At 41.3% G+C, this 72,089-nt stretch overlaps 1 protein-coding gene across 2 annotated transcripts; it reads left to right on the forward strand.

Annotated features, from left to right (window-relative positions):
- Positions 1 to 4,467: 4,467 nt before the first annotated feature.
- LOC124014432 lies at positions 4,468 to 36,386 on the forward strand. Of its 2 annotated transcripts, XM_046329393.1 has the most exons (42): positions 4,468 to 4,624; positions 4,745 to 4,931; positions 16,484 to 16,763; positions 17,037 to 17,136; positions 17,315 to 17,400; positions 17,766 to 17,850; positions 18,139 to 18,316; positions 19,468 to 19,632; positions 19,758 to 19,904; positions 20,164 to 20,226; positions 20,311 to 20,425; positions 20,568 to 20,704; positions 22,444 to 22,542; positions 23,975 to 24,110; positions 24,285 to 24,398; positions 24,518 to 24,690; positions 24,777 to 24,919; positions 25,001 to 25,110; positions 25,191 to 25,323; positions 25,418 to 25,534; positions 25,631 to 25,730; positions 26,015 to 26,161; positions 26,286 to 26,348; positions 26,448 to 26,569; positions 27,779 to 27,939; positions 28,032 to 28,140; positions 30,222 to 30,877; positions 31,288 to 31,391; positions 31,555 to 31,698; positions 31,798 to 31,959; positions 32,068 to 32,160; positions 32,267 to 32,416; positions 32,560 to 32,693; positions 32,791 to 32,987; positions 33,296 to 33,528; positions 33,731 to 33,802; positions 34,017 to 34,291; positions 34,460 to 34,584; positions 34,786 to 35,012; positions 35,166 to 35,323; positions 35,490 to 35,593; positions 35,844 to 36,386. In XM_046329393.1, the coding sequence occupies exons 2-42, from the start codon at positions 4,770 to 4,772 to the stop codon at positions 36,140 to 36,142; spliced, it is 6,378 nt and encodes a 2,125-aa protein (XP_046185349.1). In that variant the 5' UTR covers positions 4,468 to 4,624; positions 4,745 to 4,769; the 3' UTR covers positions 36,143 to 36,386. The 2 variants fall into 2 exon arrangements, with proteins under 2 accessions (XP_046185349.1, XP_046185360.1); XM_046329404.1 differs by having other exon boundaries at positions 4,468 to 4,931.
- Positions 36,387 to 72,089: the final 35,703 nt, after the last annotated feature.

Consider the following 72,089-nt stretch of genomic DNA (forward strand, 5'->3'; position numbering starts at 1 on the left):
AGCTTTCTTCACAACAATTGAACCGCTCTCCTTGAAGTTCTTGATGATCCGATAAATGGTTGATTTAGGTGCAGTCTTACTGGCAGCAATATCCTTGCCTGTGAAGCCCTTTTTTTGCAAAGCAATGATGGTGGCACGTGTTTCCTTGCCGGTAACCATGATTTACAGAGGAAGAACAATGATTCCAAGCACCACCCTCCTTTTTAAGCTTCCAGTCTGTTATTCGAACTCAATCAGCATGACAGAGTGAACTCCAGCCTTGTCCTCGACAAAACTCACACCTATGTTAACGAGGTAATCACTGACATGTCAGCTGGTCCTTTTGTGGCAGGGCTGAAATGCAGTGGAAATGTTTTTTTGGATGATTCAGTTAATTTGCATGGCAAAGAGGGACTGCGATTAATTGCAATTCATCTGATCACTCTTCATAACATTCTGGAGTATATGCAAATTGCCATCATACAAACTGAGGCAGCATACTTTGTGAAAATTTACATTTGTGTCAGTCTCAACTTTTGGCTACGACTGTATACTAGTTGTTTGCTCTTATAACCATTTTTTTTCTTGATTTAAATGTGTTTAAATGTTCTGCACATTGTGGTTGCTAAGACTAGCGTGACGACGGTCTTCATACCTTCCTATTTCTTTTTTTATGTTACCTTTTTGATATGAATAGAACATGAAAACAATATCCTTGTCAAGTCCAGTATCACAATTGTCCCCCCCCCCCCCCCAACAGTGTTTGCTGCCAGTGACACTCATTTTAGGGTTTCATCTTGTGTTATTACTGCAGGCGTTAAGTTCTTTTACCCATATGGATTCCACAGTTGCTGTCGATCTCAAATAGACTAGAGTAATCGGTCTTCAAGGAATTTTCTCTGTCACTCTTAAAGGGAAATTTCTAAAATGTTCAACTTCATATTCACATCTCCAGGGTTGGGGAGTAACAGATTACATGTTATTTTGTTGTTGTAATCACTTACATGTAAACTGTAATCCATTACTATGGAAAATATTTGAATCAGATGAGATACTTTTGAAGAACTAGATGACCTCGAGGATTACTTTTAAATTTAGAAAGTTATGTTTGTGATTTTTTTTTTTTGGGGGGGGGGGCACTTCTGTTGTCTCAATGACATTAATCAGCATTGAAAAAAAGTTACACGTTTAAGTTTGTTCCACTTGAGCAAGTCTGACCTCAAGTCAGCGACCACTATCACGGGTAACGAGCAGGAATAGACTGTTTTTAGGCTACGGTCCAAACAATGTCTTCCAATGGCGCGACTGCTGTCGGAATTCAGAGATTATCCAATTTGAGTAAACGCAATCATTGTTTTTGAAACCAGTGAACAGCCAGTGAAAAATGCTCACATGCATAGTGCCGATCCCAGCCTATGGAATAAAAGTGGGTATTTTATAGCGCCATCTAATTCATGCTGATAAAAAATTCATAGGCCTAATGGACACATGCTCAAACTCGCACACATTTGATAGACTTAAAGGGAGTTGTAGTTGATGTAGTTACTACATCAGTTATTTTACTAATACATTTTATATATATATATATATATGTATCCATTGATTATTGAAGAATATAACTTATAAATGCCTCATGGGCTTAGTTCAAATGTCACACCTCATGAGAATCCAAAATATAAGTTTGTCTTTCTCCAATGTTTGTAAACATTCTAAATGTAAACAAACACTGTATAGCCTCATAACATGGTTAAAACAAGTTTGATATCATGGATGGTCAGTCCTTGCATCCATAGCTCTGTCTATTAATCTGAGACTGGTTACAATTCTCAAGGCCCATCCCTCAGCTTTTTACCAAAACAGAGACTGGGTGGCCATTTTGTTGTTGTTTCATATGGATTTGCCATTTAAACAGCTGCATATTGTCAAGATATCAAAATGTCACCAACAAAAAGGTAAACAATAGACCTATAGCAAATGCAGCACGTGGCATTTATTTCTCACATGTAAATAGCACTTTTCAGTAGGGCTGAAGCATGCCATTCCATGAGCGCAGCATTTATTTTTCAACTCGAATCAATGAGCCCAATCAGTCCTCAATGACAACAAAATCATAAACAAGAGAGTAGGGCTGGCTAATAAGTCCTATTCTTGAAGATCAAGGGGTATAACATTTATTGGAATGACTGGAATTCTAATAAACTTTGGTTTTTAATGTAAAGATATAATTTAATGGTATTATTATATGTAGTAGAAAGCGATGGGTTAGAAGAAGCCTACATAACCAACCCATGAAGTAAAATGTAACATCCATATATGGCCAGCTATGAAAACTTTAACATTGATTTATCCTGCAATAGATTTTGTTTAATTGGTAACATACATTTGTGTTGTCTCCTAATGACTCCTAAGGAAAACATGACAATAATATCTTTGTCAAGTCCTCAAATTATCTATCCTCTTTAGATTAGGTCATCCAGAATTTTGTTACTGATGACGATTTTGGACAGGTAACTAACGAATCACATTTAGAAAGTAACCTAATCATCTCCAGACCCACCAACATAAGTGAAAATGGTGCTTTTTTATGATCTGTAGTAACAAACACCAGATGTGATTCCAATGACCGCATTGGTGTCCATTGTGTGATTTTTAAATAATTATGATTAGCATGATCTACTCATTTATTTAACCAGGCAAGTCAGTTGAGAACAAATTCTTATTTACAAAGACAGCCTAGGAACAGCAGGTTAACTGCCTTGTTCAGGAGCAGAACCACAGATTTTTACCTTGTCAGCTTGGGGATTCCATCCAACAACCTTTCGGGTACTGGCCCAACACTCTAACCACTAGGCTACCTGCCACTGCTAATTGGTTTATTATGTTATAGGAAACACTTATTTTTTAAAATTATTATTATTGTTTTAACTACAAACATAAAGTGCCATTTTCACATATGTTGATGTTTGGGGTGGTGCTGAAGATGATGAATATGAAGTTGAACATTTTAAATTTAACTTTAAAACACATTTCATCCTAGCAAAACGAGGTCACAACCATAAAAATATTAAGATGGTAGGAGCCCAGTTGATGTTGGTTCAGTGCAAGGCCCAGACCACATGTGGAACACACTATTCTGGTTGTTTTCAGCTTTTGAGTGTGAACCTGGGGCTTGCTGCTGTGTGGTGATGTGTGTTTGCATCTGTGACTTGGTCACATGGGTGTTCACAACCACATTCAGAACATTTGAAGACCGGAGGACAGTGGTTCATTACTAGTATATTAATTAGAAAACTGATTGATTAGATGTGGCTTAATTTCTTCATCTGACAGAATTGATCCTTGGCAGTGAATCCCTGGCAGGGATGTCCAATCTGTTTCCTGACTGTCAAGGTAAGTATAAGAACCGAGGAAGTGGAAAAATTGAATACACTTTTGGTTGTGTATTTAGCATAGCAGTGTGATGTGGATAAGGAAGTCCCTATGTTGTATAAAGTCAGAGATTAAAATATGCTAGTGACAAAGCCTTTACACCCCCAACAGTCATTGAAAATCAAGGGAGTTTATAGATATAACACTGAGCCAGGCACAGCTTTAGAGTTGTGCGTGTTACTGGAGAGGGGATATGTGTGAGGAGAGTAGGCTATTCAAACACAGGCAATTCTGCCTAAGGTGGGCAGCCTCCTATAATTCCTACTTGTAATTGGGTCATTTACAACCGGAAAAGCATTGGAACGGAGTTCTGCCATCTTTGGGCACAATGGCTACAGAATTTCACATCAACCCCTGCTCGTTATGGTACACCCTGGCCAAGTATAGGGAAATACCTTAGTTGATCTCAATGCTTTGTGGTGTTTAAGTTGTTGTCTGGTGGTATGTCTTGCTCCTTGTGGGAATTAATTAGTAATTAGAATCCAAAACATTTTATAGAAATGAGAATGTTACTTGCTTTGATGGAACAATAACAAAATAAATAGTTGTCCTTGCCTGTTTCATCAATCAAGTTTTATCATTGATTTACTTGTCTTATTGAGAGAGATATCAAATCTTTAGAAATGGAATCAATGTGGATCAAATGTGATGTGCTCTATGCCTGGATAATTTACATTACAACGTACACAAATGTCATTGTGTGCATTAGGTTATTTTATTTCATGTTTAGATGTCATCTCCATCAGACTGCAAAATGAGGAAAAACCCAATACATTTGTAACTAGGATTTATTCTGAACTTTTTAAATAGAAACACGTATTTGTGATGTTAGCTTCTACAATAAAGTATTTTAATAAAAAAAATCCTGTTCCTCCGAAATGTTACAGGCATGGCAATGCATTTTGATTTTATAATTTATTTTCATTGGTTTGGTTTCAGATTAATCAATGTTTAAAGCTTCACATGCAGTAATTCAAGTTGTTGTATATCTGGTGTGTATAATTTGAATAGCTCCTGTCACAGCCATCCTGCACGGTGCACCTGCACATTTCAAAAAGCCTTAGTCGCGCGCTCAAACGACTGTTTGGAATAGCGAGGAGAGCATCGCCAACGGATTTTTTTTCTCTACATTTACCCCATTTTTTTTCAGAGAAACATTGAAGAAACGGTAGTTATATAGAAGATACAAACGAAAATGTCTTGAATTCAACATCTGGTACGTTTTTATGATGAAGATAGCTAACTAGTTTTCTTTAACTAATGTAATCGAACTTTAGCTAACGTTAGTAAAAACAGATGGATAAATCCTGTTTTTTTTTCTGGCGGATTTTTACAGATACCAAACCAACCGTCCCTTGACAATGGGGTTCGAGGAAATGTACAATATCAAGGAGGAATGCCCGACAACCGTTTTGAAAAAAAATGAGGTCAACATAATTTCTCCGAAACAGAACATTGTACGAATATGGAATTTATTCATCGCCCTAACGTCGTTGTTGGCTGTGACAGTGTCTTTATTTGAGGTAGGCAAACGTTAGCTATGTTCTTCCTTGTGAAATGTGTCTGTCGCTATGTTGTCAGTATGCAGCGCTACTGTTATCTTGGATCACTCCAATATGGTATCCTTCCGCGCGACAGGACACATTTACAGTGAGTAAGGATTTCAGATCAGTCCAGTGTACGGGGTAGTGCTGTGGCTGACCCCCTTAAATACTTCCACCTCCTTCATTTTTCCATTTTTATCCCAGAGAGTATTTGCTTAGTAAGAGCTTTATGTTAAGAGTGTACAAACGCACAAGTATGCCCGCATGGAGCAGCTAGCCAGCCTCTCCATCAGGGTGCTCTGCTGCCCCCCACTCGGTTTGGCTCATGCCAGCTATCTCGTTTGGGTTTTGTCCCTGTTTTTATTACTCGTGACAGTGTACAAACCTTGGCGATACTCTGTTTTGTCGGCCAGTACTGCGTCGCTGAGGGGTTGTCTGTGTGACTTGTCTGTTCACTGTTCCCTTGGAAACCCACATCTCAGCTGTTTTATACTAAGGGTTTGTGTGTAGCTGTGTGTACTATAGTTCTGTTGTACTACTTTACAGTACAGACAGTAACTCCTTTTCAGATATACACACTGTGCAATGCCGCAGTGTGTATATCTGAAAAGGAGTTACTGTCTGTACTGTAAAGTAGTGCAACAGAACTATAGGGTTTACTATGTTTTTTTCTGTACAGACGTAACTATGGAAACTACTATACGTAACTATAGTAGTTTCCATTAGCTCACATTACAGCTCTATTACCCTTCTGTTTTTCACACCGTGTGTAGTGTGTAGCTGGGTTGGTGCGCAATAGTTTTTCTGTTACACTACTTTACAGTACATACAGTGACTATGCTAGCTAGTTTCACTTGGAAACTCACAGCTCATATCTATTACACTGTCTCAGTGTATATCTGGGTTAGCTATTATTATCTGATCCTGCTGGTCATCTATGAGAGGACTTGCCACCCCTCAGAGCCTGGTTCTTCTCTAGGGTTCTTCTTAGGTTCAAGCCTTTCTAGGGAGTTGTTTTCTATCCACCATGCTTCTTTTTCTGCATTGCTTGCTGTTTGGGGTTTTAGGCTGAGTTTCTGTACAGCACTTTGTGACATCGGCTGATGTAAAAATGACTATAAATACATTGATTGAGCTATAGTACTCTTACACTACTTTACAGTACAGATAGTAACTATCCTAGTTTCCCTTAGAAACTCACATAACAGCTAGATGACACTACTGGTCATATGCAGTGTGTAGCTGTGGTTGCCATATGTTTCTGTTACACTGCAGGGTATACACTACCCGTTTCTTCACACAGAGAAATGTAAATTTCCAGTATGGCGTTTCGACGTTGAGAAATGCAAGGTGTCCCTGCCCACAGGCAGTGGACTGTGTCTAAGAACGGTGCCAGTCGTCAGTCATCCTGGGGTGCTTGTCGCTGCCATTGGCAGCTTCCCACAGGCCCAAAGGCCAAACTGAGAGCGGCAAGTGGAGTCCCCATGGGTACTGACTCTAATTCTGATGACGGCTATAGTTCTGGTGCCTTTTAATGTCTCAGGGTCTTCTGGTGTTGAAGCCCTGGTTGACTGAATGTTTCCGAATGAGTTCAGATGAAGAGTGTTTCAACCTACATCCTAACCCCTCATTCTGGCCAAGGGTTCTGTCTGACAGACATGTTAATCGGCCATTACAATTGTCCACATATGCCCCTCTTTCTGTTGCGGGTGAACTAAGGGCTTCCCTCAGTTTGTTGTGCACAGCTGGGGCAATGGACACTTACTTTTCGCAGACAGACAATATGAAAGTTTTCTCAGTTTTCTTTTACTATGGTGAAAGAGTTCTGGGCCACAGTCTATCCAACCGGGCTCTCACATTGCGTTATGGACACTGTTACCGCTAGAGGTCTACCGATTATTGGAGGACCAAAAAAGCCGATGCCGATTAATCGGACGATTTAAAAAAATATATTTTTTAAACAATGTATTTCTAATCATGACAATTACAACAATACTGAATTAACACTTATTTTAACTTTAATATAATACATCAATTTAGCCTCAAGTAGATAATGAAACATGTTCAATTTGGTTTAAATGATGCAAAAACAAAGTGTTGGAGAATAATATAAAAGTGCAATATGTGCTATGTAAGAAAGCTAACATTTTAGTTCCTTGCTCAGAGCATGAGAACATATGAAAGCTGGTGGTTCCTTTTAACATGAGTCTTCAATATTCCCAGGTAAGAAGTTTTAGGTTGTGATTATTATAGGGCTATTTCCCTCTTTACCATTTGTATTTCATTAACCTTTGACTATTGGATGTTCTTATAGGCACTTTAGTATTGCCAGTGTAACAGTATAGCTTCCTTCCCTCTCCTCGCTCCTCCCTGGGCTCGAACCAGCAACACAACGACAACAGCCACCACATTGAAGCAGCTTTACCCATGCAGATCAAGGGAAACAACCACCCCAAGGCTCAGAGCGAGTGAAGTTTGAAACGCTATTAGCGTGTGCTAACTAGCCAGCCATTTCACTTCGGTCACACATCACGCACAATGAAGAGCTGCTGGCAAAACGCACAACAGTGCTGTTTGAATGAATGTTTACGCGCCTGCTTCTGCCTACCAGTCAGATACTTCGATGCTTGTATGCTCAGTCAGATTATATGCAACACAGGACACGCTAGATAATATCTAATAATATCATCAACCATGTGTAGTTAACTAGTGATTATGATTGATTGATTGTTTTTTCTAAGATAAGTTCAATGCTAGCTAGCAACTTACCTTGGCTTCCTGCATTTGCGTAACAGGCAGGCAGTCTCCTTGTGGAGTGCAACGAGAGAGAGAGGCAGGTCGTTATTGCGTTGGACTAGTTAACTGTAAGGTTGCAAGATTGAATCCCCCGAGCTGACATGGTGAAAATCGGTCTTTCTGCCCCTGAATGAGGCAGTTAACCCACCGTTCCTCGGCCGTCATTGAAAATAAGAATGTGTTCTTAACTGACTTGCCTAGTTAAATAAAGATTAAATACAGGTGTAAAAAAAAAAAAAAAAATGCCACCCAAAAATACCGATTTCCGATTGTTGTGAAAACTTGAAATCGGCCCTAATTAATCTGCCATTCCAATTAATCGTCGACCTCTAGTTACCGCAGCATTTCGGCTGCCCTACCGGCCTTTTGCCTTTGGTGGCACATTCTACTGGATGAGTAACTGCCTTACCTGGACAAATGGATAGTTTGCCCCATCCAGGGAACAGGCCACAACGAACACAAGGACCCTCTTGAACCACATTAGAGTTCTGGGCCTCACTGTAAATGAGGAGAAAAGTCACCTGACCCCCTCACAGAAGGTGATCTACCTCGAGATGTCCTTAGACTCGACTTTCATGAGTGCAACAAAATCCTATCCTACCTCAACCGTTTCTAGCTTGTACGAGCCATGTCGGTGTTGAGTAACTGTTGGCACTTTGTCTACTGATGGTGGCTTCACTGTTGGTTCCACTAGGCATTCTCCATCAGGCAACTTCAGTGATGGCCGGCATCCAAAACAACACAGACACAGTCAACTGTTGGTGATGTGTCTGTGTTCGCTATCCCGCTCCTTCCTGATCAGAGTTCTCCGCAGAGAGCTGATGTGCCCTGACGCTCTTTGATGGGTTGGGGTGCCATGTTCATAGGAATGGCGTACACTGCAGCACGCCATGGAGTGGTCAACAATTCAATGTGTTGGAGCTCAGGGTGGTTCACCTAGCTCTCCAACAGTTCCAGCCCAACCTGGTATGACAGCATTTCCTGGTCCAATGGCTCGGGAGCTCTTGCCATGGGGCCAGAACTGCTTGGCATTACTGCAATGCAGTGGACATGCTCTTGGACACCCTCAGGTGGTGCTCACTCACGATTGGTCGGCAACGAAGCCATTTCCCCTGATCACAGCTACGCTAGACAGGGTCATTGTGATGGGCCACCTGTGCCATCACAGCAGCAAGATTTGTGACCTGTGACCTGACCTGACAAGAAAAGGGGAACCAGTGAAGAACAAACACCATTGTAAATACAACCCATATTTCTGTTTATTTATTTTCCCTTTTGTACTGTAACCATTTGCACTTTGTTACAACACTGTATACAAACATAATGACATTTGAAATGTCTTATTCTTTTGTAACTTCTGTGAGTGTGTCGTGTCTTTGTCTATGCCGGATTAAGTGCTATGACATGCTATTCTATAAAATCCTTTCTACGTAATTAATATTACCTGATTGAGCTCATGTAAATGTAATTAACTAGAGAGTCGGGGCACCACAAAATAATATTTATAGAGCTGTTATCTTCCGAATAAACTCTTAAAGACCTAGTAATACTTTACATCAATAGCAGTCAATAAGGGTTTTCATTTCAATGTTCATTTGAAATTGCTATGATTGTATTGTTCTTATTTAATGTCTCATTGAGAAGATAATTATTTACATGCATGTTTGTTTCTTAAAATCCCAAATTGTCCACATCATTTTGATAGCAGTCAATCGTCACCTTAATTCAGTCTCAACTGAAAGTTGTAAATTCTTTCAGTTATCTTCACGAACCCTGGCTAACAAGTTGAATCAGCAATACAAAATTGCTGATTCGGTAGGTTGATGGTAGATGGTGTTTTTCCCCAAGTGTGCTGTGCCCGGTCAATGCCCCATTACACAGACACAGGCAATACAGCATTCTGATTGGCTTTTTGTTTGCTATCGATACAGAGACTTTCACATTGGATTGTGGAAACTATTACTACAGCATATCGGCTGGCCAACGGCCTCTGACCTCTTCTGTAGGGGGACATTCTACTAGAGGAATGGCTACATCGTGGGCCCTGCTCCGAGGAGTTCCTCAGTGACATTTGCGCCTTGGCCAGTTGGGCATCGTCTAGCACCTTTTCTAGGTACTATCTAGTCAATGTTGCTCCTGCCAATGACGTGGGGATGGCTGTGCTGGTTGTTGCCTCCGCTTCACTGATTGGGGACGGAGGGACACTGCAACTATAACTGCCCTGAGCTCAGGCCTACGGGACTTTGCTCTCTGTCTGGCCCTTACCTAGTTCACGAAAGAATCTGGTATTGTGATACCATATTGGCGTGATCCAATATAGTGCTACATAACGAAGGTTACGTATGTAACCACGGTTATGTGCACTATTGGATCAATCCAATCCTCTTTGTCTGTGATCTACGTAAAGAGACACGAGGTGGAAGTAGTGCGGTGGCAGCTATTTAAGGGGGTCAGCCTCAGCACTACCCAGTACATGGAACTAATCTGAAATCCTTACTTGGAATGTATCCTGCCGCACGGAAGGATACCATATTGGAGTGATCCAATAGGCAACATAACTGTGGGTATATACGTGTCCTTCATTTAAGTCTACCACAGTACGAGTCATAATAAAAAAACCTAGTGGTCAAACACGAAAGTGGTTCCAATCGTTTTTCGACCATTCATTTTATCCATAGTGGATTTTTAGAAACACTTTGAATAAGTGCTCTGTTTTGTGTAGGCTTACCCAGGCGTGAAGTTTTGATAAGCGTGTAAATCTCTCTCGGACAAGGTGACTTTTATTATCAACATAATCGCCTGTATTTACCCACCCCAAAATGAAATGCTAATTAGCTGCTAATGTGGCTATCATACAGAACTACATATGCCTGTCTCAAGCTTCATGTCACTGACCAGTGCCATGAAGATCAGGATGAGACTGCCAAATCGAGGCAAAGGTAAGAATATCTGGATTAACTATCCAATGTTAGCTACATTTTGTAATTACTAAATTGGTTCAAGTTGTTTAAATTGACAATTCTGTTAACTGTCTTGGGCGATTTTTTTAAAATTGAAAATACCTGTTATCTAGCTAGCTAGCTCATGGTTAGCAAGTTAGCAACATTAGCTTGGCTAGATGGCTACATAAACCATCTATTTGTCCAGCCATTTAAATGCATGAGAAATTAATAAAAACAAGTTTAACTTTCTTTGGCTTTTATAAACCAACATTCTAGCTTGCTAGTTATCTAGCTAGCTAATTTATATGGTGAAGCTAGGGCTAGGCATTCTTGATCATTCTTGATAATGTTTGATATATAACGCATGCTCCACTCTCAAGTTGAAGTTGAACTTGTTGACTGATTCCATGGCGGCGGCTGTTAAGAAGAAGGGAGCAGCTGCGAACCAGAAGACTGTAGCCATGGCAGCACTGGTCCACACCTGCCCTGTCTGTCAGGTGAGTAGTATTGGTTGGTACTGTATGTGCCTTTAGGTTCCTCTCCATGTGTAGGCTATTGTACTGGCCTGTGTGGTACAATCTTACATATGTGTAGTAGTTTGTTCCATCGTATTGCTTAGTTTGTCATTTTTGTCTTCTTAGAATTAAAATCTAAGCCATAGATGATTTACTTCCTCCATTTTGTACTTGACCTTTATAGATGCAGACCAGAAGATATTCAAGCAGCACTTTGAGAGTAAGTAACATTCTTTCATCGTTCACACACAGTAGATATTGTAAACCACCATGTTGTCAACAAAATGCTGTCCTCAATGCTTAAGTTGTATTGTCTATGGCTCAATTTGTGGAAATGCTGTGATCAAACATAATTGTTAATGTTGTGACTCACAGACACACAATGACCACGATTTGAATGCTGCAACAGACGGACTAACGTCAAGGGACACGCCTGGACCCCGAGTATGACTGGACATGGGCTGGATATTTGTGACACTGACCTAAAAGGGGTGCAGAAAGCACACCAGCACCCTTTTGATTTTTTATTCCATGACCAACCATCTCTAACTGCCTCTTATTTCACACTATGCCTCTTATGCCCTATGGTCCCTTAACTTCAGACACTATAAACCTCTTTAAACCTACCCTACCTTTTGCCTATGCTGCTTCCTTCACTTGTTCTTCTCCTGATTTGATAACATCTAGACTCACTAACAATTTTAAGTGTTGCGCTGTACTGTTTTTGCTACCTTTTTCTCACCTGTGTAATGATGTCCTGCTTATTCTGGGGTTCAGATTGAATGCAGTGGAAAATGTGTTGCTCACAATTAACAGCAGCAACATGGACCTGTTAAATTGACCAGAAGGTTGTTGATATAGCTGAGTTTAGGCATGGCTTCCTTGTTTTGAGTCTGTTAAATGTGTTTCTCATTTCTTATTTGTTCTCGTCTTATTCCTAAACTGGAAAAGCAGAAGAATCTGTACGCTATTGGATAGTTATAACAGTTCATATGGTGCTCATCAATGTCACAGGTTTGTGGTATTGATTAATAAATCATTGAATGAATACTTAAATTCAGATGTTTATATGTTATGTCTAAAAGTCATATGTATGCATTGTTTACTATTTTGATTTCTTTAAAACAATGTAATTGTTGGAGTGCAGGTGTTTGACTTGATTGATGGGTGACTAAGTGCATTCCTGTCAAATAAATATGCTTAATTTATTCATGATTTTGGATACATTCTGCAATGGGTTAATCTGGCATTGAATCTGCAACAGAACATGTCAACAAGTTAGTTCTGAATTGCTTTAATACAGTGGTGTGTTCTGACACCATGAATTGAAATAGATTTCACCTGGTTCATATAGTTACCAGAAATTATAAGGGATTAAATAACGACCTCCAACGGGCTAAAGGAGAAGAGGATCTGGTAAAATAAGGGTGTCGCTAATATCATGTAGGTAGGTAGCAAGCTAGCTATATAGCTTCTTTGCAGAAAATGTACCTAGTATTCATGGCACATTTATACATATGTGTCTACCACAGTACGAGACAAGACCAAATGCCTAAAAAGAAATATGGGACTGTACATTAGTGTTCAATAAATATTTCATTTTTGCCCTTCTTACATCAACTGATATCTCAAAGTGCTGTACAGAATACCCAGCCTAAAACCCCCAACAGCAAGCAATGCAGGTGTAGAAGCACCGTGGCTAGGAAAAACTCCCTAGAAAGGGAGTCAAGGTAGCTAGTAGCTAGCTAGCTGACAGTAAAGGTGTCAGAGGTAAGGTGTCAGCTAGAGGTGACGTGCAGGATTCGTCGTCTTCCATGATGTTTATTTTTATGCTAATATATACTGAACAAAAATATAAATGCAACATGCAACAATTTCAACAATTTTACTGAGTTACAGTTCATATAAGGGGCGGATCCATGGGCGGTCCTCGGAGGGCATAGGCCCACCCACTTGGGAGCCAGGCCCAGCCAATTAGTTTTTCCCCACAAAAGGGCCATATGACAGACATAAATACTCTTCATTGTCATCAGCTGGCTGGATGTCTGGTCTCAGACGATCCCGCAGGTGAAGAAGCCGCATGTGGAGGTCCTGGGCTGGAGTGATTACACGTGGTCTGCGGTTGTGAGGCCAGTTGGACTTATGTCAAATTCTCTAAAATTACGTTGGAAGCGGCTTATGATAGAGAAATTAACATTCAGTTCTCTGGCAACATCTCTGGTGGACATTCCTGCAGTTGGCATGCCAATTGCACGATCCCTCAACTTGAGATACAGTGCCTTGCGAAAGTATTCGGCCCCCTTGAACTTGCGACCTTTTGCCACATTTCAGGCTTCAAACATAAATATATAAAACTGTATTTTTTTGTGAAGAATCAACAACAAGTGGGACACAATCATGAAGTGCTGTTTAAAGTTTGCCACAAGCCACCTGGGAGACACATCAAACATGTGGAAGAAGGTGCTCTGGTCAGATGAAACGAAAATTGAACTTTTTGTCAACAATGCAAAACGTTATGTTTGGCGTAAAAGCAACACAGCTCATCACCCTGAACACACCATCCCCACTGTCAAACATGGTGGTGGCAGCATCATGGTTTGGGCCTGCTTTTCTTCAGCAGGGACAGGGAAGATGGTTAAAATTGATGGGAAGATGGATGGAGCCAAATACAGGACCATTCTGGAAGAAAACCTGATGGAGTCTGCAAAAGACCTGAGACTGGGACGGAGATTTGTCTTCCAACAAGACAATGATCCAAAACATAAAGCAAAATCTACAATGGAATGATTCAAAAATAAATATATTCAGGTGTTAGAATGGCCAAGTCAAAGTCCAGACCTGAATCCAATCGAGAATCTGTGGAAAGAACTGAAAACAGCTGTTCACAAATGCTCTCCATCCAACCTCACTGAGCTCGAGCTGTTTTGCAAGGAGGAAAGGGAAAACATTTCAGTCTCTCAATGTGCAAAACTGATAGAGACATACCCCAAGCGACTTACAGCTGTAATCGCAGCAAAAGGTGGCGCTACAAAGTATTAACTTAGGGGGGCTGAATAATTTTGCACGCCCAATTTTTCCGTTTTTGATTTGTTAAAGTTTGAAATATCCAATAAATGTCGTTCCACTTCATGATTGTGTCCCACTTGTTGTTGATTCTTCACAAAAAAATACAGTTTTATATCTTTATGTTTGAAGCCTGAAATGTGGCAAAAGGTCGCAAAGTTCAAGGGGGGGCGAATACTTTCGCAAGGCACTGTATCTGTGGCATAGTGTTGTGTGACAAAAATGCACGTTTTAGAGTGGCCTTTTATTGTCCCCAGAAGAAAGTGCACCTGTGTAATGATCATGCTGTTTAATCAGCTTATTGATATTCCACTCCTATCAGGTGGGTGGACTATCTTGGCAATGAAGAAATGCTCACTAACGGATGTAAACAAATGGGTGCACAAAATTTGAGAGAAAAATGCTTTTTGTGCATATGGAAAATTTCTGTGATCTTTTATTTCAGCTCATGAAACATGGGACCAACACTTTACATGTTGTGTTTATATTTTTGTTCAGTGTGTATCTATATATATATAAATACGGTAAGTCACATTGTCCGAGAGAGATTTACACAGTTATCAAAACATCACGTCAGGGTAAGCCTACATGAAACACTTTCTAAAATCCACAAAGAACAAAATGAATGGTGAAAAAACTATTGGAACTATTTCCGTGTTTGACCGTTAGGTTTTATGGGTATTTTATGACCCGTCCACTGTGGGGCTCAATATTACCTTGCGTGTAAACTAGCTAGAATAATGGTAGCTCGTGATCAGGGCAAGTGCTGTGCTACAACGCTACAAAGTCAGATTTAAAGGGGCAATCTGCAGTTGCTACATCTATTTTTGGACTTATAAATGAATTATATGTACCCATTGATTCTTGACGACTATAACTTATGCCTCATTATCTTAGTTTAACTGTCGTAACCCATCAGAGCCCAAAATAGGCTATAGCTTGTTTTTTTTCTTCTATTTGTAAACAAAGTACCCTGTGTGGCCTCATCATGGTTAAAACTAGAATTTTGATGTCATGGATTGTCAGTCCTTGCATCCATAGCGCTGTCTATGAATTTGGGTGGTTACATTTCTCCAGCAAAATATCAATTTAATTCTTATCAAAACATTATTAGACATGTATATAATATTATAAAGAAATACTGATATTTTAGCACAATTACAGTAAATTAGCATATTCTGTCAAACCAAAATATATATATTTTTCCCTTAAATAATAATCTGCAACTTTTCTTTTCAAAGGACAACCCACACTAGTACTAAAAGCTGATTTACGATCATTTGAATATAGTATCATTTCGTTTTTAGAAATGTTAAGTAAATATAATTTTTGTTTGTGGTATTTATGTGGTAAAAACGACTGCTATTTAAAGGGCCGGTACACCCAGTATTTTAATATACTTAATTTTATCGACAAATGTTATCCATCCATTTATCCTGAGAGACAATGACACAAAATACGGTTTCGTTTTCTTTATTTACTTACCTCACATCCAGCATTAGCATCGCTACTAGAGAATCAATAGGTGTGTTAGGGCTTATGGTAGGATACCTAAAAAAGCATGCCCAAATCATCCAAGTCTCTTTAAATCAAATGTTATAGCAAACCAAATACCATAATAAGTGGCACATATAGAATATTGGAGTATATATTTTAGGAATCCTATAATATTTCCTGTAAAATAACTTTTTTTTCTGAGAATACACACCAATACAGCACTATGTGTACATATAGATGGGAAGCTGGTTTCTGTATTACAGTTCTACCAAGTATGCATTCCACTGAAATAGTTTTATGAGCTGTTTTGAATGCAACTAAGCATATATGTAAGGTAATATTGATTGTAAAAAAATATAAAATAATTAAAATGCACTGTATATAATTTTTATAGTTTTATATATCATATAAGGCCGTTCTTTGCACTAGATTGCAGGAAATGGCAATTATATGTGTTCAAAAATCTCTGAGTCCAAAGGAGGGTGCCTCCCCACAGCCATACTCAGAAGCACCACCTTGTTAAAACATCCATTGGCGGATTTTTATATGCGCTAAAATAAGATTATTTTGGTTTTGTACACAGCCATATGATATGTGGTATAGAAAAGTACAATCTTAGGCGAATGCATGGGGAGCTATATCTGCAGATGATCTGTCTATCTGCTCAAAATCACTGAGACAGATCCCCCTCCAGCTAACCTTTTTGTTGTGTTTTTAGCTGTTCTTCAACTCCGCTATCCCTGTCGTTGTCGGGATAAGATACTGCCTGGATGTGATCTTCCTGTTGAACATCATCTCACGCTTTTACATTGGATATGAAAGTAATGGTGTAGTCATAATTGATTCTAAACCAGTGCAGAGAAAATATCTCCAAACATGGTTTATCATGGATCTGTTGGCTGTTCTTCCCTTTGAGACTCTGAGATATGCCTCGCCTGAATTGCATTTTATGCATATCAATCGATGTCTACGAGTCTTACGGCTGTTTGACATATTATGTAAGTTTCTTGATTTCATTTGATTGTTTTATTGTACAATAGTGATGACATTAATCACTACTGTATTTGTAAACCACCTAAAGCACTAACTTAAAAAAATAAAATAATGGTACATGTTAATGATTAACATAATGACAACAAGATAAAATTATAGAATTCTATTTGCTGTAGCAAAAAAAAACAGTTAGCTTAATTTATATTGTAAAAATTCTTCCAAAACTGCAAATTAATCCAATCTTAACCTGTGTATACTGTCTCATTGTTTCAATTAAGCGTCCTTTGGAAAAGAACCTGACACCAACAAGATACATGTTGCAGTCCTGAATTCCTTTGCTATTGTTGTCCTCAGTGTTCAAGTCTCTGCGTGTGCCTGGTGAGTTGGTCTTTTAGTCAAAATTACATGGCCCTTCAAACCACCCACCATTCAAAGGCCCCTTTACAAGTAATACTATGACATTGACATGGTTTTTCCTTCAGTCTCAAGATGAAAGATAAAATACTTGCATTTTAAAGTTGAATTCCTTATTATCTTCTTTATTTTTGCATACTAGGTACAATCAGGTGTGTATAGCTGCTCATGGTGGCCATCCAAGGGAGTGTCCAAAAGAGGAGAACTGGTTACAGCTGTTGCCAGAGTGTAAGTTTTAGTTTTCTTCTTTGCAAAATGAGGTAGTTAGCTTGGTACTGTATGTATGTAGAGCAGGGCTCTACAGTGCAACCATTTTACTCACATATGCGCCTAAATATTTTGCTGTGCAACCTGTAATTTTCATCTAGGAGGGAAAAAAGAGTCAGCATAGAGCCCTGATGTAGAGCAAAACATTCTCTAATGACTGGAAACAGAGATGGGATTTGTTTCATAAGTGTTGATCAACGATGTAATCCCATCATTGGTGTTAATAAACATGTTGACAACATTAAGATGTTAATAAATGTATCATTGTAGGTGCATGTATGAATGAGTCATTGTTATGTATTGAATTCAATGTTTTTTTCTTGAAGTCTCAACCAATTTGACAGGAGTAACAGATTTGGAGTTTTATGCCACGTCACTATACTGGTCTGCAATAACTCTATGTTCTGTGGGGTAAGTAAGTTGCTTTTTAGTGAGTTTAAATATATATATATAATTTTTTACCAGTACCACTTTTATATAGTGAGCGATGTTAGACAAAGGCTATTAAACATCACAAAATAACCATCTGGGCTACCTATAACCACATGGATGCTTTGTGACGTTCTCCATACATTTGTATTCCCCTGTATTTGCATTAGTTTGTTTTTGATGGGCACAGGTGTTTTGTATTGAATGCTTTAGAATACTGGTCATTTTTCATAAAGAACTGAAAGTATAATAATATTTAGATTTTCTTAGCTATGGAGACATACATGCTATGAAGATCCCGGAGGTTATGGTTGCCTCACTGGTAATGGTGCTTGGTTTATTTGCCTTCATTGGAGTCATCGCAACTGGAATGAGCTCCATAATTAGCAATCTGGATGCCCGGAGAGGAAGGTTCTGCCATCGAATGGAGTCCATTTGTCTTCATATGGTATATCTCAACACCCATTGACATAATTAAGTGATAATGCCCAAGAAGATGGTGTTTTGAGGATATATTGGCACGTGTGTTGTTAGGGAAAACCCTGTCAATATGTCCTCCAAACACCGGTTTCGAGGGTATTATCACTTTTATACAACTGGTTACCAAAATATTCAAATAATGATTGACATATTTTAATTAAAAATGTTATTTTGATTAATTTATTCATACTATTTTATTATTCCACAAGATATAGTCCCGACACAAATCTAGGGTTGCTACCCAAGCCTGTTGGTCGTTCTATCGGTTTGGTAGCTAGAGACGCGAACCAGGTGTTCAGTCTTTTTGTTCTGTATCTATGGCAGTCGTTCTAAGTGTTCCATTGCCATACTGGCTGGCACCGTTCTTATCCCTTACTTGCCGGCTAGCCAACTACGGCTAACTTACAGTCACGCCAAAAAGTGCAGCCAGAATAACAGCAAAGTAGATTCATTTTCATTTGTTTAAGCTGTTTTCTAAAGACATTTATTTGGATACATCCATAACAATGAGCTAATGAGGTGTGATTTCACCTGGCATAGAAAATGTGCTCACTCATCAGGACACTGTTGTTCAAAGGAGCTAGCCAACAACACAGCTAACACACTTCAAACTCAAGCTGGAGTGGCTGCAAACAAGCCGCAATAGATTTTGTTTTATCTTTTTTCAATTGACATTTCTTTGCATATATCCCCCAAAAATTATGCCAGCTGATTAATGATTTCGTCTGGCTGAGAAACGCTGCCTGCTTGTCTGTCTCGTCCCAACACGTTCATTACTATGGGACAGCTGGAGATCGAATTTGGATATTGAAACAATGTTGCAAATGTTGGGGAGACAGACAGGAAGGTTTATACAAATCTCTGCTGTTAAAAACTAAATGTTAGTCTAAAAGACGTGAGATAATGTCTAGATGCTTTTTATAGTGGAGATCAAGTTAATAAATTGGTTGGCTGGGCTGATTAGACAGTGGATAGGCATTTTAACGTCATAGATTTAGCCGATGGTAACTTGTGGAATAGACACCGTCTAGAATCCAGTTTGAACCAATCTGCATTCAGGATGTATAGAAAATGAATAATTGTGATAAAAATAAACAGCTTTTCTTTGTCTTTTTCCAGAAACAAATGGGATTGCCAGAGGAAGTACAAACATGGGTGCATAAATATTACTATTATCTGTGGACGCATCGCAAAGGCAGTATAATCGCTGGCCTACTGGATGACCTTCCTTTTGCGCTACATTCAGAAATATCCTCTGCTTGTTACAAACCTCTGATGAAAAAGGTAAGATTTGTTTTAATGTGTAGCTTGGTTTGGTCAGCCATGTATGATCCTTATAGTACTCAGATAAAGTCAAAGGCTTGAACTGTTGAGACAATGAGTATTCAATGTTTTGTATTCTCTTTCAGACATCCCTGTTTCATGATACCGAAGATGGCTTCAAAAGGGCTTTGTCACTTAAATTCAACACCTACACATACAGTCCTGGACAAATTTTGGCAAAGCCTGGAGAAATCAATCAAAATGCATACTACATTGAACATGGAGTGGTGCAGGTATATTTGGTTTTATCTATGAATATCAGCAGTCATCACTTTGATGCCATCATAATGAATAATAGTTTTTCATTCAACATGATTAAACTAGTTAGCAAAAAACTTTAATCGATCATCCAAGTCTTTACCAAACTAAAGTGAAAATGTATAGTCCTATGCTGTAAACATTGAGTGTCCAACCAAATTTAGATTTCCATATTTCAAAATGAATTCATTAGAAAATTGCTTTCGTTTACAAATTATTATGCCCTCCTTACAGGTTTTAGGAGATAATCATTGTGACAAAGTTGCCCGTTTGCTACCTGGATCGTTAATTGGAGAGGTATGGCAAAGAGCATCACGTCTGTTTTGATATTTTGAAGTATTTAAAAACAAATGTTTTCATGTGTTATTATTGTCCTTCAAGGCATATCTGATGTACAGAATTCCGAGAAACACTACGATTTGTGCAGCAACGTTGTGTGAAATTTGTGTGTTGGAACGCAGTGATCTTCTTGCATTGTTTGCGGATTACCCAGAAGGTAGGTATAGTTTTTTTAATCACATTTTGATAGAACATATTGTTTAATGTAGTGTACATCCCTTCAAATCTGTTCTTTGAAATCTGTATTTTCTGTGACATTACAAATACTGTCATATTGCAAAATAAAATATCTTCAACAGCTGGTTTGAAGATAGCAAGAACAGCTCAAAAACGGCTGCATAATGTTAAGCATCCTATTAGGGAAGCCTTTGCTCTAGGAGTGGCATCGAACCCCCAGAATGTGGTTTTTCAGAAGGATTTAAGTGTAAATCTGTTGGTAAGTATGTGTTCTATCACAAGCCATTTCATCCAGTGTTGATGCTTCAGCGATGAACAGTACCAGTCAAAAGTTTGGACACACCTACTCATTCAAGGGTTTTTCTTTATTTTAACTATTTTCTACATTGTAGAATAATAGTGAAGATGTCAAAACCATGAAATAACACATATGGAATCATATAGTAATGTTAGCAGTTGATGTTATTCTTTAATTTGACCTTTATTTAACTAGGCAAGTCAGTTAAGAACAAATTCTTATTTACAATGACGGCCTAGGAACAGTGGGTTAACTGCCTTGTTCAGGGCCAGAACGACAGATTTTTGCCTTGTCAGCTCAGGGATTTAATATTGCAACCTTGCGGTTACAAGTCCAACGCTCTAACCACTAGGCTACCTGCCGCCACTTAATAACACAGACCCCAAAGCAAATCAGGGGGAGGTAAATAGGGTTATTCAAAGAGGATAAATCATAGTTATTCTGAGAGGTAGATGGTAGATGGTCGTTCCTTCCCTGTCCTCAGTGATTCTCCTGTGATTCTCTCCACAGAACAAAGGGACAGAATGTAGTTTTATAACCCAGCCCTAGCCAGTGATTGACCAATTACAATTCCTTGCAATAAAACTGTGCCAATGGCCAAATAACAAGTATCCTATTTCAGGTTGGACCAATAAGCACGTGCCATATGTAGCTATAAGTTCAGGACTGACATTCCTAACAGTTGTTGAACTGAAAACCAACTATTTCCATTGATAATTCCCTATTGACTGTTCGTACTCCATTGACCTCTCGTCCTCTGCGTTGTGTATTTATCGTTGAAATATTCTTACAGTAACCCCAAAAAAAGTTAACCAAATCAAAATACATTTGACATTTTAGATTCTTCAAAGTAGCCATCCTTTGCCTTGATGACAGCTTTGTATGCTCTTGGCATTCTCTCAACCTGCTTCACCTGGAATGCTTTTCCAACGGTCCAACTCATCCCAAACCATCTCAATTGGGTTGAGGTCGGGTAATTGTGGAGGCCAGGTCATCTGACGCAGCACTCCATCACTCTCCTTCTTGGTCAAATAGCCCTTACACAGCCTGGAGGTGTGTTGGATCATTGTCCTGTTGAAAACAAATGATAGTCCCACTAAGTGCAAACCAGATGAGATGGAGTATCGCTGCAGAATGCTGTGACAGCCATGCTGGTTAAGGAGTGCTTTGAATTCTAAATAAATCACTGACAGTGTCACCAGCAAAGCACCTCTGCTTGTTTGAGCTGTTCTTGCCATAATATGGACTTGGTCTTTTACCAAATAGGGCTATCTTCTGTATACCACCCTACCTTGTCACAACACAACTGATTGGCTCAAACGCATTAAGAAGGAAATTCCACAAATTAACTTTTAACAAGGCACACCTGTTAATTGAAATACATTCCAGGTGACTACCTCGTGAAGGTGGTTGAGAGAATGCCAAGAGTGTGCAAAGCTGTAATCAAGGCATAGGGTAGCTACTTTAAAGAATTTCATATATAAAATATATTTAGATTTGTTTAACAATGGTTGCTTCATGATTCCATATGTGTTATTTCATAGTTTTGATGTCTTCACTATTATTCTACAATGTAGAAAATTGTTTTAAAAAATAAAGAAAAACCCTGGAATGAGTAAGTGTGGCCAAACCTTTGACTGGTACTGCATGTCTATTTGACTTGGCGTGATGTTATTGTATTTAATTATTTTCCTTTTCAGCCAAGGGATCAGAAGATTTTTACATTGTTTATGGAATATCTTGCAAACCAGTCCCACAATGTCTCTTCACCAGTTAAAACATCTACAGATGTGAAACGGGTAGGTTAGATGAACGAAGCAAATTGCTCAGAAATAAGAGAACATTTATTTAATTGTACAGTTGAAGTCGGAAGATTACATACACTTAGGTTGGAGTCATTAAAACTCGTTTTGTTCAACCACCACTAATTTCTTGTTAACAAACTATAGTTTTGGCAAGTTTTGTGGCAAGCTTTGTGCATGACACAAGTCATTTTCCCAACAATTGTTTACAGACAGATTATTTTACTTATAATTCACTGTATCACAATTCCAGTGGGTCAGAAGTTTACATACATTGACATAATTTGAGTCAATTGGAGGTGTACCTGTGGATGTATTTCAAGGCCTACCTTCAAACTCAGTACCTCTTTGCTTGACATCATGGGAAAATCAAAAGAAATCAGCCAAGACCTCAGAAATAAAATTGTAGATTTCCATAAGTCTGGTTCATCCTTGGGAGAAATTTCCAAATGCCTGAAGGTACCACATTCATCTGTACAAACAATAGTGTGCAAGTATAAACACCATGGGACCATGCAGCCATCATACCGCTCAGAAAGGAGATGCGTTCTGTCTCCTAGAGATGAACATACTTTGGTGTGAAAAGTGCAAATCAATCACAGAACAACAGCAAAGGACCTTGTGAAGATGCTGGAGGAAACAAACGGGTACAAAAGTATCTATATCCACAGTAAAAACGAGTCCTATATCGACATAACCTGAAAGGCCGCCCAGCAAGGAAGAAGCCACTGCTCCAAAACCGCCATAAAAAAGCCAGACTGTACTTTTTGGAGAAATGTCCTCTGGTCTGATGAAACAAAAATATAACTGTTTGGCCATAATCTCAACACATCAGTCAGGAAGTTCGCAAATGGGTCTTCCAAATGGACAATGACCCCAAGCATACATCCTAAGTTGTGTCAAAATGTATTGAGGACAACAAAGTCAAGGTATTGGAGTGGCCATCACAAAACCCTGACATCAATCCTACAGAAAATTTGTGGGCAGAACTGAAAAAGTTTGTGCGAGCAAGGAGGCCAACAAACCTGACTCAGTTACACCAGCTCTGTCAGGCCAAAATTCACCCAACTTATTGTGGGAAGCTTGTGGAAGGCTACCCAAAACGTTTTACCCAAGTTAAACAATTTAAAGGCACTGCTACCAAATACTAATTGAGTGTATGCTAATTCTGACCCACCGGGAATGTGATGAAAGAAATAAAAGCTGAAATAAATAATTATCTTGAATGTTATTCTGACATTTCAAATTCTTAAAATAATGTTGTGATCCTATCTGATCTACAACAGGGAATTTTTACTAGGATTAAATGTCAGGAATTGTGAAAAACTGAGTTTAAATGTATTTGGCTAAGGTGTATGCAAACTTCTGACCTCAACTGTGTATCCTTCTATGAGTGCTTAATGTCTTGATTTTTGTTGTTTGTTCCCAGTCTGTTTGGATGACAACTATTCGACCAGATGGCATTTTTGCTCAGAAGTGGGAGGTTTTTATGTTTTGGTGTATCACCATTTCAATTTTTATTGAAACATGGGTACTTTTTTTCACCAACAACCTAGACACAAAGGGTGAGTCGTGTTGTAATTTTTCAATTACCTGATTTTCCAGACCACCACTAGAACAACTGTAAACTCTTTTGTTGAAAGAAATGCATCCACCACTAAAGGTTAGCGAGTCCTTCATCTAAAATTAATCAATTACTGAAAATGTTTTTGTGAAGTTTGTTTTTAATGGCTTTACAGGCTTTTACAATGAAGGATGGGGTGTGTTCTATCTTACAATCAGCTCATTGGTTGATGTTTTTGCCATTATCGACATATTTGTGAACCTCCGCACAGAAGTTTTTACAAAAGATGGTAATGTGTTGGTCTTCGTTGTTTTATAGAAAAGTGTACTTACTCACTTTGATACTGATGCCATTTCAGTGAATAGAAACACGCATGTTAATTGTGGTTTATTTTTTCTGTTAACAAAGGCTATCAAGCTGACATAATGGGTATTTTTAACAACTATCGAAAATCTTGGAATCTATATTATGACGTCCTGGCTGTTGTTCCTTTGGACTTCTTCTCTTTTACAACAAGTGGAGAAGCACATTGGAGAGTTTTAGGCTATGTCCGATGGAATCGTCTTCTTTGGATTCGGAAGGTAACAAGTTGAATATCTCATCGTTTGTATGACCATGTAGGTCATTGTGAGGCTTGAACCTGAACACAAATGTTCTTACATTCCAGGTGTGTTTGTTTTTCAACAAAAAAGAAAATGACATGGATAAGAACCTGTTTGAGCTAAGAACGGCTAAATGTCTTTTCCTCCTGATTTTCTCTGTGCACTGCTGCTCTGGAGTAATGTATCTCACAGGCTGCAAGGACTTCAGGTAATACTCCAATCTTTTAGAAAAAAAGACAATGACTTCTGTTTCAATTGATGTTTAGACAAATATGACATTTTTCCATAGGTGTGATGAAGAGTCATGGGCCTGGAACACAGGACTGAAAGCCAGCCATAGCAACTTGTACCATTATATGATTTCTGTTTATTGGACCACAACAAGCATGACAACCATTGGTAAGATTAAGTCCACCCCGCTCAGTTAATACAACAGTACAGTGCCTTAAACGTTTCATAACTGAATATTTCTCTCTCAGGATATGGTGACATTGTTCCCAACACTATGAAAGAGCGACTTACTGCTGTGTTTGTTTGCTTCATTGGCTTGTTTGTCTTTAACTACATTATCAGTCAAGTCTATGCCACATTGGCCAGTCAGAATGCTGCCAGGTAAATATTTTTTACTTTTGTATGTTTTTTAATCTTAAGTGTGTATTGATGTGCATTGGTTTATAACTCCTAAGCAAGACTATCTTTTCTCCAGGGTTACATTTCAGAATCTCCTCTCAGCTATGACCAACTTCATGGAAAGCCATGCCCTTAGTGTATCTCTTCAAACAAGGGTCACTGAGTATATGAGTCTTCTTTGGTCAAAGTACCAGTAAGTTTTAAAAACTTTTAAAAACGTTTTTCAAATATATCTCAGAGGCCATTCCTTTCAATTGACCAAATATGTATTATTATTTTTATGTTTCAGGGGTCAAGCATACCCAGGAGGCCAATTTTTAATGCATGACTTGCCAATCGAACTTCAACAGATTGTCCTGATGAAAGAGAGAGGGAGGTTCTTGTCAAAGGTATCCATATTTGTTTTGTACAGTATGTACCTGTATGCTGATAAAGACAGTCATATCACATATTTTGTAGTTAGGAAGAAAAACACATTGCAGACAGTTTATAAAGGAAATCGATTTTTCATACAGCTTTAACTTAATTTACAATCATAACAGGGCACTGTTATGTTTTTGAGTCAGTTATGAGCTCATCAGTTATTTCTTCTTTCATCGCAACCATCATCCGTTTTATACAGCATAATCAACCTATGTTTAAATTAAGAGGGCCATTTATTTTTATTCAACAGATTCCTTATTTCGAGCAAGCTGGACAAGCGTTCATTCGGGACCTGGCATCAACCTCTGTCATGTATTTCTTTCCCAGAGGGGAGATCATCCAGTATAGTGAAACTATTACCAGAGAACTATTTTGCATTCGAAGAGGGACTTGCCAGGTTTGTATGAAATAGTTATGCTTGTATGAATGATATGTAATGTGTATTCACATTATACAGTTACTCACCCCCCCCCCCATTTGTTTTTGTTTTTACAAGTAAATCCTTTAATTTGATTTTCAAGATTCTTAGTGATGACTTGTCTGAAATTGTTGGACTCTACGGCGAAGGAATGTATTTCGGGGAGGTAATATTTACAAAGACATTTCCTCAAGCAAAGTTTTGATTGACTACTTTTATTCATATTTGGAATGTTACACTGAATACTCGTTGGATCTAATTTCAGGCTGGATTTTTGTTTGGAAAACAAGCTACAATGACCGTCCGTGCAAAGACTCATTGTGAGATATTAGTGATCGATTTTGACAAAATTAAATCTGTTCTGGAGAGATACCCGGTCATTGAAAGGTACATCTATTTTAACACTTGGAGCTCTAGTTTCAGTTGGTGCCAGTGTCTAATGCACGTTAGTTTGCAATTTCGTCATGTAAAAACTGGAGAAATGCCATTTCCAAGCCCTAAAGCCAGGTTCGGGAATTGACCCCGTCTTATATCAGCTCGCTTGCACTCAGATGGGAGGGTAGACATATTTGAGGTTTGTCCTTAAAATCATGATCCAAAGTGCCAATTTCAGGCAGCGCTGATAGGGATTATAAAACCAACCAAAAGCTGGTTTTAGCGGTTACACATGTGGTAATGGGATGCATTTGGAAGGCGGAAACAGCCTATCCAGCGGTGATGCACACTGACAATATTGCGCATGGAACATGAGTAGCCTTTATACTTCGTATTTAGAAACATTACAAAATTCATGTTTCTTCCTATTTCGTTTATTTGTTTAAAAACCAAGCATAACCTCCCCTGCTCTCAATGAAGGCTTTGTTTTTGTCCTGCCCACTGCAGTAGCGAAGTAGTCCAGACTCGATAAGGGTTTGGCTCCTGAGACCGTTTGGAAATACATCTGAATCACCTAAGCTTTATTAATATATCAAGTTTGAGAGGAGTAAAACAGTGAGCTGATATTCCCTTTTTATCTATACATTGTAGGCAGACTCACATTATTTTAGCCATGCAGGTCCCGTTTTGGACGTGCTTATTAAAACACTCCATGATGTAGGCTAAATGTCCATAAGCCATTTAACAAACTATAATTTAACAAACTATAACGGACTAACATTGGAGTTGGAGTTGATTCCAAGGCAACACATACAATACCGTAAATACAACTTGAAGCAACCACATATTCCGCCATGGAGCATGTTCTGATTGGCCAAGGCTCGACACACCCACAACTTGTTTATTCATCTAACCCCCACAAAACCCATCAAATATTAGCTCACTGTTTTACTCCTCTCAAACTTGATAAATGTGAAAGTTAAAATGGCACAAATATTTCTGACACACCCCTGAACCTATAGCACTACTGCCTGCGCTTAGATGTACCCTTTTGTTAAAAGAGTCCATAATATTCATTGTCATATGAATTGTCAAATGTCATAAGAGATTTCCTGTTAAAATGTGTATGCACAAACGTTATAAATGCCATATACTGGTAGAGAAACAGATTGAGTGAATTATATAATACAAATCATGTTTTCTGATTTTGTTTCCTTCTAGCCAAATTACAGAATTGCAATCAACACCAGAGTATTACGACACTTTACTGCAAAGCGTTGATGAAATTATGAAGTCTGAGGAACAGGATGATGACACACTAAAGAAGAAAGATGCCTCGTTGACATATCAAGGTCGTCGATATGCCAAGAAGTCGAAGTGTTGTAAGTTTTCCCTTCACCATGTCTGCATACAATATGTGCCTCTTATTCAATTACTAGGAAAAACTAAACATACAACATACAATGGATTGTAGATATTGAGGATTTTGGAAACTTCCCAATCTATGCTGGAGCAGAGGAAGAAACTGTTGAGGAAAAACTTCTGAAACTGAGCAAAACTAAACGGATACCTCCCACAACAAGGTATGCAGACAACTGCTCAGGCTTGTAAAACTTGTCACTGTCAAACCATCCACATTTCATAATAAAAACCACAATATAACAAGCATTTACATAAACATTTACATCTAGTTTGTTTTTTTGCTCCAAGAGACAAATTACAGTGCATTCGGAAGGTATTCAGACCCCCTGATTTTTTCCCACATTTTGTTACGTTAAAGCCTTATTCTAAAATGTATTAAATTAATAAAAAAATCTTCATCAATCTACACACAATACCCCATAATGACATGGCGAAAACAGTTTTTTAGAAATGTACATCAGTATTCAGACCCTTGGCTATGAAACTTGAAATTGAGCTCAGGTGCATCCTGTTTGCATTGATCATCTTTGAGATATTTCTACAACTTGATTGGAGTCCACATGTGGTAAATTCAATTGATAGGACATGATCTGGAAAGGCACACACCTGTCTATATAAGGTCCCACAGTTGACAGTGCATGTCAGAGCAAAAAACAAGCCATGAGGTCGAAGGAATTATCAGTAGAGCTCCGAGACAGGACTGTGTCGAGGCACCGATCTGGGGAATGGTACTTAAACATTTCGGCAGCATTGAAGGTCCCCAAGAACATTGTGGCCTCCTTCATTCTTAAATGGAAGAAGTTTGGAACCACCAAGGCTCTTCCTAGAGCTGGCTGCCCTGCCAAACTGAGCAATCGTGGGAGAAGGGCTATGGTCAGGGATGTGACCAAGAATCCAATGGTCACTCTGACAGAGCTCCAGAGTTCCTCTGTGGAGATGGGAGAATCTTACAGAACGACAACCATCTCTGCAGCACTCAACCGATCAGGCCATTATGATAGTGGCCAGACGGAAGCCACTCCTCAGTAAAGGGCACATGACAGCACAGTTGGAGTTTGCCGAAAGGCACCTAAAGACTCTCAGACCATGATAAACAATATTCTCTGGTCTGATGAAACCTAGATTGAACACTTTGGCCTGAATGCCAAGCGTCACATCTGGAAGAAACCTGCCACCATCCCTACGGTGAAGCATGGTGGTGGCAGCATCATGCTGTGGGGATGTTTTTCAGCGGCAGGGACTGGGAGACTAGTCAGGATCGAGGGAAAGATGAACGGAGCAAAGTACAGAGAGATCCTTGATGAAAACCTGCTCTCAGATTGGGGCGAAGGTTCACCTTCCAACAGGACAACGACCCTAATCACACAGCCAAGACAACACAGAAATGGCTTCAGGACAAATTTCTGAATGTCCAGTAGTGGCCCAGCCCACTCTAGAGCTCGGACTTGAAACCGATCGAACATCTCTGGAGAGACCTGAAAATAGCTGTGCAGCGACACTCCCCATCCAACCTGACAGAGCTTGAGAGGATCTGCAGTGATGAACGGGAGAAATTCCTCAAATACAGGTGTGCTAAACTTGTTGCGTCATACCAAGGAAGACTTGAGGCTGTAATCTCTGCCAGACATACGTAAACAAAGTACTAAGTAAAGGGTCTGAATACTTATGGAAATGTTATGTTTCTGTTTTTTTTTTACATTTGCAAAAAAAAATCTAAAAACCTGTTTTTGCTGTCATTATGAGATATTGTGTGTAGTTTGAGGAGGGAATTTTTTAAAAATACATTTTGAAGTAAGGCTATAACGTAACTAAATTTGGAAAAAGTCAAGGGGTCTAAATACTTTCCGAATACACTGAATGTCTGTAACAAATTAATAAAATCAAACTTTATTTGTCACGTGCGCCGAATACAACACGTTTCGACATGAACGTGAAATGCTTACTTACAAGCCCTTAAAACCCACAATGCAGTTCAAGAAATATAGGTAATCAAATATTTACTAAATAAACTAAAGTAAATTAAAAAATAGTGTGAGAAGTTACAACCTCTTTTTTTAGAACTGCGCAAGAGAGATTAGCAGAGTTTTTCTTCAGATCCTGTCCTTCAGTGTATATAATGCTTAATGTTTCATTGAGACAAACTGACAGACAGTGTGTTCTAAATGACTTGAAATAATAGTATGTTATGGGACTTGATGACAGTGCTCTGCTCTGTAATGAAAATGTTTTTTTTTTTTTCTAGATATAGGGGTGCCATTTTGCCTAGCAATCCACTGTACATCCGATGGGAATGTTTCCGATTTGTTTTGGCCATAACGGTCAGCATCAATAGCTCTCTTCTTTTTGCTTTTCTCCACTACAAAAAGGAACTCTGGATTTTGTCCTATATTCTGGGCATTTTTTGCTGGATTGACATGTATATCCGTTTGCATGTTGCTTTTTACAAGGACAATCTCAAAGTGGACACGCTGGAAACGGCAAAGCACTATGTGAAGACAAGCTTTCTAATAGATCTCATCAGCTGTTTTCCTTGGGAAGTTATTGGTTGGATGGTGGTTTCCCCTTTTGACGAGAATGGATTTTACTCCAACAGTGAAGCGCTGCACCTATATGCATATCTCAGAGCCCCTCATCTTCTCCAGTTATATCGGATTCCTCTTGCATTTTCATTCTGGCAATCAGGGATTGCAACCGAAAAGACGATTGTCACATTTGCTAAGTTCTTTCTGTATTGCGTCCTTTTTCTTCACTTCAGCACTTGCATCGTTTTTGCAATTGTATGCCCTCCAGCAGACTTATTTGGTGACACAACCAATTACTTATTGCCTATGGTAAAGCACAACTGTTCATCACAGTCCTGGGCATATCACATTGACTACACGTTTAACGTGGTGTATGGTAGGTTCTAACTCAACTCGTTTGTTTTACTACTATCTTAACCATATACAGTACCAGTCAAAAGTTTGGACACAGAATGCCCAGAGTGTGCTAAGCTGTCATCAAGGCCAAGGGTGGCTACTTTGAAGAATCTAAAATATATTTTGATTTGTTTAACACTTTTTTGGTTACTACCTGATTCTATATGTGTTATTTCATAGGTTTGATGTCTTCATTATTATTCTACAATGTAGAAAATAGTACAAATAAAGAAAAACCCTTGAATGAGTAGGTGTGTCCAAAATTTTGACTGGTATTGTATAATATCATTAAATTACACTACAACATAAGTTATCAAAAATATTTTTTATAGAAAGTGTGTAACTTACTTGAGAAATTTGTATTGTCATGGAAACTCTTCTTCCCCTCAGAAACGGCTACCTTCACAGAACTGTATTGCATAAGTTTATATTTTGCAACTGCAACTCTCAGTGGTGTAGGCTATGGTGATATACATCCTTATCTAACCTCTATGGTAAGGTTATTCAAATTACAGTTTTAGGATTAATGAAGTAAACAACTCAAGATCACAGCAATATATTTTTTTAAAGCTACTGTAAAAGGTTTATACGGTTATTATTAAATGTACAGTATTCGAAAGGAATTGTATTGTTTGTTTTTTGTGTGTTTATTTGCAGAAAATTACCATGGTCTTCATAATGGTGTCTGGAGCATTGTATTGTGGTTATGTGGCTGGTACATTTGCTGCTATGTTAGCCAATGCAGATGCTACAAGGGCAGCTTTTACTGAGAAAAAGGAAAGCATACAACTATTCTTGAAGGTAAGGTTTTTATTTTTGTAGATGTGATATCGTTTGTAACTTCTGTTCCTTACCTGTTGTATGTTTTGAGGTCTCATTATGTGCAATTCTCTGCCTTAGAGTCAGAATATTACAGGGCATCTATATCACAATACTGTGAACTTCTATGCTTTCAAATGGATAAGAACGAAAGGAATAGACCAAGACACACTGTTTGAGTATTTGCCATCATCTCTACTCGGAGATATATCTACCATTATCTACTCTGACCTTATTGCAAAGGTACATTTATCTATAGATTTTTTTATCAGGTTAGAATACCTTGATTTAATGTTGTGACTGAAGTACATATACCGGTATACACTTCTTCTTCTTATTGTTTAATTTTAGGCATTTGGACTTGATATCAAGAGGAAGCAGCGAAGGAACCTAGTGGCACAACATTTATCCCCACTCGAGAGAACATTATCTGGAAAGCTTGATGTAAAATAATTTTTACTTTTTTTCGGCTAATAAATCTTTTCTTCAAATCTTTTCTACATAATTAATTCTGGAAGCTAAGTTTCTTTTTGTTCTGCCAACTCTACAGGGACCCTTTTTTCACAAAATACTGAGAAAAGAGAGTGTGGACCAATTGGAAACAGATGGAGGATTCATTCGGTTACTAGCTAGACAGATTCGACCGTGCCTTTACAGAGCTAATGACCTGATATGCAAAAGAAATGACTTTGGATCTGAGGTGTGACACACGGCCCTGCTGTGTTAAGGTTTCTATGTTCTATGACAGCAGGGCTCCATCCTAATTACAGAACGGGTGTACATGAGATTGTTGCTGTTGCTCTTCACCATATTTGTTATTACTAGCATTTATTTTCTTCTTAGATGTATTTCATTGAAAAGGGAGAAGTAGAAGTCTTGTCACAGGACGAGTTGACTGTTATCATCAAACTGAATGCCGGACAATACTTTGGAGAAGGAAGCCTTCTGTTTGCAGAACCTCGTGCAACCACAATAAGGCATGATGCTTTTGATGACTTAAAGCATAATTTTCTCTCATTTAAATATAAAACTATGTGTCTCTGATCAATTATACTGTTTTCTTGTGTGTCCCAGGGCTGCCACAAATTGTGATCTGTATGTCCTCTCCAAGAAAAGCCTTGATGAAACTGTCAAATACTATCCAGACATTTGCAAACAGATCAAGAAAGCTGCAGAAACGAAACGTGAACAGCTACTGCAAAGAACAATGGACATGTCAAAAGTTCAGAAGAATGTTTCAGCAACTGACATACTTATGAATGACACCGGATGTAAGTTGGCTGGCATTACTTCAGAAATGTTGCTATATTCATGTGTTGATGAAATAGAAAGTCTTGCAAAAGCAAATCTATGTAACTTTTATAATTATTGTATTTGTACTGAGGCACCCTACCACACATTTTTAAACTGCCCACAAAAATGTTTTGGTGCCAACATTTTTTTTTTTTTTTTATCTTTCAAGTTATAGGAAAAAGCTTTGCTTAGCTCTTTGGTGTAGTATTGCTGCAGCAAACATATTATAATTGTAGCTTTTATGGGTTGCACCATTTATACATGAGCCATTTGTTTCGTCCATCAGATATAAAGCTTTACAAGACATGCATGGCAGAAGAGGAAAATAAAGCAAAGTTTAAAGACTTGCCATTTCATGTCCGAATTAAGACAAGCATCACTCAATTCTTGATCAGTTTTCTGTTGAATGTCATCAGAATCCACAACACAACAATCAATCCGGAAAGCACAGTACGTGTTGTGTATCAGTACACATCTTGCCTTCTGATCATCATTCTGTTTTGGGCGATAACATATATGGTAGGTGGTACATATTGTTCTCGGAATTAGAATTCGTTGTCGCATAATGGTTTGCTATATCCATTAGCGGCCTATTGTATTATTGACCTCAAGGTAAAATATCAGTCAAATATAATATTAATCTTTATGAATATTCGTGTTGGTACACTTGAGATGTAAGTAGTATAAGAAAATATGAATAATTGATTTCCCTCAATTTCAGCCATCTGTGTTCGATCTTGACCGAGGCATCTTTTTGTTAACTATGATTATCGAATACATTCAAATGATTGAGGTGAGAGACGCAGCTCACGAATTTGTCAGTAATCTAAATAACCACCTTAGGGTCCTTTCAGTCTGTTGAAACATTGTGTTTCCATAAATTATAATGTACACTACACCCACCTTGTTGTATTAATTACGCCTGCCTCAATATGCAAATATCCTTCAGAACGGATTTGTTTTTCAGTCTGCGTGTGATTACATAAAAAATGTTATTTTTCTTTTAGATCATTTTGAAATTTCATATTTGCTTCTATGATGAAAGTGGATCATACATCTCAGACTACAGATCTGTGTCACTGAGCTATATGACGAGGAAAGTGGGATACATTTATGATGTCATATGCTCATTCCCATATGCATTTACAATTTTGCACCTCATGAATCAAGTGTCACCGTCAGCATTTCTGCCCATAATAGTATATGTTCGCACTTTTCATCTACTCCGGATTCTGACTGTACTTGTCTTCATGCACAAGGAGGAGCAATCCATCATAACTAAGTATATGCATTATGTTTTTGTTAAATTTAGCATGTTCTCAATGCTGTTTTTACCAGTATGTGTTTAACAGTTGTGTAATACAATTTCCCACAGTCAAGTTGTTGATTGGTGTTATCCCAAGTCTTTTGCCTCTAATCTATTTTCTCTTCTCTCGTTTTACATTGACAGCTTACTTGCCATACGAATCATCAAGTACTTGGTCCATGCAATCCTGTTTGTCCACTGTACCGCAGTTTTATTTCTTTTATTTGCTTTGCATGGTGGCTTTATTTCATGGGTTGTCAACACAGAAGGTCAGCTAAAATGGATAAAGCATGATGAATGTTTAAATTAGTTTTATTAATGAAAATAAATAAATGAATATAATTCATGTATTAATTACAATACATTTATTAGACTTTTGACAGCTTTTAGTATGACATGCAACATTTCTGAGTTTCTAAATATGTAAACACTAGATTTATTTGTGTTGTTTTAATGTTTTGTTTTTACAGAAGTGTTTTACCTCCCTGATATTTACACCTACTCCGTATATTGGACTTTAGCAACTTACACAACAACAGGCTATGGTGATATCCGTGCAGTGACATACAGAGAATTGTTATTCTCCGTTTTGATAATGATTCTTTCCAAGATGCAAGTCAGTTATAATATGGGACTTCTCTCATCCACTCAAACAAACAAGCAATCACTTCAAGTGGCGTATGAAGAGAAGCTGCAGGTATTATTAACAAAATACTCAGACTAGAATTTAACTAACTTTTTCAGAGTCAACTTTTGATTTATTGCAATTCAGTTTTCAAAAGCTGAAAATGAGCTACTGTTGCGAGAGACCTATGCATTTGAGTGACTCATTATCTTTCTTTTAATGCAGGCAGTCCAAAACTACATGATGGATGAAAACATTCCATCGGCGCTGCAAAATCGCGTAATCCGATTCTACAATTACCGATGGACACGCACCAAAGGGATGGATTCAGAAGAATTGTTCAAAGATACACCTCATTGTATGAAAGTTGAAATTTTCTCAAGGTAACTAGCAAGGCATCAATACTAATGTCTGCAACTGCTTAGTGATGAAATGTTAAACTGTTACATAATGTACCAAACTACTGCTTCATTTGACGAATGATGTGTGCAAAAGAAGACCATGTAGCATGTGATTATAAAACACTGTATTCTTTTCTCACCATTTTAGAATAAGCGTGAATCTACTGAAGAAAAATCAGCTCTTCACTCACCTCTCAGAAACATTCCTGCGACACTTGGCAACGAAAATGTTGCTGAAAAGCTACACCTCTGGTAAACATGAGCATCATGGGCTAAATACTAACTTGACATTCACCTGCATAACTTCACATTTTGCGCTATTAGTCTGCAGGGTGTATGGTCGGCCCATTTCACTTTCTTTCTTAACTAAGATTCTGCACCTAAGCACTTCTGAGGAATAATCTGACGGTGTGTACATTACCACATGAGTTATTCACAACTATTTTGAGTGGGGAACAGTGTATACTTTTCGGTATACATGCTGAAATGCGATCTCTTCTAGGGGAATACATCAATAGAAGGGGAGACTCTGGCCGTGGCATGTTGCTGATCCTGATTGGTAAGGTGAAACTTTGCTCATGGAGAACTGGAAAGGAGGCCATTGAGTATCTTACAACTGGAGCCGCATTGGGAGTTGACTTGCTGCTGAAATCCAAGTTGTGTAGATACACTGCCATTGCTGATAACTATGTGGATATATTTTTCCTGTCGAAAGAGCACTTTGAAGAAGTTGGGTCGTATTACCCAGATGTCATGAATAAGCTGCTAAAGAGAGCCTCAAACGTTATCAACATGTACTAACTGACTAGGTACCCCCTTTCCCTACTAAGGTATACAGGCTGGAAAGAACTCCTTTGTAATTCTGTTTACAGTTTTTTTTGTGACCAAATATGACTTGTTGACTGAAAATATACTATTATAGAATATATATTTATATCCGTTTAAGTAAATAATCTACATGTATAGAAATAATTGACGAAATAAATGTCTCAACTGTTTTAAATATGCTTGAACCCAATGTGAATAAAGTGTACTTATTGTTTAACTGGATTGGTTCAATATATATTCATTGAAGGAAATGAATGAAGAATGATTTAAGTGTTTTTACCCTTTATGTGCCTGAAAAAAACAGCACTACGAACTATGGCCCTTAGGAAAGAAGGGGATGATGGGAGCATTTGTAGTTCTCTTCTTGAACAGCAGAGGGCCCAATTGATTCATACAAGTTACACTAGCCACGTGTCCCTTTTTGTTTGTCGAGGTCATTTCAATGTTCTGCTCTTAGAACCAAAAGCCAGCACATAGATGATCTAGTTTTTCATGCATTTTAATAGTGTGATTTCCTGCCAATAATCCCCAGATTCCATAAACATAACATTGCAGTGAATTACTCTCTTTTTTTTGCATTTCAATAGGCTTTCTAATTTCACATCGCTGGATGAAGCATGGACATTCGAAAATAAATACATATTCTGTACACTTACCATTTGTTTATGTATTGTCAATTATATTGTACCCATTTAATCCCGAATTTTTCCCAGTCATGAAAATATCCAAATCAACTGTCATTAGTAACCCTTTGAAGTAATCAATCATTATGTTTTGACATTTTAATGGAAAAGTAGGTGAAAAAGTGTGTTTTATGGTCAGTCACAATTGTGACCGGTGGAATAATGTTACGTATACTGAATTAACATATTTCTCCTATGCAGTTATAAAAGTTGTTATATATCACAACCCAGTTATTAACACATTTAAAACTGTCACTAGCAGTCCCCAGCCCAGTTATTAACACATTTAAAACTGTCACTAGCAGTCCCCAGCCCAGTTATTAACACATTTAAAACTGTCACTAGCAGTCCCCAGCCCAGTTATTAACACATTTAAAACTGTCACTAGCAGTCCCCAGCCCAGTTATTAACACATTTAAAACTGTCACTAGCAGTCCCCAGCCCAGTTATTAACACATTTAAAACTGTCACTAGCAGTCCCCAGCCCAGTTATTAACACATTTAAAACTGTCACTAGCAGTCCCCAGCCCAGTTATTAACACATTTAAAACTGTCACTAGCAGTCCCCAGCCCAGTTATTAACACATTTAAAACTGTCACTAGCAGTCCCCAGCCCAGTTATTAACACATTTAAAACTGTCACTAGCAGTCCCCAGCCCAGTTATTAACACATTTAAAACTGTCACTAGCAGTCCCCAGCCCAGTTATTAACACATTTAAAACTGTCACTAGCAGTCCCCAGCCCAGTTATTAACACATTTAAAACTGTCACTAGCAGTCCCCAGCCCAGTTATTAACACATTTAAAACTGTCACTAGCAGTCCCCAGCCCAGTTATTAACACATTTAAAACTGTCACTAGCAGTCCCCAGCCCAGTTATTAACACATTTATAACTGTCACTAGCAGTCCCCAGCATTGCCTCTAGAATGCCCCGTCACATTCTAGTGTGACTATTTTACACATCAAAAACCCATATACAACACCGATATGAATACTGAGAGCAAAGACAACAAGACAACAACCATCAACGTATTTCAACATTGTTACTTTAGTTCAACATGTACTGAAACATTAATATTGTAACTTTATTTTAACAGTTGAACTTGTACTTTAGTGCAATATTCATTGTAACATTGTCATTGTGACATTTTAGTGCAACATTCACTAACAACTGTATAGCAGTCATGTGAGTCATTCCCACTGAACATAAAGGTAACATTTAGGATAGAGGTAGCCTGTAGAATATTCATTAAAGTAGAGGCCTACACTGAATAAAATACAATTATATATATATATATATATTTTTTTTTTAAGCGCCACTGGACAATGAGTGCTTTTATAGATGTATATATATATCTACATATATATCATAGAGTTAGGCTTCAGAACCAAGTGCAAGATTAGTTTGTGCATCACTGTTTTGAACTACAATCAGACAGACCTACTGTCATACAGGATGTCTTGAATCAATTGACCTTCTTTTCCAAAAACATTTCAGTCATTTTGTCATTTTGTCTTTTTCGTCGACTTTTCTTTTCTTCCTGGAGTCCGTTGTACTGCTTCTCCTCACCCTTTATCGACTTTTCTATTTTTCTTTTATTGTCTTTTTCAACCCTTTTTCATTCGGTCTTATCTCCTTTTCTACTGTCCATGGTATATCTTGAAGCACTCAATGTGCAGTGGCGCTTTGCATTTCTCACATTCATAGGTAGTACGACTTCTGTGGAACCGGTGCATCGTGTTGATTGGCCAGTGAGAAGCTTTGTCATATCTTGCCTGATTTTCAACAGTAGCAGCCAGTAAAGATCTATTTCCATGGCTCAGTGGTTTCGTGCCAAACTTTTGCATATTTGGGCTGTATACTATGTGTTTTGGAATCACATCAGTGGCAGGCCTCTTCGATCGTTTGAACACTCAATCTTAATTTTTGACCACCTGCAGCTTTTCCCTTGGCTCTTCTGGCTGACCCCTATGGCTTGTAGAGGCCCTTGGCTCTTCTGGCTGACCCCTATGGCTTGTAGAGGCCCTTGGCTCTTCTGGCTGAACCCTATGGCTTGTAGAGGCCCTTGGCTCTTCTGGCTGAACCCTATGGCTTGTAGAGGCCTTTGGCTCTTCTGGCTGAACCCTATGGCTTGTAGAGGCCCTTGGCACTTCTGACTGGACCCTCTGGCGGGTAGAGGCCCTTGGCTCTTCATTAACAACAATGGAGGGGAGTGGGGGAGGTTGTGGATGGGGGAGGGTGGTGAGGGGTAGGTCATCATCACTGATAACGTTGTTCCTGTCATGGTCTGTTTGCATAGGTTCAGCATATGCATTCAACAGCCTGGCTGGCAAATGGCCTGTCCATAGTCCATATCTGACCCATCGCTGTCACAATCACTCAGGACAGCATCCTTCTCATTGTGAGGGATAACTGCAGTGTTGCATGCCTTGTCTGGGCAGTCACATAGATCCACCATATCCAGAACTTGACTCAAAGTGAAACTAAAAGAAAGAACAGAGTAGAAGGTTAGGTAAAACAAGAACTATGTATGTGTATAACTATGTGTATACCTAGATGCACTGTGTTATCCCGCCTGTCACTATTGTTGCCGTCAACATGTTTACACATTCTATGACCACACTGAACAAAGTTGAGTAATTGCAAATGCATATATCAAAACTAGACACTTTAAAGATGATGTGTACCAAACATCTTTGTCCTAACTTTATGTTAACATACTTTACTAACGTTTTGTTTGGGAACTTTGATGCAGCCATCCTCTTCCCATGGTGCAACCAGGAAGTAAACAGCTCTGGTCATGTGACAATTTACACTAAACATGTGACACTGCACATCATTCATTGAGACCCTTTATTATTTAAATATTTACTGGAAATGCATTGATAGATCAGTCAGTAACATTTTTAGAGCCTTATAACTGAAAACGTTTTTTTACGGTCACTATTGTGACCGATGGGATTAAATAGGTTAATCTCCACAGGACAGTCCACAAAAATAAAGATAAATTTGATATCTTCTTACACGGAACAAAAATATAAACAAAACATGTAAAGTGTTGGTCCCATGTTTCAAGAGCTGAAATAAAAGATCCCAGAAATGTTCCATTAAGCACAAAAAGTTTATTTCTCTTAAATTTTGACCACAAATGAGTTTACATTCCTGTTTGTGAGCATTTCTCCTTTGCCAAAATAATCCATCCACCTGACAGGTGTGGCATATCAAGAAGCTGATTAAACAGCATGATCATTACACTGGTGCACCTTGTGATGGGGACAATAAAAGGCCACTCTAAAATGTCAATTTTTGTAACACAACGCCACGGATGCCTCAAGTTTTGAGTGAGTGTGCAATTGGCATGCTGACTGCAGGAATGTCAACCAAAGCTATTGCCAGAGAATTGAATGTTCATTTCCCTACAATAAACTGCCTCCAACGTCGTTTTAGAGACAGGCCTCACAACCGCCAAGCATGTGCAACCACGCCAGCCCAGGACCTCCACATCCGGCCTCTTCACCTGCGGGATCGTCTGAGACCAGCCACCCCGACAGCTGAAGAAACTGGGTTTTCCCAACTGAAGAATTTCTGCGCAAACTGTAAGAAACCGTCTCAGGGAAGCTCATCTGCGTGCTCGTCGTCCTTAACATCCTGACAGCAGTTTGGCGTTGTAACCAACTTCAGTGGGCAAATGCTCACCTTTGATGTCCACTGGAATGATAGAGAACCGTGCTCTTCACGGATTCATCCTGGTTTCAACTGTACCGGGCAGATGTCAGTCAGCGTGTACAGAGTGTGAACAGAATGCCCCATGCTATTCATCTGCCACCATCACCTCATGTTTCAGCATGATAATGCATTGTCCCATGTTGCAAGGATCATTATACAATTCCTAGAAGCTGAAAATGTCCCAGTTCTTCTATGGCCTGCATACTCACCAGACTTGTCACAAATTCAGCATGTTTGGGATGCTCTGGATTGATGTGTACAACAGCGTGTTCAGTTCCCAGCAATATCCAGCATCTTGATCAACAGCTTGAACAACTCAATACGAAGGAGTTTTTTCGCACTGCATGAGGCAAATGGGGTGGCAGGTAGCCTAGTAGAGTGTAGGGGCGGCAGGTAGCCTAGTGGTTAGAGTGTAGGGGCGGCAGGTAGCCTAGTGTTTAGAGCGTTGGACTAGTAACCGAAAGGTTGCAAGATTGAATCCCTGAGCTGACAAGGTGAAAATCTGTTGTTCTGCCCCTGAACAAGGCAGTTAACCCACTGTTCCTAGGCTGTCATTGTAAATAAGAATTGGTTCTCATTTGACTTGCCTAGTTAATTAAAGGAAAAAATAAAAATGGTGGTCAGACTAGATACTTTTTTTTTTATCCACCCCCCTTCTTTTTTTATGGTATCTGTGACCAACACATTTATATCTGTATTCCCAGTCATCATGTGAAATCCATAGGTTAGGGCCTAATCAATTTGATTAAATTGACTCTAACTCAGTTAAATCTGTGAAGTTGTTGCATTTATTTTTTTAGTTCAGTGTAAATTGATCTGTTCTCTTAACATTACTGAGGCTAGTTCTCTTCAAAGACTGTATATTTCATAATGATCCTGACTGGTAAAGGATTTCAAGGAAAGATGCTGGCTGGGAGGAAGAAAGACCACATCATCAGAGAAAGGCTACGTTGTGGTGCTGCCATTGATGTCTTGCACTCTGGTTGATCTCTTAGCTTCTGAGTTGGGGTTTCCTACTCAGTCACACACAGAACAGAATAAGATGAATAAGATACATTGCTGCAGTTGCTAGGCTATATATTATAGCTGCAAATGGGTTGGTCAATTAATCAGGACTATTTTTAATTGGTTTAGAATAAAAAAAATAATAGGCCATAATTGGGCCAAGGAGCTGTAAACATGTTATCTGGCGTTGTAAACATGTTATCTAGAGCTGTAAACATGTTATCTGGAGTTGTAAACATGTTATCTGGAGTTGTAAACATGTTATCTAGAGCTGTAAACATGTTATCTGGAGTTGTAAACATGTTATCTAGAGTTGTAAACATGTTATCTAGAGTTGTAAACATGTTATCTAGAGCTGTAAACATGTTATCTGGAGCTGTAAACATGCTATCTGGAGTTGTAAACATGTTATCTGGAGCTGTAAACATGTTATCTGGAGTTGTAAACATGTTATCTAGAGCTGTAAACATGTTATCTGGAGTTGTAAACATGTTATCTAGAGTTGTAAACATGTTATCTAGAGCTGTAAACATGTTATCTGGAGCTGTAAACATGCTATCTGGAGTTGTAAACATGTTATCTGGAGCTGTAAACATGTTATCTGGAGTTGTAAACATGTTATCTAGAGCTGTAAACATGTTATCTGGAGTTGTAAACATGTTATCTGGAGCTGTAAACATGTTATCTGGAGTTGTAAACATGTAATCTGGAGTTGTAAACATGTTATCTGGAGTTGTAAACATGTTATCTGGAGTTGTAAACATGTTATCTAGATCTGTAAACATGTTATCTGGAGTTGTAAACATGTTATCTAGAGTTGTAAACATGTTATCTAGAGTTGTAAACATGCTATCTGGAGTTGTAAACATGTTATCTGGAGCTGTAAACATGTAATCTGGAGTTGTAAACATGTTATCTGGAGCTGTAAACATGTTATCTAGAGCTGTAAACATGTTATCTGGAGTTGTAAACATGTTATCTAGAGTTGTAAACATGTTATCTAGAGTTGTAAACATGCTATCTGGAGTTGTAAACATGTTATCTGGAGCTGTAAACATGTTATCTAGAGCTGTAAACATGTTATCTGGAGTTGTAAACATGTTATCTGGAGTTGTAAACATGTAATCTGGAGTTGTAAACATGTTATCTGGAGCTGTAAACATGTTATCTAGAGTTGTAAACATGTTATCTGGCGTTGTAAACATGTTATCTGGAGTTGTAAACGTGTTATCTAGAGTTGTAAACATGTTATCTGGAGTTGTAAACATGTTATCTGGCGTTGTAAACATGTTATCTGGCGTTGTAAACATGTTATCTGGAGTTGCAGCCGCTGTAAGGTTCAGCAATAGATGGTATGCTGGCTGACCCTGCCCAACTCCTCCACATTTGACGCATCAGTCACCCAACCTGACATTTCAGATCCATGTTGTTAGATCCCAACAGGGCCTGGCGTACCCATTTACTATACATAACTGGCCCTGCAGGCTGATTGACGCCCTGTCACTTTCAGACAATCACCAAGACATGACTAGAGTAAACTGGGCTATATCAAAGCTTCAACTTTGAGCGCCTTCGGGGGATGTTTGTGTGGGTATGTGGAATTCATTAGAGAATGAACCAGCACCTCAGTTTAATTCAGATACTGCATCAAATGCATTGAGCAGCCAATAGCCATGCTAAAGCCTAGGGCTGCATTTATAGGTTAATTAAAAGTATGACAATTATTAAATACTTCATTGCGTAAAAATGTGTTTAGAGAGTGACGTGTTGCGGCCATGTCTCATCCCGTAGGAATGATTACCTAGATGTTTTATGACACACAACAAGCACTCGCCCACAGAGTATGACAACTTTAGAAGTAATGCTGATGGAACATTTAAATGTGATCAAGTCACAATACATTGTCTAAAAGACATACAGTATATCGGGCTCCTGAGTGGCGCAGTGGTCTACAACACTGCATCTCAGTACAAGATGTGACACTGTAGTACCTGGTTTCAATCCAGGCTGCATCACATTCAGCTGTGATTGGGAGTCCCATAGGACGGCGCACAATTGGCTCGGCCGGGGTAGGCCATCAATCTTATTAAGAATTTGTTCTTAACTGACTTGCTTGGTTAAATTTATAAAAATATAACTTGCCAAGCAAGGAATGCTGCTGTGTACAGTTTAGCACATGGGGCCCTTATGTTTAGAGGTAACGTTACTTCAGCGGATGTGTAGATGGTAGAGACATTTATCATATCTTGGATCACACACACAGTTACTCTTCAAAGCCCACTGAATGCAAGGAATAGTTAGGGCTATTTATTTTGACGCTAAATTAAATTATACAAACTTGTACAAGTGTTTTATTTCATTAATATTTCAGGATTGGGTGCATCTACATAATTATTCAACGGAACGCATAGCACAGGCTACTGTTCTACCTTAACTTTCACTATGCTGTCTGATTTCTCCCCACACACTGAGGAATGAAAAGTGATCCAATTACAGGTTAATTATGGGGGGGGGGGGGGGTTGTGACAATTATTTATTTGGGAAAGCTGCCATTAACAATAACACATCAGGTTTTTCTTCAGGCTTATTTCTGCTCGTTGGAGACTTGTTGGAAAATCTAATAAAGTAAGACACAAGCATCCAGATCCATTTCCCTGCTTTATTGTTTCAAGCCGATGAAAAGAAAGGATTCCTGTCACACGAGGACATATCCACATGACACAACAAACAAGAACCCAATACAGCCTCACAGACAGGCTCATTTTCACTGGAAGACACGAAACAGGGTGAACAACACAGTAGACATGGTAATACTGCTGCTCTCACCATTCAAATTAGATCACTCAAAGGAAGCAGAGAATCTTTACACACCGAGTGTTTGTGGGGATGGGGGATGAGTCATTAGCACCACTGTCATGATTCATCTGATCCTTCCATCCCATATGTTCCACCTTAACCTTTCCAACTGGTTTCTCTTGTTTTCTTCTCTTCACAACAGCTCACATTGTACCAGAGTCACACATACAAGCACACACTCACATTCATCTTTGCTTAGTTCTCACTGATGAAGTTTCCCTTCGATGAACCATTCCAGGCTAGTATGAGATAACTGACAGATCACCCTGAACACATCTTCTATTGGATGCTAATGACAAACAAAATAGTTTGCTTTGTTGACCTCAACTCAAGCTTACTATCAACAGTGACAGTTCAGATGACATCACATGCGCCGAATGCAACAGGTTTAGACTTTACAGTGAAATGCTTACTTACAAGCCCTTAACCAACAATGCAGTTTAAAAAGAAATACACCCCAAAAATAAACATAATAAAAAGTCACAAGTAATTAAAGATTAGCAGTAAAAATAACATTAGCGAGGCTATATACAGGGGGTACCGGTACAGAGTCAATGAGCTGGGGCACCGGTTAGTCGAGGTAAATGAGGTAATATGTACTTGTAGGTAGAGTTATTGAAGTGGCTATGCATAGATAATAAACAGAGAGTAGCAGTGGTTGGGTAATGCAAATAGTCTGGGTAGCCACTTGATTACATTTACATTTAAGTCATTTAGCAGACGCTCTTATCCAGAGCGACTTACAAATTGGTGCATTCACCTTATGGCATCCAGTGGAACAGTCACTTTACAATAGTGCATCAGATTAGATGTTTAGGAGTCTTACAGCTTGGGGACAGAAGTTGTTTAGAAGCCTCTTGGACCTAGACTTGGCGCTCCGGTACGGCTTGCCATTCGGTAGCAGAGAGAACAGTCTATGACTAGGGTGGCTGGAGTCTTTGACAATTTTTAGGGCCTTCCGCTGACACCGCCTGGTATAGAGGTCCTGGATGGCATGAAGCTTGGCCCCAGTGATATACTGGGCCGCTCGCACTAACCTCTGTAGTGACTTGCGGTCGGACGGCAGAGCAGTTGCCATACCAGACAGTGATGCAACCAGTCAGGATGATCTCGATGGTGCAGCTGTAGAACCTCTTGAGGATCTGAGGACCCATGCCAAATCTTTTCAGTCTCCTGAGGGGGAATATGTTTTGTCGTGCCCTCTTCACGACTGTCTTGGTGTGCTTGGACCATGTTAGTTTGTTGGTGATATGGACACCAAGGAACTTGAAACTCTCAACACTTAGCTTAGTGATGAGGTTTGAGGACACTATGGTTTTGAACGCTGAGCTGTAGTCAATGAATAGCATTTTCACATAGGTATTCCTTTTGTCCATGTGGGAAAGGGCAGTGTGGAGTGCAATAGAGATTGCATCATCTGTGGATCTGTTGGTGTTGTATGCAAATTGGAGTGGGTCTAGTGTTTCTGGGATAATGATGTTGATGTGAGCAATGACCAGCCTTTCAAAGTACTTCATGGCTACATGGGTCAGTAGTCATTTAGGCAGGTTACCTTAGTGTTCTTAACACTAAAGTAACCTGGGACTATGGTGGTCTTACAGACTCAGACAGGGAGAGTTTTAAAAGGTGAGTGAAGACACTTGCCAGTTGGTCAGCGCATGCTCAGAGTACACGTCCTGGTAATCAGTCTGGCCCTGCGGCCTTGTGAATGTTGACCTGTTTAAAGCTCTTACTCACATCGACTACGAAGAGCGTGATCACATAGTCGTCCAGAACAGCTGATGCTCTCATGCATGTTTCAGTGTTACTTTCCTTGAAGGGAACATAGAAGTAATTTAGCTCATCTGGTAGGCTCGTGTCACTGGGCAGCTCGGGGCTGTCCTTCACTTTGTAGTCTGTAATAGTTTGCAAGCCCTGCCACATCCGACGAGCATTGGAGCCTTTATAGTATGATTCGATCTTAGTCCTGTATTGACGCTTTACCTGTTTGATGGAATGTCAGAGGGCATAGCGGGATTTCTTATAAGCTTCAGGGTTAGAGTCCCGCTCCTTTAAAGCTGCAGCTCTACACTTTAGCACAGTGCGGATGTTGCCTGTTATCCATGGCTTCTGGTTGGGGTATGTACGTGCAGTCACTGTGGGGAAGACGTCATCAAAGCACTTATTGATGAAAACAGTGACTGATATGGTGTACTCCTCAATGCCATCGGAAGAATCCTGGAACATATTCAGTCTGTGCTAGCAAAACAGTCCTGTAGCTTAGCATCTGCTTCATCTGACCACATTTTATTGTCTGAGTCACAGGTGCTTCCTGGTTTAGTTTTTGCTTGTAAGCAGGAATCAGGAATTGTGGCCAGATTTGCCAAATGGAGGGCCAGGGAGAGCTTTTTATGCATCTCTGTTTGTGGAGTAAAGGTGGTCTACAGTTTTTTTCCCTCTGTTTGCACATTTAACATGCTGGTTGAAATGAGGGAAAACTGATTTAAGTTTCCCTGCATTAAAGTCCCCGGCCACTAGGAGCATTTTCCTGTTTGCTTATGGCCATATACAGCTCATTTAGTGCGGTCTTAGTGCCAGCATCGGTGTGTGATGGTAAATAGACAGCCACAAAAAATATAGATGAACACTCTTTTGGTAGATAGTGTGGTCTACAGCTTATCATGAGATACTCTACTTCAGGCGAGCAAAACCTTGAGACTTCCTTAGATATCGTGCACCAGCTGTTGTTTACAAATAAACATAGACTGCTGCCCCTTGTCTTACCGGAGGCTGCTGTTCTATCCTGCCGATACAGTGTGTAACCTGCCAGCTGTATGTTATTCATGTCGTCGTTCAGCCACAACTCTGGATCCTGACAAGGCATCCCGATCTCCTTCCGCGATATCTCAGTCTTTTTCTCCTGCGAATGACGGGGATGAGGGCCTCGTTGGGTGTCTGGAGAATATCCCTCTCGTCTGACTCATTAAAGAAAAATGATTCATCCAGTTCAAGGTGAGTAATCGCTGTTCTGATGTCCAGAAGCTCTTTTCGGTCATAAGAGACGGTAGCAGCAACATTATGTACAAAATAAATGACAAACAATGCAAAAAAAACCTAACAAAATAGCATGGTTGGTTAAGAGCCCATAAAACAGCAGCCATCCCCTCCGGCGCCATTACAGTATACAGGTGAGCATGCATTGGTGCTCGGCAGATTTGACAGGCTGCTGAACACACCACAGGACCAGATAAACACTTTCAGCCATACTTAGGTGGATTAAAATGTGGAATGGGAACCGTAGACACCTGAAACCTCATGAGACTGTTGCTTTTTATAGTATGGCTGCAGGATTCTTCCACGGCTCTTGTGCTCCCAGCTTCCTGCCAGCAGTGTCCCTCTGACTCTATGTTAGACGCAGCCATGCTCAGATCATCTGGCTCATAATCAAATGGGTGTCTCTGAAGTGCTCCGAAGAGGAAGAGACCAGGAATGGGTAGCACACAAGACCTCTGGGTGGCTGCGGGGGCTCGTCGCTCCTCTGTCTCCTCGCATCACTCACGTGTTGCTGCCGAGCGCCTAAGGACCGGCACGTGCCACATCACATGCCGCCCCTCCTCCATCCACTCCAAAGGAGGGCCCCCCCCTGACCAGAATAGAAACCATGTTTGGAGATCTGGAGGTAAAGGGGTGAGGGTGGCACTGTGAAGTGGCTAAGCAGATAGTGTTTATTCTACAAGCATCCCTCCACCCTTGGCCTGTATACTCCAGTCAGAAGTAACAGAGACCTCCCCTCTGCCAACTCTGGCAGTCAAGATGCACGGAGCAAGTTGTCCTCCTTTCTTACACAGGCCTTTCCTATGCACATCTCAGTAATTGGTATTCAGACTTACCTTATGAAGATGCGTAACGGGCTTTGCCGGCGTGGTTCCCTTGCAAGTACTGAATACATGTAATTCAACCACTGAAAACACTACAACTTGCTGGCCAACAGATTTTCTTGTGGAGATTTTATTTAATAGGGTTTTCAGTGCATTTATCTTAGGCCGTCTCTTAGAATATGATGTACCTTTAATCAGAATGTTGTTGACAGACTCGATAGAATATACACCTGCACATCGAACATCTCATTCCAAAATAATGGGTATTACTATGGAGTTGGTTCCCCCCTTTGCTGCTATAATGGCCTCCACTCTTCTGGGAAGGTTTTCCACTAGACTTTAGAGCATTGCTGCAGGGACTTGCTTCCATTGAGGCACAAGAGAATTCGTGAGATCAGGCACTGATGTCGGGCGATTACATTTACATTTACATTTCATCCCAAAGGTGTTCGATGGGGTTAAGGTCAGCGCTCTGTGCAGGCCAGTCAAGTTCTTCCACACTGATCTCGACAAACCATTTCTGTATGGATCTTGCTTTGTGCAAGGGGGCATTTGTGCAAGTGTCTCCTGACCCCTCCTGTCTCAGCCTCCAGTATTTATGCTGCAGTAGTTTATGTAATGATCTCGACAAACCATTTGTTATATCTGGACTTCTCCTGTCCTATTTGTCCTGTGTGAATCTAAGTGTGTGTTCTCTAATTGTCTCCTTCTCCTTTCTTTCTCTGTCTCAGCCCTGAGCCCTAGGACCATGCATTACATTTTACATTTAAGTCATTTAGCAGATGCTCTTATCCAGGGACTAGGGTCATTTGTTATACATCCAGTGGGACAGTCACTTAACAATAGTGCATCTAAAACTTAGGGGTCCTGTGAGATTATCTATCCTAGGTATTCCTTAAAGAGGTGGGGTTTCAGGTGTCTCCGGAAGGTGGTGATTGACTCTTTGTCCTGGCGGACCTGAGGGAGTTTGTTCCACCATGCCCCAGGACTACCTGACATGATGACTCCTTGCTGTCCCCAGTCCACCTGGCAGTGCTGCTGCTCCAGTTTCAACTGTTCTGCCTTATTATTATTCGACCATACTGGTCATTTATGAACATTTGAACATCTTGGCCATGTTCTGTTATAATCTCCACCCGGCACAGCCAGAAGAGGACAGGCCACCCAACAGAGCCTGGTTCCTCTCTAGGTTTCTTCCTAGGTTTTGACCTTTCTAGGGAGTTTTTCCTAGCCACCGTGCTTCTACACCTGCATTGCTTGCTGTTTGGGGTTTTAGGCTGGGTTTCTGTACAGCACTTTGTGATATCAGCTGATGTACAAAGGGCTATATAAATACATTTGATTTGATTTGATTACCATACTGAAACAGGAAAGGGCCTTCCCAAAACTGTTGTCACAAAGTTGGAAGCACAGAATTGTCTAGAATGTCTTGTATGCTGTAGCATGAAGACTTCCCTTCACTGAAACTAAGGAGCCTAGCCCGAACCATGAACAACAGCCCCAGACCATTTTTCCTACACCACCAAACTTTACAGTTGACGCTATGCATTCGGGTAGGTAGCGTTCTCCTGGCATCTGCCAAACCCAGATTCGTTGGTTGGACTGCCAGATGGTGAAGCGTGATTCATCACTCCAGAGAATGCGTTTCCACTGCTCCAGAGTCCAATGGCGGTGAGCCTTACACCACTCCAGCCGATGCTTGGCATTGTGCATGGTGGTCTTAGGCTTTCATGAAATACTCTTCAGTTCCTGTGCTGACTTTACTTCCAGAGGCAGTTTGAAACTCAGTAGTGAGTGTTACAACTGAGGACAGACAATTTATTTTGCACAAGACACTTCAGAGGTCTCGTTCTGTGAGCTTGTGTGGCTTACCACTTCTCGGCTGAGCCGTTGTTGCTCTTAGATGTTTCCACTTCACAATAAGAGCCCTTAAAGTTGACTGGGGCAGCTCTAGAAGGGCAGACATTTTATAAACAGACTTGTTGGAAAGGTGGCAGCATTCCTATGACAATGCCACGTTGAAAGTCAATGAGCTCGGTTCAGCAAGGCCATTCTACTGCCAATGTTTGTCTATGGAGATTGCATGGCTGTGTGCTCGATTTCATACACCTGTCAGAAACGGGTGTGGCTGAAATAGCCCAATCCACTAATATGAAGGGGTATACACATACTTTTGGTGATGTAGTTTATCTAGAGAACAAGTTCAGAATATATGGATCAATGAAAGAATGGCATCTACAGTATGTATCTTCGTCTCCATTTCAGCATCAACTGGTAGATAAAAAAATACTCTGATTTTGTATTTATGCACATTTTAGGGTTTGGAAAAGTACGTGTAAAGGAAAATAGGTGTAAATCATTAAAAAAAACAGGTTTTCAGACACAAAATATATTGATGAATAAAGAATACAGTGGTTTGATTCATCCTGAAAGTTGTCATATTCAAGTTTAATCCCATGAAATATTGTAAGGTGGAAAAATGTTTACAATCATGGAACTGTATGACAACGATACAGTCATTGTTAACCGCGCTCCAGGCTCCAGGTTTAACCTGCTTGTGTAGTTCCATAACTGATTCAAATAGGAAACACGTCCTGCATGATCGCACAACTGTAACGGTCGTCGTATGAAGAAGGTGAGGACCAAAGCGCAGCGTGGTAAGTGTTCATGTTATTTTTATTTCAACTGAACACAAAATAACAAGAGAATGAATGAATGAATGAATGAAAACGAAAGAGTCCTGTCAGGTGCAGAAACACAAAACAACTACCCACAACTCATAGTCGGAAAACAGGCTGCCTAAGTATGGTTCTCAATCAGAGACAACGACAGACAGCTGTCCCTGATTAATATATAATAATAATAATAATATATGCCATTTAGCAGACGCTTTTATCCAAAGCGACTTACAGTCATGTGTGCATACATTCTACGTATGGGTGGTCCCGGGGATCGAACCCACTACCCTGGCGTTACAAGCACCATGCTCTACCAACTGAGCTACAGAACCATACCAGGCCTAAAAACAGAGAAATACAAAAACAAAAAAGAACATAGAACGCCCAACCTAGTCACACCCTGGCCTAACCAAAATAGAGATTAAAAAGCCTCTCTATGGCCAGGGCGTGACAACAACGTTACTTACATGGACTTGACAGAGGAAAGAAAGGTAAACAGCTTGGAGTGGAATGATGCAAAATGTAGGCCTCAATTTGAATGAAACTAACACAAAAGTAGCAGTTATAAATCAATGGGTATTACTGACAGTGGCTACTGATAGTGGCTAATATTTAACACAATACACATTTTTATGTCAAATGGAGAAAAGCCAGGGCATAGGCTATAATTAAAACATTCATCAGCTTGCCAGGTTCAGCCCTACAGAAGCATATAGATTGGTTGTCCAAATTTTATACACGCAAATTGCGAGGGTCCAACAATAACAATTCTGAATTTACAACACAGCTATTTGTAGACTATTTCACTGTGGAAAGGGGGCCACAATACATGTCAAGATATGATTTTCAGTTTGCTTCCATATGGCTGGTTACACATTCGTCCCCAGGGATCGTAAGGAAAAAGAACCCATGTGTATTTACAATCCCCTTCTCAAAGCAGATGACTCATTTACATCCGCTCGTATTCATGTATAAATGACAGTGCATAAAGAATGCTGTTATTTCTATTGGAACAAAAATTAAGTAGATGCTTTTTCCACTTGGAAACGGCAGGTTCGCTCAACCTTATTCATGGTTTTCTGGAGTGTAAAGGGGGTGGAATTACGAGGGGAATTAGGTCAAGGTCAGAATACGGCTTATCTGCACACACACCTCCGCCACACCTTCATTTCTTCGATCTCTACCCTGAACGAATATGCTCGCTTAACTTGGGCTGGAATCAGGGCCTTGATGAGCACTCTCCCGAAAGCCCTTCTCTCGCTCTCTCTGCTCATGGTGTTGTTGGAATCCGACAGTTTATTTTACCTCTCACAATGTGTGTATATTTTGTGAGGGTTGTTGTCATGGAGGCTTGTGCCCCGAGCATGCAAGTTACAAAACATTGCCCACTTCTCAATACTGTAAGATGTAGCTGAGCTCCTGGAGAATAAGAAGGGCACCAACTGTCATAGAGAGAAGAGGACTTACATGATGAGTGAAACAACAGAATACTAGCTGAATTCATTCATTCCTGCATTTTGCAACGTTAATGAGTTTATACTCCTGAACCTCCTGCAAACACACAAGCGTAACAATACGCTTCAACAACAGTATTATCTGAGACAACGACTCTTTTTTTCAGTACTCAAATCAGTGTGTGATGTTCCATTAAAAAAACATTCCTTACCCCAGGATACTTCCAGGGTGGCAGGTGGCCTAGTGATTACAGCGTTGGGCCTATAAGCGAAAGGTTGCAGGATCGAATCCCTGAGCTGACAAGGTAAAAATCTGTCATTCTGTCTTGTGAGCAAGGCAACTACAGCTTACTTACCTGGGTGCTGAAGATGTGGTTGTTGATTAAGTTAGTCCCCCGCACCTCTCTGATTCAGAGGGATTGGGTTAAATACAGAAGACACATTTCAGTTGAAGGTATTCAGTTGTACAACTCCCCCTTTCAACTTGTGACTGTTCAGGAGAATAAAGGAGCACTCTGTTGCGGCATAAATCTGATGGGACAAGTAAACAATTGACTTACATTTCGGTATGAATCGCCTTCATCGGAGCCTGTGTGATGCTATTTCACATGGGAAAAAGACGTGTGTTAGTGTTTACATGCATGTTGTAAACACTGTGAGTGATTGAATGGAGCTTCATGCCATCACATTGGACCAATTGTTTTCAATTGCTGGCCTTCTTGACAGAGTTGCAAAGAAAAAGCCAAATCTCAGACTGGCTAATAAAAAAAGATTGGCAAAAGAACTCTGCCTAGAAAGCAGAGACAGTTTGCCCTGTTCTGTTTCTTGGCAATTTCTCACATGGAATAGCCTTAATTTCTCAGAACAAGAATAGACTGATAAGTTTCAGAAGAAAGGTCTTTGTTTCTGGCAATTTTGAGACTGTAATCGAGCCCACAAATGCTGATACTCCAGATACTTAACTAGTTTAAAGAAAGCCAGTTGCATTGCTTCTTTAATCAGGTAACAGTTTTCAGCTGTGCTAACATAATTGCAAAATGGTTTTCTAGTGATCAATTAGCCTTTTAAAATGGTAAACTTGGATTAGCTAACACAACGTGCCATGGTTGCTGATAATGGGCCTCTGTTCGCCTGCAGTTTCCAGCTACAATAGTAATTTACAACATTAACAATGTCTACACTGATCAATTTCATGTTATTTTAATTGACATTTTTTAAATATTTTTCTTTCAAAAATGTCTAAGTGACCCCAAACTTTTGAATGGTGGTGTATATGTTCAATTGCATGTATTTTCTTCATTACTGGTTCCATCTGAGCGTGAACAGGATCTAATGAAAGATAATGTAGTTCCATGATCAGAAAGTGCCTCTAAACACTAACGTCACTAAATACTGAATGAGGTGTAGATCCATGTAGCCTGTTCTCTCTCTCTGTTTTTCAACAGGACAATGGCCCAACACACCTCCAGGCTGTGTAAGGGCTATTTGCCCAAGAAGGAGAGTGATGGAGTGCTGCATCAGATGACCTGGCCTCCACGATCACCCAACCTCAACCCAATTGAGATGGTTTGAGATGAGTTGGACTGCAGAGTTAAGGAAAATCAGCCAACAAGTGCTCAGCATATGTGGGTAGTCCTTCAAAACTGTTGGAAAGCATTCCAGGTGAAGCTGGTTGAGAGAATGCCAGGAGTGTGCAAAGCTGTCATAAAGGCATAGGGTGGCTACTTTAAAGAATATAAAATATATTTTGATTTGTTTAACACTTTTTTGGTTACTACATGATTCCACATGTGTTATTTCCTTGTGTTGATGTCTTCACTATTATTCTACAATGTCGTAAATAGTCCAAATAAAGAAATACCCTGAATGAGTAGGTGTGTCCAGACTTTTGTCTGGTACTGTATTTATATTTAAATGTGCAGTATGTAGTTCTGTCCTTGAGCTGTTCTTGTTTATTAATGTTCTGTATTATATCATGTTTTATGTTTTTTGTGGACCCTAGAAGAGTACCTGCTGCTTTCACAACAGATAATAGGATCCCAATAAAATGACAATAACAAATGTCACCTTAATAACTCATTAATTAAAATGGGATTAGGGATCATTGAGCAGCTACTATTTGAAAAAAGCCTTTGTTTCATGCGGATGATATTACAGCATCCTGCTCCATGTCTCTACAACACCATCCCTGGACATGTTACATCCTTTACAACACCATCCCTGGACATGTTACATCCTTTACAACACCATCCCTGGACATGTTACATGCCTATATAACACCATCCCTGGACATGTTACATCCTTTACAACACCATCCCTGGACATGTTACATCCTTTACAACACCATCCCTGGACATGTTACATGTCTATACAACACCATCCCTGGACATGTTACATGTCTATACAACACCATCCCTGGACATGTTACATGCCTCTACAACACCATCCCTGGACATGTTACATCCTTTACAACACCATCCCTGGACATGTTACATGCCTCTACAACACCATCCCTGGACATGTTACATGCCTATACAACACCATCCCTGGACATGTTACATCCTTTACAACACCATCCCTGGACATGTTACATCCTTTACAACACCATCCCTGGACATGTTACATCCTCTACAACACCATCCCTGGACATGTTACATCCTTTACAACACCATCCCTGGACATGTTACATGTCTTTACAACACCATCCCTGGACATGTTACATCCTTTACAACACCATCCCTGGACATGTTACATCCTTTACAACACCATCCCTGGACATGTTACATGTCTATACAACACCATCCCTGGACATGTTACATGCCTCTACAACACCATCCCTGGACATGTTACATGCCTCTACAACACCATCCCAGGACATGTTACATGCCTCTACAACACCATCCCTGGACATGTTACATGCCTCTACAACACCATCCCAGGACATGTTACATGCCTCTACAACACCATCCCTGGACATGTTACATGCCTCTACAACACCATCCCTGGACATGTTACATCCTTTACAACACCATCCCTGGACATGTTACATCCTTTACAACACCATCCCTGGACATGTTACATGTCGTTACAACACCATCCCTGGACATGTTACATGTCTATACAACACCATCCCTGGACATGTTACATGTCTTTACAACACCATCCCTGGACATGTTACATCCTTTACAACACCATCCCTGGACATGTTACATCCTTTACAACACCATCCCTGGACATGTTACATCCTTTACAACACCATCCCTGGACATGTTACATCCTTTACAACACCATCCCTGGACATGTTACATCCTCTACAACACCATCCCTGGACATGTTACATCCTTTACAACACCATCCCTGGACATGTTACATGCCTCTACAACACCATCCCTGGACATGTTACATCCTCTACGACACCATCCCTGGACATGTTACATGCCTCTACAACACCATCCCTGGATATGTTACATGTCTTTACAACACCATCCCTGGACATGTTACATGTCTTTACAACACCATCCCTGGACATGTTACATGCCTCTACAACACCATCCCTGGACATGTTACATGCCTCTACAACACCATCCCTGGACATGTTACATGCCTCTACAACACCATCCCTGGACATGTTACATGCCTCTACAACACCATCCCAGGACATGTTACATCCTTTACAACACCATCCCTGGACATGTTACATCCTTTACAACACCATCCCTGGACATGTTACATCCTTTACAACACCATCCCTGGACATGTTACATCCTCTACAACACCATCCCTGGACATGTTACATCCTTTACAACACCATCCCTGGACATGTTACATCCTTTACAACACCATCCCTGGACATGTTACATCCTTTACAACACCATCCCTGGACATGTTACATCCTTTACAACACCATCCCTGGACATGTTACATGTCTATACAACACCATCCCTGGACATGTTACATGTCTATACAACACCATCCCTGGACATGTTACATGCCTCTACAACACCATCCCTGGACATGTTACATCCTTTACAACACCATCCCTGGACATGTTACATGCCTCTACAACACCATCCCTGGACATGTTACATGCCTATACAACACCATCCCTGGACATGTTACATCCTTTACAACACCATCCCTGGACATGTTACATCCTTTACAACACCATCCCTGGACATGTTACATCCTCTACAACACCATCCCTGGACATGTTACATCCTTTACAACACCATCCCTGGACATGTTACATGTCTTTACAACACCATCCCTGGACATGTTACATCCTTTACAACACCATCCCTGGACATGTTACATCCTTTACAACACCATCCCTGGACATGTTACATGTCTATACAACACCATCCCTGGACATGTTACATGTCTATACAACACCATCCCTGGACATGTTACATGCCTCTGAAAACACCATCCCTGGACATGTTACATGCCTCTACAACACCATCCCTGGACATGTTACATGCCTCTACAACACCATCCCAGGACATGTTACATGCCTCTACAACACCATCCCTGGACATGTTACATGCCTCTACAACACCATCCCAGGACATGTTACATGCCTCTACAACACCATCCCTGGACATGTTACATGCCTCTACAACACCATCCCTGGACATGTTACATCCTTTACAACACCATCCCTGGACATGTTACATCCTTTACAACACCATCCCTGGACATGTTACATGTCGTTACAACACCATCCCTGGACATGTTACATGTCTATACAACACCATCCCTGGACATGTTACATGTCTTTACAACACCATCCCTGGACATGTTACATCCTTTACAACACCATCCCTGGACATGTTACATCCTTTACAACACCATCCCTGGACATGTTACATCCTTTACAACACCATCCCTGGACATGTTACATCCTTTACAACACCATCCCTGGACATGTTACATCCTCTACAACACCATCCCTGGACATGTTACATCCTTTACAACACCATCCCTGGACATGTTACATGCCTCTACAACACCATCCCTGGACATGTTACATCCTCTACAACACCATCCCTGGACATGTTACATGCCTCTACAACACCATCCCTGGACATGTTACATGCCTCTACAACACCATCCCTGGACATGTTACATGCCTCTACAACACCATCACTGGACATGTTACATCCTTTACAACACCATCCCTGGACATGTTACATGCCTCTACAACACCATCCCTGGACATGTTACATGCCTATACAACACCATCCCTGGACATGTTACATCCTTTACAACACCATCCCTGGACATGTTACATCCTTTACAACACCATCCCTGGACATGTTACATCCTCTACAACACCATCCCTGGACATGTTACATCCTTTACAACACCATCCCTGGACATGTTACATGTCTTTACAACACCATCCCTGGACATGTTACATCCTTTACAACACCATCCCTGGACATGTTACATCCTTTACAACACCATCCCTGGACATGTTACATGTCTATACAACACCATCCCTGGACATGTTACATGTCTATACAACACCATCCCTGGACATGTTACATGCCTCTGAAAACACCATCCCTGGACATGTTACATGCCTCTACAACACCATCCCTGGACATGTTACATGCCTCTACAACACCATCCCAGGACATGTTACATGCCTCTACAACACCATCCCTGGACATGTTACATGCCTCTTCAACACCATCCCAGGACATGTTACATGCCTCTACAACACCATCCCTGGACATGTTACATGCCTCTACAACACCATCCCTGGACATGTTACATCCTTTACAACACCATCCCTGGACATGTTACATCCTTTACAACACCATCCCTGGACATGTTACATGTCATTACAACACCATCCCTGGACATGTTACATGTCTATACAACACCATCCCTGGACATGTTACATGTCTTTACAACACCATCCCTGGACATGTTACATCCTTTACAACACCATCCCTGGACATGTTACATCCTTTACAACACCATCCCTGGACATGTTACATCCTTTACAACACCATCCCTGGACATGTTACATGGACATGTTACATCCTCTACAACACCATCCCTGGACATGTTACATCCTCTACAACACCATCCCTGGACATGTTACATGCCTCTACAACACCATCCCTGGACATGTTACATCCTCTACAACACCATCCCTGTGTTACTTTCTACAACACCATCCCTGGACATGTTACATGTCTTTACAACACCATCCCTGGACATGTTACATGCCTCTACAACACCATCCCTGGACATCCCTGGACATGTTACATGCCTCTACAACACCATCTCTGGACATGTTACATGCCTCTACAACACCATCCCAGGACATGTTAAATCCTTTACAACACCATCCCTGGACATGTTACATCCTTTACAACACCATCCCTGGACATGTTACATCCTTTACAACACCATCCCTGGACATGTTACATCCTCTACAACACCATCCCTGGACATGTTACATGTCGTTACAACACCATCCCTGGACATGTTACATCCTCTACAACACCATCCCTGGACATGTTACATCCTTTACAACACCATCCCTGGACATGTTACATCCTCTACAACACCATCCCTGGACATGTTACATGTCGTTACAACACCATCCCTGGACATGTTACATCCTCTACAACACCATCCCTGGACATGTTACATCCTTTACAACACCATCCCTGGACATGTTACATCCTCTACAACACCATCCCTGGACATGTTACATCCTTTACAACACCATCCCTGGACATGTTACATGTCTATACAACACCATCCCTGGACATGTTACATCCTTTACAACACCATCCCTGGACATGTTACATCCTTTACAACACCATCCCTGGACATGTTACATCCTCTACAACACCATCCCTGGACATGTTACATCCTTTACAACACCATCCCTGGACATGTTACATCCTCTACAACACCATCCCTGGACATGTTACATCCTCTACAACACCATCCCTGGACATGTTACATCCTTTACAACACCATCCCTGGACATGTTACATCCTCTACAACACCATCCCTGGACATGTTACATCCTTTACAACACCATCCCTGGACATGTTACATCCTTTACAACACCATCCCTGGACATGTTACATCCTCTACAACACCATCCCTGGACATGTTACATCCTCTACAACACCATCCCTGGACATGTTACATCCTTTACAACACCATCCCTGGACATGTTACATCCTCTACAACACCATCCCTGGACATGTTACATCCTTTACAACACCATCCCTGGACATGTTACATCCTTTACAACACCATCCCTGGACATGTTACATCCTTTACAACACCATCCCTGGACATGTTACATGTCGTTACAACACCATCCCTGGACATGTTACATCCTCTACAACACCATCCCTGGACATGTTACATCCTTTACAACACCATCCCTGGACATGTTACATGTCTATACAACACCATCCCTGGACATGTTACATCCTTTACAACACCATCCCTGGACATGTTACATGTCTTTACAACACCATCCCTGGACATGTTACATGCCTCTACAACACCATCCCTGGACATGTTACATGCCTCTACAACACCATCCCTGGACATGTTACATGCCTCTACAACACCATCCCAGGACATGTTACATGCCTCTACAACACCATCCCTGGACATGTTACATCCTTTACAACACCATCCCTGGACATGTTACATGTCGTTACAACACCATCCCTGGACATGTTACATCCTTTACAACACCATCCCTGGACATGTTACATCCTTTACAACACCATCCCTGGACATGTTACATCCTCTACAACACCATCCCTGGACATGTTACATGCCTCTACAACACCATCCCTGGACATGTTACATCCTTTACAACACCATCCCTGGACATGTTACATGTCGTTACAACACCATCCCTGGACATGTTACATGCCTCTACAACACCATCCCTGGACATGTTACATGTCTTTACAACACCATCCCTGGACATGTTACATGTCGTTACAACACCATCCCTGGACATGTTACATCCTTACAACACCATCCCTGGACATGTTACATCCTCTACAACACCATCCCTGGACATGTTACATCCTTTACAACACCATCCCTGGACATGTTACATCCTTTACAACACCATCCCTGGACATGTTACATGTCTATACAACACCATCCCTGGACATGTTACATCCTTTACAACACCATCCCTGGACATGTTACATCCTTTACAACACCATCCCTGGACATGTTACATGTCTTTACAACACCATCCCTGGACATGTTACATGTCTATACAACACCATCCCTGGACATGTTACATCCTTTACAACACCATCCCTGGACATGTTACATCCTTTACAACACCATCCCTGGACATGTTACATGTCTATACAACACCATCCCTGGACATGTTACATCCTTTACAACACCATCCCTGGACATGTTACATCCTTTACAACACCATCCCTGGACATGTTACATGTCTATACAACACCATCCCTGGACATGTTACATGCCTCTACAACACCATCCCTGGACATGTAGTATATTTAAGCAATAAGGCACCATTGGCCATATTCCACAAACCCCCATGGTGCCTTAACGCTATTATAAACTGCTTACCAACGTAATTAGAACAGTAAAAATACATGTTTTGTCATACCCGTGGTATACGCTCTGATATAACATGGCTTTCAGTCAATCAGCATTCAGAGTTCGAACCACCCAGGTAATAAACACTGACATTAACCCAAACATTAAGAACACCTTCCTAATATTGAGTAGTTCAGTTCTCGACACGAACCGGTGCACCTGGCACCTACTACCAAACCCTGTTCAAAGGCACTACAGTCTTTTGTCTTGTCCATTCACCCTCTGATTGGCACACACACACAATCCATGTCTCAATTGTCTCAAGGCTTAAAAAATCCTTCTTTAACCCCGTCTCCTCCCCTTCATCAACACTTATAGAAGTGGATTTAACAAGTGACATCAAAAAGTATCACCTGGATAGTCTATGTCACGGAAAGAGCAGTTGTTTTGTACACTCAGTGTATATGTAAATTAATCTGCAGAAATTCTGAATCCCTCAAAACAAAAAATGACTGTGTCACTGGTTTCATTTAAAGTTTTAATGATGTTACGCTCAGTAAATCAATGGTTTCCATATGGGATTCAGTAATGTTGCACAACCCAGTAGACTTGCTACATCTGTGCATTAGCTGCTTTCAGAGATGAACGTGAAGTACAATACAATTTAAATACATATACAAGGGTTAAATAAAAGACTATCATCATATCGACTTCTTTTCAAGACACAAAAAACAACACGATAGAAAATACTGATGGTGTCCTTGCCGTTTAGCTCAGAGATCTTTTTTTTTTAACATACAGTAGGTGATCCACTTCATGGGAAAAGGCCAAGACCGGCAAGGCTATCTCTGTCATGTTTGTCATTTATTGTCATGTCTTGTCCCTGTGCTCCCCATGCTATTCGTTTCCCTCTGCTGGTCTTGTTTGGTTCTATCCCTCTCTCTCCCCCTCCCTCTCTCACTCTCTCGCTCTCTCTTCTCTCTGTCGTTCCGTTCCTGCTCCCAGCTGTTCCTATTCCCCTAATCATCATTTAGTCTTCCCACACCTGTTCCCGATCCTTTCCCCTGATTAGAGTCCCTATTTATTCCTTTGTGATCCGTTCCTGTTCCGTCGGTTCCTTGTATTGTATTCACCATGCTGTGATTGCGTTTCGCCCTGTCCTGTCGTGTTTTTGCCGTGATTGTGTATCACCCTGTCCTGTCGTGTTTTGTGCCTTCATCAGATGCTGCGTGTGAGCAGGTGTCTCAGTCGACTGGCCTGCGCCTACCCCGGCGACCTGCAGTCTGTGGCCGCTTCTCCAGTTGTTTTCCCCTCTACAAATCTAGAGGATTTCTGTTATTCCGTTTTGGACTTTAATAAACTCTGTTTCTGTTAAGTCGCGTTTGGGTCCTCTTTCACCTGCATGACAGAAGGAACCGACCAAGGAATGGACCCAGCGACTTCAGACGCTCGTTACACTGCCGTCGAGATCCAAGGAGCCATGCTCGGCAGACACGAGCAGGAATTGTCTGCTGCTCGCCATGCCGTGGAGAACCTGGCCGCTCAGGTTTCCGACCTCTCTGGACAGTTCCAGAGTCTTCTCGTGCCACCTGTTACTCCCTGGCCTGCCGAGCCTCCAGAACCCAGGGTTAATAACCCACCTTGCTACTCCGGGCAGCCCACTGAGTGCCGCTCCTTTCTCACGCAGTGTGAGATTGTGTTCTCTCTCCAACCCCACACATACTCTAGAGAGAGCTCGGGTTGCTTACGTCATTTCACTCCTTACTGGCCGGGCTCGAGAATGGGGCACAGCTATCTGGGAGGCAAGGGCTGATTGCTCTAACAGATTCCAGAACTTTAAAGAGGAGATGATTCGGGTTTTTGACCGTTCAGTTTTTGGTGGGGAGGCTTCTAGGGCCCTGGCTTCCTTATGCCAAGGTGAACGGTCCATAACGGATTATTCCATTGAGTTTCGCACTCTTGCTGCCTCTAGTGAGTGGAACGAGCCGGCGCTGCTCGCTCGTTTTCTGGAGGGACTCCACGCAGTGGTTAAGGATGAGATTCTCTCCCGGGAGGTTCCATCAGATGTGGATTCTTTGATTGCTCTCGCCATCCGCATAGAACGACGGGTAGATCTTCGTCACCGGGCTCGTGGAAGAGAGCTCGCATCAACGGTGTTTCCCTGCTCCGCATCGCAACCATCTCCCTCCTCTGGCTTTGAGACTGAGCCCATGCAGCTGGGAGGGATTCGCATCTCGAATAAGGAGAGGGAACGGAGGATCACCAACCGCCTGTGCCTCTATTGCGGAGTTGCTGGACATTTTGTTAATTCATGTCCAGTAAGAGGCCAGAGTCCATCAGTAAGCGGAGGGCTACTGGTGAGCGCTTACTCAGGTCCCTTCATCTAGATCTTGTACTACTATGTCGGTCCATCTACGCTGGACCGGTTCGGGTGCTACATGCAGTGCTTTGATTGACTCTGGGGCTGAGGGTTGTTTCATGGACGAAGCATGGGTTCGGAAACATAACATTCCTTTCAGACCGTTAGACAGGCCTACGCCCATGTTTGCCTTAGATGGTAGTCATCTTCCCAGTATCAAATTTGAGACACTACCTTTAACTCTCACAGTATCTGGTAACCACAGTGAGACTATTTCTTTTTTGATTTTCCGTTCACCGTTTACACCTGTTGTTTTGGGTCATCCCTGGCTAGTATGTCATAATCCTTCTATTAATTGGTCTAGTAATTCTATCCTATCCTGGAACGTTTCTTGTCATGTGAAGTGTTTAATGTCTGCCATCCCTCCCGTTTCTTCTGTTCCTACTTCTCAGGAGGAACCTGGCGATTTGACAGGAGTGCCGGAGGAATATCATGATCTGCGCACGGTCTTCAGTCGGTCCCGAGCCAACTCCCTTCCTCCTCACCGGTCGTATGATTGTAGTATTGATCTCCTTCCGGGGACCACTCCTCCTCGAGGTAGACTATACTCTCTGTCGGCTCCCGAACGTAAGGCTCTCGAGGATTATTTGTCTGTGTCTCTTGACGCCGGTACCATAGTGCCTTCTTCTTCTCCGGCCGGGGCGGGGTTCTTTTTGTTAAAAAGAAGGACGGTACTCTGCGCCCCTGCGTGGATTATCGAGGCTGAATGACATAACGGTTAAGAATCGTTATCCGCTTCCCCTTATGTCATCAGCCTTCGAGATTCTGCAGGGAGCCAGGTGCTTTACTAAGTTGGACCTTCGTAACGCTTACCATCTCGTGCGCATCAGAGAGGGGGACGAGTGGAAAACGGCGTTTAACACTCCGTTAGGGCATTTTGAGTACCGGGTTCTGCCGTTCGGTCTCGCCAATGCGCCAGCTGTTTTTCAGGCATTAGTTAATGATGTTCTGAGAGACATGCTGAACATTTTTGTTTTTGTCTATCTTGACGATATCCTGATTTTTTCTCCGTCACTCGAGATTCATGTTCAGCACGTTCGACGTGTTCTACAGCGCCTTTTAGAGAATTGTCTCTACGTAAAGGCTGAGAAGTGCTCTTTTCATGTCTCCTCCGTTACTTTTCTCGGTTCCGTTATTTCCGCTGAAGGCATTCAGATGGATTCCGCTAAGGTCCAAGCTGTCAGTGATTGGCCCGTTCCAAGGTCACGTGTCGAGTTGCAGCGCTTTTTAGGTTTCGCTAATTTCTATCGGCGTTTCATTCGTAATTTCGGTCAAGTTGCTGCCCCTCTCACAGCTCTTACTTCTGTTAAGACGTGTTTTAAGTGGTCCGGTTCCGCCCAGGGAGCTTTTGATCTTCTAAAAGAACGTTTTACGTCCGCTCCTATCCTCGTTACTCCTGACGTCACTAGACAATTCATTGTCGAGGTTGACGCTTCAGAGGTAGGCGTGGGAGCCATCCTATCCCAGCGCTTCCAGTCTGACGATAAGGTTCATCCTTGCGCTTATTTTTCTCATCGCCTGTCGCCATCTGAGCGCAACTATGATGTGGGTAACCGTGAACTGCTCGCCATCCGCTTAGCCCTAGGCGAATGGCGACAGTGGTTGGAGGGGGCGACCGTTCCTTTTGTCGTTTGGACAGACCATAAGAACCTTGAGTACATCCGTTCTGCCAAACGACTTAATGCCCGTCAAGCTCGTTGGGCGTTGTTTTTCGCTCGTTTCGAGTTTGTGATTTCTTACCGTCCGGGTAGCAAGAACACCAAGCCTGATGCCTTATCCCGTCTGTTTAGTTCTTCTGTGGCTTCTACTGATCCCGAGGGGATTCTTCCTTATGGGCGTGTTGTCGGGTTAACAGTCTGGGGAATTGAAAGACAGGTTAAGCAAGCACTCACGCACACTGCGTCGCCGCGCGCTTGTCCTAGTAACCTCCTTTTCGTTCCTGTTTCCACTCGTCTGGCTGTTCTTCAGTGGGCTCACTCTGCCAAGTTAGCTGGTCATCCCGGTGTTCGAGGCACTCTTGCGTCTATTCGCCAGCGCTTTTGGTGGCCGACTCAGGAGCGTGACACGCGCCGTTTCGTGGCTGCTTGTTCGGACTGCGCGCAGACTAAGTCGGGTAACTCTCCTCCTGCCGGTCGTCTCAGACCGCTCCCCATTCCTTCTCGACCATGGTCTCACATTGCCTTAGACTTCATTACCGGTCTGCCTTTGTCTGCGGGGAAGACTGTGATTCTGACGGTTGTCGATAGGTTCTCTAAGGCGGCACATTTCATTCCCCTCGCTAAACTTCCTTCCGCTAAGGAGACGGCACAAATCATTATTGAGAATGTATTCAGAATTCATGGCCTCCCGTTAGACGCCGTTTCAGACAGAGGCCCGCAATTCACGTCACAGTTTTGGAGGGAGTTCTGTCGTTTGATTGGTGCGTCCGTCAGTCTCTCTTCCGGGTTTCATCCCCAGTCTAACGGTCAAGCAGAGAGGGCCAATCAGACGATTGGTCGCATACTACGCAGCCTTTCTTTCAGAAACCCTGCGTCTTGGGCAGAACAGCTCCCCTGGGCAGAATACGCTCACAATTCGCTTCCTTCGTCTGCTACCGGGTTATCTCCGTTTCAGAGTAGTCTGGGTTACCAGCCTCCTCTGTTCTCATCCCAGCTTGCCGAGTCCAGCGTTCCCTCCGCCTCAAGCGTTTGTCCAACGTTGTGAGCGCACCTGGAGGAGGGTGAGGTCTGCACTTTGCCGTTACAGGGCACAGACGGTGAGAGCCGCCAATAAACGCAGGATTAAGAGTCCAAGGTATTGTTGCGGCCAGAGAGTGTGGCTTTCCACTCGCAACCTTCCTCTTACGACAGCTTCTCGTAAGTTGACTCCGCGGTTCATTGGTCCGTTCCGTGTCTCCCAGGTCGTCAATCCTGTCGCTGTGCGACTGCTTCTTCCGCGACATCTTCGTCGCGTCCATCCTGTCTTCCATGTCTCCTGTGTTAAGCCCTTTCTTCGCACCCCCGTTCGTCTTCCCTCCCCCTCCCGTCCTTGTCGAGAGCGCACCTATTTACAAGGTACATAAGATTATGGACATGCGTTCTCTGGGACGGGGTCACCAATACCTAGTGGATTGGGAGGGTTAAGGAGAGGAGTTGGGTTCCGTCTCGGGACGTGCTGGACCGTTCGCTCATCGATGATTTCCTCCGTTGCCGCCAGGATTCCTCCTCGAGTGCGCCAGGAGGCGCTCGGTGAGTGGGGGGTACTGTCATGTTTGTCATTTATTGTCATGTCTTGTCCCTGTGCTCCCCATGCTATTCGTTTCCCTCTGCTGGTCTTGTTTGGTTCTATCCCTCTCTCTCCCCCTCCCTCTCTCACTCTCTCGCTCTCTCTTCTCTCTGTCGTTCCGTTCCTGCTCCCAGACACAAAACAACACGCTGTTCCTATTCCCCTAATCATCATTTAGTCTTCCCACACCTGTTCCCGATCCTTTCCCCTGATTAGAGTCCCTATTTATTCCTTTGTGATCCGTTCCTGTTCCGTCGGTTCCTTGTATTGTATTCACCATGCTGTGATTGCGTTTCGCCCTGTCCTGTCGTGTTTTTGCCGTGATTGTGTATCACCCTGTCCTGTCGTGTTTTGTGCCTTCATCAGATGCTGCGTGTGAGCAGGTGTCTCAGTCGACTACGGCCTGCAACCTGCAGTCTGTGGCCGCTTCTCCAGTTGTTTTCCCCTCTACAAATCTAGAGGATTTCTGTTATTCCGTTTTGGACTTTAATAAACTCTGTTTCTGTTAAGTCGCGTTTGGGTCCTCTTTCACCTGCATGACAATCTCACATCGTGTGAGATCATTGTCTATCTACTCCACTCCCAGCAATTATTAACCCACATTAGAATTAAGGTTACATTACGACAAGCCACACTTACTGTTAAGACACCGCTAAAGGTCTGATCTGACTTGTGGAAATGTGTGGGACTTACAAGCCAGAGTTTCAGGAGAGGGGTGCTGTGGTCGGGGTCAGGCCTAACTGTACACTTCAGGCCTGGTTTGAGTGGGCAGCTGGGGAACCAGTATGTGTCAGCGTCACACCTCAGCCCCACACATGTTCCAGTGCAGGCAGATTAAATCTGTACTGTAGCACAGGATTAATAGAGTTGGCTGTTGGTGAGGGAAAGTCAATGTCATTTCAGACTGAACTGTTTCTTCTCACGAAAACAATGAGAGTGGGCACACAGGGTAAACATGGCTTCACTGTTATACATTTCAGAGACGAGCACTGTTGTTCTTGGCCAAACAACGGCTACAGTTACTGTGTTGCTATGTCTAAACTCACTGATAGTTTCTACATATTACATACAGGTTGACAATCGGACTACCACAACCCTCATTGATTTCCTAATAAACCATTTGACACTCTAAATACAGATGCAGTATGTACTGTATGCACTGTAATTTGCATCTTATAGAATACATCGAATTTGGAATGTTCTGTCTGTGTCAGTATTCTAGAGCTTTCTGTTTTTATGCTTTGTGGGCGGGGTCAACTAAGACAAGTAGTCAAGCACCGCCCACTTCTCCCTGATCACACAGAACCATGGCATCCTGTAAACAACATCTTAATGTCAACGATATGTAGGCCACATTATCTAAGGATTTAAGACTTTTATCTCAGTGTGAAACTGCGATTGATCTTGAAAACACACATGGGGTGCGAGGTTGTTCAGAGTGAGGAAGGAGGAATCATAACTATAGGCCACACATGGCAATGCCATTTAGTCCAAACACGCACGCACCCACCCACGCACGCACGCACGCACACACACACACACACACACACACACACTCACACTCACACTCACACACACACTCACACACACACACACACACACACACACACACACACACACACACACACACACACACACACACACACACACACACACACACACACACACACACACACACACACACACACACACACACACACACACACACACACACACACACACACACACACACACACACACACACACACACACACACACACACACACACACACACACACACACAGATGCTGTGTGCATGTTACTGTCACAGGAGGTTGGTGGCACCTTAATTGGTTAATGACTGGAGCAGAAAAAGTGGAATGGAATCAAACACATTGTTTCCATGGTTTCCATTGTTTCCAGGGGTTTGATGCCATTCCATTTGCTCCGTTCCAGACATTTTTTATGAGCCGTCCTCCCCTCAGCAGCCTCCTGTGGTGACTGTATACAGAAACACAATATTTACAGTTGGTCTATTCCTGTCGTTTATATGAGGAATCGTTCAAGTTAAACCACAACTTGTTTTGCCCTGAGCCGTGTCACTTCCCTTGTGTTTTTCCCCATGCAGTGCACGGTACACACAGGAAGTATCGCAGCAGAAGAGTCCCTGTCACAGTTTCCACACTCTTCAGAAAACCACAGGGGGCTAAATTTGTCAGCCAACCACACCAATAACAGGATGATAGGGTCTCAAAATACAGTATCTATTATTCAACGCTCTTTCAGATATATTTACAGAACTGCTTTGATCATGTACTTGGTTACCCTTTGGTATGTGTTTCTGTATACTGTGACATAGGATAGTAGAGGCCCTGCAGTCATGCATAGCACGCACGCACGCACACACGCACGCACACACACACAAACCCCATGCCTGCATTTCCACTTCACCTATTCTGATAACATCTGTCTAGATCTTAAAAAATGTGAACCACAGCCATATTACAAACAACTAAAGTATTTTCTGTTGAAAGAAAAAGGAATACAGCCTTTATTTCTCAGCTTTGATGTGAATTCTTTGTGTCATGTGAAGTGGGGGAGGGGTGAGGAATAGAACAACTTTCAGACTAGACAGACAAGTCTAGGAGCTAGGCAAGATGAACGGTCTGCATGCCAGGAATTACTGGACCAAATGCTACCTAGAATGAGCGCACACACACACACACACACACACACACACGCACACACACACACACACACACACACACACACACACACACACACACACACACACACACACACACACACACACACACACACACACACACACACACACACACACACACACACACACACACACACACACACACACACACACACACACACACACACACACACACACACACACACACACACACACACACACACACACACACCACACACACACACACACACACACACACGCACACTCTATTCTTTCACTCTCCCAGTCTCCATTTCTTTTATCTCTCTGAGTTCCTATTATAACTGACATATACACTGCTCAAAAAAATAAAGGGAACACTTAAACAACACAATGTAACTCCAAGTCAATCACACTTCTGTGAAATCAAACTGTCCACTTAGGAAGCAACACTGATTGACAATACATTTCACATGCTGTTGTGCAAATGGAATAGACAACAGGTGGAAATTATAGACAATTAGCAAGACACCTCCAATAAAGGAGTGGTTCTGCAGGTGGTGACCACAGACCACTTCTCAGTTCCTATGCTTCCTGGCTGATGTTTTGGTCACTTTTGAATGCTGGCGGTGCTTTCCCTCTAGTGGTAGCATGAGACGGACTCTACAACCCACATAAGTGGCTCAGGTAGTGCAGCTCATCCAGGATGGCACATCAATGCGAGCTGTGGCAAGAAGGTTTGCTGTGTCTGTCAGCGTAGTGTCCAGAGCATGGAGGTGCTACCAGGAGACAGGCCAGTACATCAGGAGACGTGGAGGAGGCCGTAGGAGGGCAACAACCCAGCAGCAGGACCGCTACCTCCGCCTTTGTGCAAGGAGGAGCAGGAGGAGCACTGCCAGAGCCCTGCAAAATGACCTCCAGCAGGCCACAAATGTGCATGTGTCTGTTCAAACGGTCAGAAACAGACTCCATGAGGGTGGTATGAGGGCCCGACGTCCACAGGTGGGGGTTGTGCTTACAGCCCAACACCGTGCAGGACGTTTGGCATTTGCCAGAGAACACCAAGATTGGTAAATATCCTACTGGTGCCCTGTGCTCTTCACAGATGAAAGCAGGTTCACACTGAGCACATGTGACAGAGTCTGGAGACGCCACGGAGAACGTTCTGCTGCCTGAAACATCCACCAGCATGACCGGTTTGGCGGTGGGTCATTCATGGTGTGGGGTGGCATTTCTTTGGGGGGCCGCACAGCCCTCCATGTGCTTGCCAGAGGTAGCCTGACTGCCATTAGGTACCGAGATGAGATCATACGCTGGTGCGGTTGGCCCTGGGTTCCTCCTAATGCAAGACAATGCTAGACCTCATGTGGCTGGAGTGTGTCAGCAGTTCCTGCAAGAGGGAGGCATTGATGCTATGGACTGGCCTGCCCGTTCCCCAGACCTGAATCCAATTGAGCACATCTGGGACATCATGTCTCGCTCCATCCACCAACGCCACGTTGCACCACAGACTGTCCAGGAGTTGGCGGATGCTTTAGTCCAGGTCTGGGAGGAGATCCCTCAGGAGACCATCCGCCACCTCATCAGGAGCATGCCCAGGCATTGTAGGGAGGTCATACAGGCACGTGGAATCCACACACACTACTGAGCCTCATTTTGACTTGTTTTAAGGACATTACATCAAAGTTGGATCAGCCTGTAGTGTGGTTTTCCACTTTAATTTTGAGTGTGACTCCAAATCCAGACCTCCATGGGTTGATAAATTTGATTTCCATTGATATTTTTGTGTGATTTTGTTGTCAGCACATTCAACTATGTAAATAAAAAAGTATTTAATAAGAATATTAAGAATATTTCATTCATTCAGATCTAGGATGTGTTATTTTAGTGTTCCCTTTATTTTTTTGAGCAGTGTATATATAAAGACCCAGTGACCGACACAGAGCTGGCCCTCAGTAGTAAAGCCTGTTATAACTACCATATATATATATATATAGACCAGTGACCGACACAGAGCTGGCCCTCAGTAGTAAAGCCTGTTATAACTACCATATATATATATATATAGACCAGTGACCGACACAGAGCTGGCCCTCAGTAGTAAAGCCTGTTATAACTACCATATATATTTATATATAGACCAGTGACCGACACAGAGCTGGCCCTCAGTAGTAAAGCCTGTTATAACTACCATATATATATATATATAGACCAGTGACCGACACAGAGCTGGCCCTCAGTAGTAAAGCCTGTTATAACTACCATATATATATATATATATATATAGACCAGTGACCGACACAGAGCTGGCCCTCAGTAGTAAAGCCTGTTATAACTACCATATATATATATATATATAGACCAGTGACCGACACAGAGCTGGCCCTCAGTAGTAAAGCCTGTTATAACTACCATATATATATATATATATAGACCAGTGACCGACACAGAGCTGGCCCTCAGTAGTAAAGCCTGTTATAACTACCATATATATATATATATAGACCAGTGACCGACACAGAGCTGGCCCTCAGTAGTAAAGCCTGTTATAACTACCATATATATATATATATAGACCAGTGACCGACACAGAGCTGGCCCTCAGTAGTAAAGCCTGTTATAACTACCATATATATATATATATATAGACCAGTGACCGACACAGAGCTGGCCCTCAGTAGTAAAGCCTGTTATAACTATAACCAGTGACCACACAGAG

The sequence above is a fragment of the Oncorhynchus gorbuscha genome, linkage group LG02 (genome assembly GCF_021184085.1).
Source record: "Oncorhynchus gorbuscha isolate QuinsamMale2020 ecotype Even-year linkage group LG02, OgorEven_v1.0, whole genome shotgun sequence".
In the NCBI taxonomy this organism is placed as follows: Eukaryota; Metazoa; Chordata; class Actinopteri; order Salmoniformes; family Salmonidae; genus Oncorhynchus; species Oncorhynchus gorbuscha.

Excerpts from the sequence above, each read along its gene's own strand:
- LOC124014432 (XM_046329404.1), top strand. The coding sequence starts at position 4,770 with ATGGGGTTCGAGGAAATGTACAATATCAAGGAGGAATGCCCGACAACC. Across the intron at positions 17,401-17,765 it reads GTTACAGCTGTTGCCAGAGT|TCTCAACCAATTTGACAGGA; the intron begins GTAAGTTTTAGT and ends TTTTTCTTGAAG. Across the intron at positions 35,324-35,489 it reads AAAGTTGAAATTTTCTCAAG|AATAAGCGTGAATCTACTGA; the intron begins GTAACTAGCAAG and ends TCACCATTTTAG.